Raw genomic sequence first — 72089 nt, 5'->3', positions numbered from 1 at the left:
CTTTGATGATGGCACACAATTGGTGGTGGCACACCTTGGGTGGTGGCACACCTTAGATGGTGAAACACCTTGGTTGGTGGCACACCTTGGATGGTGGCACACCTTGGATGTTGCCACACCTTTGATGATGGCACACAATTGGTGGTGGCACACCTTGGATGGTGGCACACCTTAGATGGTGAAACACCTTGGGTGGTGGCACACCTTGGATGGTGCCACACCTTGGTTGGTGGCACATCTTAAGTGGTGGCACACCTTGGGTGATGGCACTCCTTGGGGTGTGGCGCACCTTGGATGATGATACACCTTGGGTGGTGGCACACCTTGGGTGGAGCACACCTTGGGTGGTGGTGCACCTTAGATGGTGTCGCACCTTGGATGGTGCCATAACTTGGAATGGGGCACACCTTGGGTTGTGGCACACCTTGGGTGGTGGAACACCTTGGGTGGTGGCACACCTAGGGTTGTGGCACACCTTGGGTGGTGGAACACCTTGGGTGGTGGCACACCTTAGATGGTGACACACATTTGGTGGTGGCACACTTTGGATGGTGGCACACCTTAGATAGTAGCACACCTTGAGTGGTAGAACACCTTGGATGGTAGCACACCTTGGGTTTTGGTACACCTTGGAAGGTGGGACACCTTGGAAGGTGGGACACCTTGGAAGGTGGGACACCTTGGGTGGTGGCACACATTGGGTGGTGGCACACATTGTGTGGTAGCACACCTAAGATGGTAGCACACCTTAAGTGGAAGAACACCTTGGATGGTGGAACACCTTGTGTGGTGGCACACCTTGGGTGGTGGCACACATTGTGTGGTAGCACACCTAAGATGGTAGCACACCTTAAGTGGAAGAACACCTTGGATGGTGCCACACCTTGGGTGGTGGCACACCTTGGGTGGTGGAATACCTTGAGTGGTGGCACACCTTAGATGGTGGCGCACCTTGAATTGTGGCAAACCTTGGGTGGTGGAACACCTTGGGTGGTGGCACACCTTAAATTGTGGCACACCTTGAGTTGTGGAACACCTTGGATGGTGCCACACCTTGGGTGGTGGCACACCTTGGGTGGTGGCACACCTTGGGTGGTGGCACACCTTAGAAGATGGCACACCTTAGGTGGTGGCACACCTTGGGTGGTGGCACACCTAGGGTGGTGGCACACCTTGGGTGGTTGCACACCTTAGATGGTAGCACACCTTGAGTGGTAGAACACCTTGGATGGTGCCACACCTTGGGTGGTGGCACACGTTGGGTGGTGGCACACGTTGGGTAGTGGCACACTTTTGGTGGTGGCACACCTTGGATGGTGGCACACCTCGGGTGGTGGCACACCTTGGATGGTGGCTCACCTTAGATGGTGGCACACCTTAGATGGTGGCACACCTTGGATGGTTGCACACCTTGGGTGGTGGCACACCTCGGGTGGTGGATCACCTTAGATGGTGGCTCACCTTAGATGGTAGCACACCTCGGGTGGTGGCACACCTTGGATGGTGGATTGCCTTAGATAGTGGTGCACCTTGGGTGGTGGCACACCTTGGGTGGTGGCACACCTCTGGTGGTGGCGCACCTTGGGTGTTGGCACACCTTGTGTTGTGGCACAGATAGGGTGGTGTCACGCCTTGGGTGGTGGCACACCTACAGTGGTGGTACACCTTGGGTTTTGGTACACCTTGTGTGGAGGCACAGCTTGAGTTGTGGAACACCTTGGAAGGTGGGACACCTTGGGTGGTGGCACACATTGGGTGGTGGCACACATTGTGTGGTAGCACACCTAAGATGGTAGCACACCTTAAGTGGAAGAACACCTTGGATGGTGGAACACCTTGTGTGGTGGCACAACTTGGGTGGTGGCACACATTGTGTGGTAGCACACCTAAGATGGTAGCACACCTTAAGTGGAAGAACACCTTGGATGGTGCCACACCTTGGGTGGTGGCACACCTTGGGTGGTGGAATACCTTGAGTGGTGGCACACCTTAGATGGTGGCGCACCTTGAATTGTGGCAAACCTTGGGTGGTGGAACACCTTGGGTGGTGGCACACCTTAAATTGTGGCACACCTTAAATTGTGGAACACCTTGGATGGTGCCACACTTTGGGTGGTGGCACACCTTGGGTGGTGGCACACCTTGGGTGGTGGCACACCTTAGAAGATGGCACACCTTAGGTGGTGGCACACCTTGGGTGGTGGCACACCTAGGGTGGTGGCACACCTTGGGTGGTTGCACACCTTAGATGGTAGCACACCTTGAGTGGTAGAACACCTTGGATGGTGCCACACCTTGGGTGGTGGCACACGTTCGGTGGTGGCACACGTTGGGTAGTGGCACACTTTTGGTGGTGGCACACCTTGGATGGTGGCACACCTCGGGTGGTGGCACACCTTGGATGGTGGCTCACCTTAGATGGTGGCACACCTTAGATGGTAGCACACCTTGGGTGGTGGCACACCTCGGGTGGTGGATCACCTTAGATGGTGGCTCACCTTAGATGGTAGCACACCTCGGGTGGTGGCACACCTTGGATGGTGGATTGCCTTAGATAGTGGTGCACCTTGGGTGGTGGCACACCTTGGGTGGTGGCACACCTCTGGTGGTGGCGCACCTTGGGTGTTGGCACACCTTGTGTTGTGGCACAGATAGGGTGGTGTCACGCCTTGGGTGGTGGCACACCTACAGTGGTGGTACACCTTGGGTTTTGGTACACCTTGTGTGGAGGCACAGCTTGAGTTGTGGAACACCTTGGATGGTGGCACACCTCGGGTGGTGGCACACCTTGGATGGTGGCTCACCTTAGATGTGGCACACCTTAGATGGTGGCACACCTTGGGTGGTGGCACACCTTTGTTGGTGGCACATCTTAAGTTGTTGCCTACCTTGGGTGGTGGCACACCTTGGATTGTGGCGCACCTTTGATGATGGCACACAATTGGTGGTGGCACACCTTGGGTGGTGGCACACCTTAGATGGTGAAACACCTTGGTTGGTGGCACACCTTGGATGGTGCCACACCTTGGATGGTGCCACACCTTTGATGATGGCACACAATTGGTGGTGGCACACCTTGGATGGTAGCACACCTTAGATGGTGAAACACCTTGGGTGGTGGCACACCTTGGATGGTGCCACACCTTGGTTGGTGGCACATCGTATGTGGTGGCACACCTTGGGTGATGGCACTCTTTGGGTTGTGGCGCACCTTGGATGATGGCACACCTTGGGTGGTGGCACACCTTGGGTGGAGCACACCTTGGGTGGTGGTGCACCTTAGATGGTGTCGCACCTTGGATGGTGCCATACCTTGGAAGGGGGCACACCTTGGGTTGTGGCACACCTTGGGTGGTGGAACACCTTGGGTGGTGGCACGCCTTGGGTGGTGGCACACATTGTGTGGTAGCACACCTAAGATGGTAGCACACCTTAAGTGGAAGAACACCTTGGATGGTGCCACACCTTGGGTGGTGGCACACCTTGGGTGGTGGAACACCTTGGGTGGTGGCACACCTTAGATGGTGGCACACCTTGAATTGTGGCAAACCTTGGGTGGTGGAACACCTTGGGTGGTGGCACACCTTAAATTGTGGCACACCTTGAGTTGTGGAACACCTTGGATGGTGCCACACCTTGGGTGGTGGCACACCTTGGTTGGTGGCACACCTTGGGTGGTAGCACACCTTAGAAGATGGCACACCTTAGGTGGTGGCACACCTTAGATGGTAGCACACCTTGAGTGGTAGAACACCTTGGATGGTGCCACACCTTGGGTGGTGGCACACCTTGGGTGGTGGCACACGTTGGGTGGTGGCACACTTTGGGTGGTGGAACACCTTGGGTGGTGGCACACCTTGGGTGGTGGCTCACCTTAGATGGTGGCACACCTTAGATGGTGGCACACCTTGGGTGGTGTCACACCTTGGGTGGTGGCACTCCTTGGATGGTGGCTCACCTTAGAGGGTGGCACACCTTAGATGGTGGCACACCTTGGGTGGTAGCACACCTTGGGTGGTGGCACACCTCGGGTGGTGGATCACCTTAGATGGTGGCTCACCTTAGATGGTAGCACACCTCGGGTGGTGGCACACCTTGGATGGTGGATTGTCTTAGATAGTGGTGCACCTTGTGTGGTGGCACACCTTGGGTGGTGGCACACCTCTGGTGGTGGCGCACCTTGGGTGTTGGCACACCTTGTGTGGTGGCACAGATAGGGTGGTGTCACGCCTTGGGTGGTGGCACACCTACAGTGGTGGTACACCTTGGGTTTTGGTACACCTTGTGTGGTGGCACAGCTTGAGTTGTGGAACACCTTGGATGGTGGCACACCTCGGGTGGTGGCACACCTTGGACGGTGGCTCACCTTAGATGTGGCACACCTTAGATGGTGGCACACCTTGGGTGGTGGCACACATTTGTTGGTGGCACATCTTAAGTTGTTGCCCACCTTGGGTGGTGGCACACCTTGGATTGTGGCGCACCTTTGATGATGGCACACAATTGGTGGTGGCACACCTTGGGTGGTGGCACACCTTAGATGGTGAAACACCTTGGTTGGTGGCACACCTTGGATGGTGCCACACCTTGGATGGGGTCACACCTTTGATGATGGCACACAATTGGTGGTGGCACACCTTGGATAGTGGCACACCTTAGATGGTGAAACACCTTGTGTGGTGGCACACCTTGGATGGTGCCACACCTTGGTTGGTGGCACATCTTAAGTGGTGGCACACCTTGGGTGATGGCACTCCTTGGGTTGTGGCGCACCTTGGATGATGGCACACCTTGGATGGTGCCACACCTTTGATGATGGCACACAATTGGTGGTGGCACACCTTGGATGGTGGCACACCTTAGATGGTGAAACACCTTGGGTAGTGGCACACCTTGGATGGTGCCACACCTTGGTTGGTGGCACATCGTATGTGGTGGCACACCTTGGGTGATGGCACTCTTTGGGTTGTGGCGCACCTTGGATGATGGCACACCTTGGGTGGTGGCACACCTTGGGTGGAGCACACCTTGGGTGGTGGTGCACCTTAGATGGTGTCGCACCTTGGATGGTGCCATACTTTGGAAGGGGTCACACCTTGGGTTGTGGCACACCTTGGGTGGTGGAACACCTTGGGTGGTGGCACACCTTGGGTGGTGGCACACATTGTGTGGTAGCACACCTAAGATGGTAGCACACCTTAAGTGGAAGAACACCTTGGATGGTGCCACACCTTGGGTGGTGGCACACCTTGGGTGGTGGAACACCTTGGGTGGTGGCACACCTTAGATGGTGGCACACCTTGAATTGTGGCAAACCTTGGGTGGTGGAACACCTTGGGTGGTGGCACACCTTAAATTGTGGCACACCTTGAGTTGTGGAACACCTTGGATGGTGCCACACCTTGGATGGTGGCACACCTTGGTTGGTGGCACACCTTGGGTGGTAGCACACCTTAGAAGATGGCACACCTTAGGTGGTGGCACACCTTAGATGGTAGCACACCTTGAGTGGTAGAACACCTTGGATGGTGCCATACCTTGGGTGGTGGCACACCTTGGGTGGTGGCACACGTTGGGTGTTGGCACACTTTGGGTGGTGGAACACCTTGGGTGGTGGCACACCTTGGGTGGTGGCTCACCTTAGATGGTGGCACACCTTAGATGGTGGCACACCTTGGGTGGTGTCACACCTTGGGTGGTGGCACTCCTTGGATGGTGGCTCACCTTAGAGGGTGGCACACCTTAGATGGTGGCACACCTTGGGTGGTAGCACACCTTGGGTGGTGGCACACCTCGGGTGGTGGATCACCTTAGATGGTGGCTCACCTTAGATGGTAGAACACCTTAGGTTTTGGTACACCTTGTGTGGTGCCACAGCTTGAGTTGTGGAACACCTTGGATGGTGGCACACCTCGGGTGGTGGCACGCCTTGGATGGTGGCTCACCTTAGATGTGGCACACCTTAGATGGTGGCACACCTTGGGTGGTGGCACACATTTGTTGGTGGCACATCTTAAGTTGTTGCCCACCTTGGGTGGTGGCACACCTTGGATTGTGGCGCACCTTTGATGATGGCACACAATTGGTGGTGGCACACCTTGGGTGGTGGCACACCTTAGATGGTGGCACACCTCGGGTGGTGGATCACCTTAGATGGTGGCTCACCTTAGATGGTAGCACACCTCTGGTGGTGGCACACCTTGGATGGTGGATTGCCTTAGATAGTGGTGCACCTTGGGTGGTGGCACACCTTAGATGGTGAAACACCTTGGTTGGTGGCACACCTTGGATGGTGGCACACCTTAGGTGGTGGGGCACCTTTGGTGGTGGCACACCTTGGATGGTGGCACACTTTGGATGGTGGCTCACCTTGGATGGTAAAATGATAAAGTTATATGGCTTAGGTACATATATTGGGGGATTGGGTAGCACTAGAGACAGTGCGAGTTAAAGCACAGTGCAGGAAACTATGTAGATGAAATTAGGTACTTTTTGGTTTTATTTTTGAATAAGGCAAAAGTTGGTCAGGTTTTCAATTCATTAGGGGGAGTGAGTTCCATAGACAAGGTCCCTTTATTTGCATAGAGTATTTACACAGATTAAGTTTGACTCTGAAGATATCAAAGAGATATTTATGTCTGGTGTTGTGAGTGTGTGTTCTATTACATCTGTCCAGAAAGAGTTTCAGAACAGGGTTTGCATTAAGAAAAGGATTTTATAAATATAATTGACACAAGAGAATGTATGGAGTGAATTTATGTTTAGCATGTTTAGGGATTTAAACATGAGAGCTGTGTGTTGTCTGAGAGCAGAGTTTGTTATTGTCCTTGTAATAAGATTGTCATTATTAAGATTAAGATTAAGTAGATTAAGTTAGGAGAGGAAACATTCAATTAACAGTTTTCATGACGTTTTGAAACCTTAGGAGAACTTCCTGCCCGCCTACCCAGAGGACCCTTAACTTGCTGTTTTGAAAAAAAATTCAAAATATGTTTTCAATTATTTCTCCTTTTCAAATTACGTCCATTATCGGCCATACGGCAAACGGGCAAATTCAGACGTAATTTTTAAGAGGACAGGTTCCATAAACAGGGTGTGGCGGCTGGATCAACGAGCATTTGACCTGTGTTACTGAGATGAGGATGGGTGGCCTGGGGCTGGGAGTGAGGGAAGCAGCTCTCCTGGCACAGCTTCCAACATTGTCACGCGTATTATGAGTCATATTCTCACTTTAATATTTTAATAAAGCAATATTTTATTAATATTTTGTGAACCCGACAGTCCTCTGTTGGCTCATGCTCTACATTATAAAGTTGATTTGGCTAGCCGCCGTGAAGGGACTAAGACACACATACCATCTCCAACACAATAATATATTCTGGTTGATACTTGGTTGATGGGGTTCTGGGAGTTCTTCTACTCCCCAAGCCCGGCCCGAGGCCAGGCTTGACTTGTGAGAGTTTGGTCCACCAGGCTGTTGCTTGGAGCGGCCCGCAGGCCCACATACCCACCACAGCCCGGTTGGTCCGCCACTCCTTATAGGAATAAATCTAGTTTCCTCTTGAAAATGTCCACGGTTGTTCCGGCAATATTTCTTATGCTTGCTGGGAGGACGTTGAACAACCGCCTGAATTCTGAAACAATCGAAGAAACCAACTTATTACCGGAGAGTAATATTACCTTGAGCAGCTCACCGGTGAAGGGAGCTGACCACTACATTTACCCCAGCGGGACGGCAACCCAAAGCTAGACATTTATAGCTGATATATGAACTATAGCAACCCTGAATACTCCATATATCGACGACCACGACGACTTGTGGTATAGGGAGTGACGGCCGGAGGTCAGCTGCCTGCCTGGTTGTGTGATTGGTTGATGCCGCCGCAGGCTGCTAGTTTGTTGTGCACCCCATACTCATGCTGTGAGCGGTAGTTTGTTGTGCACCCCATACTCATGCTGTGGGTGGTAGTTTGCTGTGCACCCCATACTCATGCTGTGGGTGGTAGTTTGTTGTGCACCCCATACTCATGCTGTGAGCGGTAGTTTGTTGTGCACCCCATACTCATGCTGTGGGTGGTAGTTTGTTGTGCACCCCATACTCATGCTGTGAGCGGTAGTTTGTTGTGCACCCCATACTCATGCTGTGGGTGGTAGTTTGTTGTGCACCCCATACTCATGCTGTGAGCGGTAGTTTGTTGTGCACCCCATACTCATGCTGTGAGCGGTAGTTTGTTGTGCACCCCATACTCATGCTGTGAGCGGTAGTTTGTTGTGCACCCCATACTCATGCTGTGAGCGGTAGTTTGCTGTGCACCCCATACTCATGCTGTGGGTGGTAGTTTGCTGTGCACCCCATACTCATGCTGTGGTTGGTAGTTTGTTGTGTACCCCATACTCATGCTGTGAGCGGTAGTTTGTTGTGCACCCCATACTCATGCTGTGAGCGGTAGTTTGTTGTGCACCCCATACTCATGCTGTGAGCGGTAGTTTGTTGTGCACCCCATACTCATGCTGTGGGTGGTAGTTTGTTGTGCACCCCATACTCATGCTGTGAGCAGTAGTTTGTTGTGCACCCCATACTCATGCTGTGAGCGGTAGTTTGTTGTGCACCCCATACTCACAGCCACCAACAACATCACCACCAACAACAACAACACAATCACCAACAACAACACAACCACCAACAACACAATCACCAACAACAACACAACCACCAACAACAACACAACCACCAACAACACAATCACCAACAACAACACAGCCACCAACAACAACACAACCACCAACAACACAATCACCAACAACAACACAACCACCAACAACACAATCACCAACAACAACACAACCACCAACAACACAATCACCAACAACAACACAACCACCAACAACACAATCACCAACAACAACACAACCACCAACAACAACACAACCACCAACAACAACACAACCACCAACAACAACACAACCACCAACAACAACACAACCACCAACAACAACACAACCACCACCAACAACACCGCCACCAACAACAACACAACCACCAACAACAACACCGCCACCACCAACAACACCGCAACCACCAACAACACCGCCACCAACAACAACACAACCACCAACAACAACACAACCACCAACAACACAACCACCAACATCACAACCACCAACAACAACACAACCACCAACAACAACACCGCCACCAACAACAACACCGCCACCAACAACAACTCCACCACCAACAACAACACAACCACCAACAACACAACCACCAACAACAACACAGCCACCACTAACAACACAGCCACCACCAACAACACAGCCACCACCAACAACAACACAGCCACCACCAACAACAACACAACCACCAACAACAACACCGCCACCAACAACAACAACACCACCAACAACACAGCCACCACCAACAACAACACAGCCACCACCAACAACAACACAACCACCAACAACAACACCACCACCAACAACAACACCACCACCAACAACAACACCACCAACAACAACAACACAACCACCAACAACAATACCAACAACAACAACAACACAACCACCAACAACAACACAACCACCAACAACAACACCACCACCAACACCAACACAGCCACCACCAACAACACAGCCACCACCATCAACAACACAGCCACCACCAATAACTCAGCCATCACCAACAACACAGCCACCACCAACAACACAGCCACCACAAACAACAACACAACCACCAACAACACAATCACCAACAACAACACAACCACCAATAACAACACAACCACCAACAACACAATCACCAACAACAACACAGCCACCAACAACAACACAACCACCAACAACACAATCACCAACAACAACACAACCACCAACAACACAATCACCAACAACAACACAACCACCAACAACAACACAACCACCAACAACAACACAACCACCAACAACAACACAACCACCAACAACAACACAACCACCACCAACAACACCGCCACCAACAACAACACAACCACTAACAACAACACCGCCACCACCAACAACACCGCAACCACCAACAACACCGCCACCAACAACAACACAACCACCAACAACAACACAACCACCAACAACACAACCACCAACAACACAACCACCAACAACAACACAACCACCAACAACAACACCGCCACCAACAACAACACCGCCACCAACAACAACTCCACCACCAACAACAACACAACCACCAACAACACAACCACCAACAACAACACAGCCACCACTAACAACACAGCCACCACCAACAACACAGCCACCACCAACAACAACACAGCCACCACCAACAACAACACAACCACCAACAACAACACCGCCACCAACAACAACAACACCACCAACAACACAGCCACCACCAACAACAACACAGCCACCACCAACAACAACACAACCACCAACAACAACACCACCACCAACAACAACACCACCACCAACAACAACACCACCAACAACAACAACACAACCACCAACAACAGTACCAACAACAACAACAACACAACCACCAACAACAACACAACCACCAACAACACCGCCACCAACAACACCACCACTAACAACAACACAACCACCAACAACAACACCACCACCAACACCAACACAGCCACCACCAACAACACAGCCACCACCATCAACAACACAGCCACCACCAATAACTCAGCCATCACCAACAACACAGCCACCACCAACAACACAGCCACCACAAACAACACCGCCACCAACAACAACACCACCAACCACACAGCCACCACCAACAACACAACCACCAACAACAACACCACCACCAACAACACAGCCACCACCAACAACAACACCACCACCAACAACAACACCACCACCAACACCAACACAGCCACCACCAAAAACACAGCCACCACCATCAACAACACAGCCATCACCAACAACACAGCCACCTCCATCAACAACACAGCCACCACCAACACTACAGCCACTACCAACAACTCAACCATCACCAACAACACAGCCACCACCAACAACTCAGCCATTACCAACAACACAGCCACCACCAACAACACAGCCACCACCATCAAAAACACAGCCATCACCAACAACACAGCCACCTCCGTCAACAACACAGCCACCACCAACACTACAGCCACCACCAACAACACAGCCACCACCAACAACACAGCCACCGCCAACAACTCAGCCATCACCAACAACACAGCCACTACCAACAACACAGCCACCACCAACAACACAGCCACCACCAACAACACAGCCACCATCAACAACACAGCCACCACCAACAACACAGCCACCACCAACAACACAGCCACCACCAACAACACAGCCACCATCAACAACACAGCCACCACCAACAACACAGCCACCACCAACAACACAGCCACCATCAACAACACAGCCATCACCAACAACACAGCCACCACCAACAACACAGCCACCACCAACAACACAGCCATCACCAACAACACAGCCACCACCAACAACACAGCCATCACCAACAACACATCCATCACCAACAACACAGCCACCACCAACAACACAGCCACCACCAACAACACAGCCACCACCAACAACACAGCCACCATCAACAACACAGCCATCACCAACAACACAGCCATCACCAACAACACAGCCACCACCAACAACACAGCCACCACCAACAACACAGCCACCACCAACAACACAGCCACCACCAACAACACAGCCACCATCAACAACACAGCCATCACCAACAACACAGCCATCACCAACAACACAGCCATCACCAACAACACAGCCACTACCAACAACACACCCACCACCAAAAACACAGCCACCACCAACAACACAGCCACCATCAACCACACAGCCACCACCAACAACACAGCCACCACCAACAACACAGCCACCACCAACAACACAGCCACCACCAACAACACAGCCACCACCAACAACACAGCCACCACCAACAACACAGCCACCACCAACAACACAGCCACCATCAACAACACAGCCATCACCAACAACACAGCCATCACCAACAACACAGCCATCACCAACAACACAGCCACTACCAACAACACACCCACCACCAAAAACACAGCCACCACCAACAACACAGCCACCACCAACCACACAGCCACCACCAACAACACAGCCACCACCAACAACACAGCCACCACCAACAACACAGCCACCATCAACAACACAGCCATCACCAACAACACAGCCACCATCAACAACACAGCCACCACCAACAACACAGCCACCACCAACAACACAGCCACCATCAACAACACAGCCACCACCAACAACACAGCCATCACCAACAACACAGCCATCACCAACAACACAGCCATCACCAACAACACAGCCACCACCAACAACACAGCCACCACCAACAACACAGCCATCACCAACAACACAGCCATCACCAACAACACAGCCACCACCAACAACACAGCCAGCACCAACAACACAGCCACCACCAACAACACAGCCACCACCAACAACACAGCCACCACCAACAACACAGCCACCACCAACAACACAGCCACCACCAACAACACAGCCACCACCAACAACACAGCCACCACCAACAACACAGCCATCACCAACAACACAGCCACCACCAACAACACAGCCATCACCAACAACACATCCATCACCAACAACACAGCCACCACCAACAACACAGCCACCACCAACAACACAGCCACCACCAACAACACAGCCACCACCAACAACACAGCTATCACCAACAACACAGCCATCACCAACAACACATCCATCACCAACAACACAGCCATCACCAACAACACAGCCACCACCAACAACACAGCCATCACCAACAACACATTCATCACCAACAACACAGCCACCACCAACAACACAGCCACCACCAACAACACAGCCACCACCAACAACACAGCCACCATCAACAACACAGCCATCACCAACAACACAGCCATCACCAACAACACAGCCACCACCAACAACACAGCCACCACCAACAACACAGCCACCACCAACAACACAGCCACCACCAACAACACAGCCACCATCAACAACACAGCCATCACCAACAACACAGCCATCACCAACAACACAGCCATCACCAACAACACAGCCACCACCAACAACACAGCCACCACCAACAACACAGCCATCACCAACAACACAGCCACCACCAACAACACAGCCACCACCAACAACTCAGCCATCACCAACAACACAGCCACTACCAACAACACAGCCACCACCAACAACACAGCCACCACCAACAACACAGCCACCACCAACAACACAGCCACCATCAACAACACAGCCACCACCAACAACACAGCCATCACCAACAACACAGCCATCACCAACAACACAGCCATCACCAACAACACAGCCACCACCAACAACACAGCCACCACCAACAACACAGCCATCACCAACAACACAGCCACCACCAACAACACAGCCAGCACCAACAACACAGCCACCACCAACAACACAGCCACCACCAACAACACAGCCACCACCAACAACACAGCCACCACCAACAACACAGCCACCACCAACAACACAGCCATCACCAACAACACAGCCACCACCAACAACACAGCCATCACCAACAACACATCCATCACCAACAACACAGCCACCACCAACAACACAGCCACCACCAACAACACAGCCACCACCAACAACACAGCCACCATCAACAACACAGCCATCACCAACAACACAGCCATCACCAACAACACAGCCACCACCAACAACACAGCCACCACCAACAACACAGCCACCACCAACAACACAGCCACCACCAACAACACAGCCATCACCAACAACACAGCCATCACCAACAACACAGCCACCACCAACAACACAGCCATCACCAACAACACAGCCATCACCAACAACACAGCCACCACCAACAACACAGCCACCACCAACAACACAGCCATCACCAACAACACAGCCACCACCAACAACACAGCCATCACCAACAACACAGCCATCACCAACAACACAGCCATCACCAACAACACAGCCATCACCAACAACACAGCCACCACCAACAACACAGCCACCACCAACAACACAGCCACCACCAACAACACAGCCTTGTAGGCCCGTCCTAACCACTCTGCATACTCCGCCTCCACGCAGGTCGCACAACAAACCTGTGTCAGGTTAGGTTAGGGTCTGTAAGTTTAATTTCTTTGAACTGTAACCTGGGGATGTTCGGGTGAGATGATCTGCCTGCACAGCTGCTCTAACAAGGTGGTCCTTTATAGTCTTTCCTCGCCTCCAGGCGATCATGGGAGGATTTTGTGGGAATTTTACCCAGGATGGACGTTCACTGTACGTTTCCCTCATTCATGTCCATACTTCTTGGAGTTTTATCTTAAGCTGTGCTGCAAGGCCTGGGAAGAAAAGGGTTGGGAAGATCCATCTTTTGTCTTCCACTTCTTGTGTTCTAGGTCTGAGTAGCTCCGCCCTTGTTTTTTCTCTGAGTTTCTCCTGGTATTATTGTCTCTGGGTAGTCTCTGTTCCTGAACATATCCCATAGGTCATCAAGCTGGGGATATAGCGTCTCTTCTTTGCTGTTAATCCGCTTGAGTCTGAGTCCAAGTGAGTAGGGTAGCGATTTCTTGAAGGCTAGTGGGTGGCTCGAGTCAAATTTCAGATACGTGTGAAGGTTGGTCGGTTTATAGTATGCCTTCGTATGCAGATCCCTGGTTAGCTGGTCTATATACACTGTTGTATCTAGGAAATTAATCGTGGAGTCACTGTGCTCGAGGGTAAACTTAAGGTTTTCATGAACTGTATTTGACCATGAAAAGAAACCTTCTAGGCGCGGGAAACCGTCCTCCATTATTCAGAAGATGTCGTCTATGTAACGGAAATATACCGCCGGTCCGTCCATCCTGTGGGATCGTTTCCTCTCGAACACTACATGCACAAATATTTCAGCGATTGCCACACTACTGGATGCTCCTATCGCTGTACTCTTGGTTTGCCGGTATGCTTGTCCTTCATATTGCATAAGGGTGTCTCTCATCACATGGAGGATGGCCTCTTCAAGAGTTTCTTTCGAGGGGGTCCTCCATACTCCTGCGTCTTGAAGTTCCTGCCTAATTTTTGCTCTGTTATCTGTAAAAAAAGATGCTACTACCTTTGCAGCTTCTCTTTGTGGTATGCTCGGGTAGAGCGATACCACATCCATGGAAAAAAGGCGGGCCCTTCGCGGGACGGGGCCTCTAATTTCTGCAATTTTCTTGAGGAAATCCGTCGTATCTTTGATTCTTTCCGGTAGTAGACGTAGTAAGGGGTTCAGGAGGGCTGTGCAGATCCAGTCTACCGGCCTTGTTGGGGCCCGGCAGCCGCTTAAAACCGGTCTCCCTTGCCACGTTCCTGTTGTTTCTTCTAGAGCTCTATGGATCTTTGGTAAAAGGTAGAGGTGGGGAATGATGGATTCAAAGGCTAGGAAGAAATCTCTCAACCCTGCCTGCATGAGTCCTCCTTTCCCGTACCCAGTTTTGTTTTCGAACAGCTTGAGGACTATCCTTTTACTCCTCGTTTGGGCGAACCTAAGCGTCTCATCCTGGTTGTGTATCTGTTTGTAGGCTGCAGTGTCTGCCAGGTGCCTCTTCATCTCGTTCCTGTAGTTGTCTTTTCTCCAGGCGACGACAGTAGCTCCTTTGTCCGCCGACTTTATCACAATATCCGTGCGTCCTTTCACCGTTGATAGGGCGTCCCTCTCCTCCCTTGTGAGGTTGCTGTTGCGTTGTCTTTCCGCACCGCGCTTGAGGTCGACCTTCATTTGCTGGATTACCGGTTTAAGGCCTACTAGGTTGTAGTTTGGGCACTGGACTGGTTTACTGGGGTGGAGGTACCTAAAAGAGAGGGAGAGTTTAGTTCTCTTAATTACTCCCTGTGACTTACCTTGCTCCGGCCGGAGTTTGCTCCAAACTTGGTTGATACTAGTTTCCAAGTTGTTGCACAGATCCTCTATCGCGCCTTCTCTCTTCTTACGCGCTGGAGGGCCTATCACGAACGTAAGTCCCTTTTCCAACAGTTTCCTCTCCTGTTCAGTTAGGGGCACCTCAGAGACAACTGTCTGTTTCAATTGTCCTTTTTTCTGCGTTAATTCCTGTCGTTTCCTGTCTTTTCTCCGATCTCCACCGTTCCACCCTCGGTCTCTGTCTCCTGTCTCCTCCTTGTTGGTCTCGATTCGTGCTGTTCCAGCACCTGGGTCTGTTGGTGTTCTTCTGGTTCCGATTGTTGCCTCTGCCCCTGTTTCTGTTTCTGAAAAAATTATTATTATGGCCCCTATTATTATTATTACCTATTATTATCCACCACCAACAAAACTGTCACCACCAACAACACTTTCACCACCCACAACACCATCACCACCCACACAGCCACCACCGACACCACCACTACTAACAATACCACCACCACCAAAAACACCACCACCACCAACAACACAGCTACCATCCACAACACCACCACCAACAACAACACCACCACCACCAACAACACAGCAACCACCAACAACACAGCAACCAGCAACAACACAGCCATCACCAACAACACTGTCACCGCCACCAACAACAAAGCCACCACCAACAACACAGCCACCAACAACACAGCCATCACCAACAACACAGCCACCAACAACACCACAACGAACAACAACACAGCTACCACCAACAACACAGCCACCACAAACAACACAGTTACCACCAACAACACAGACTCCACCAACAACACAGCCACCACCAACAACACAGCCACCACCAACAACACAGCACCACCACCACCACCGACAACACCACCACCACCAACAATAACATCACCACCACCATCAAGTCCACCAACAACACCACCACCAACAACACCACCACCAACAACAACACCGCCACCACCAACGACACAGCCACCACCAACAACACCACCAGCATTAACACCGCCACCACCAACAACACCACCACCACCAACAACACCACCACCACCAACAACACAGCCACCTACAACAACACCGCCACCACAAACAACACCGCCAGCACTAACAACACAGCCACCACCAACAACAAAGCCACCACCAACAACACTGTCACCACCAATAACACAGCCACCACGAACAACAACAAAGCCATCACCAACAACACAGCCACCAACAACACAGCCATCACCAACAACACAGCCACTACCAAAAACAGCCACCACCAACACCAAAGCCACCACTAACAGCACAGCCACCACCAACAACACCACCACCAACAACACCACCACCAACAACACCACCACCAACAACAACACAGCTACCACCAACAACACAGCTACCACCAACAACACAGCGACCGCCAACAACACAACCACCACCAACACACACAGCCACCACCAATAACACAGTTACCACCAATAACACAGCCACTACCAACAACACAGCCATCACCAACAACACAACCACCACCAACAACATAGCCACCACCAACAACACGACCGACAACACCACTGACAACACCACCACCAACAACACCACCAAAAACAACAACACCGCCACTACCAACGACAGAGCCACAACCATTAACACCGCCACCACCAAAGACACCGCCATCACCAACAACACCACCACCATTAACACCGCCACCACCAACAACACTACCACCAACAACAACACCACAACCACCAACAACAACGCCACCACCAACAACACCACCACCAACAACAACACCACAACCACCAAACAACAACACCACCACCATTAACACTGCCACTACCAACAACACCACAACCAACAACAACACCACAACCACCAACAACAACGCCAACACCAACAATAACGCCACCACCAACAACACAGCCACCACCAACAACACAGTCACCACCAACAACACCGCCACCTCCACCAACAACACAGAAACCGCCAACAACAGAGCCACTACCATAAACAACACAGCCACCACCAACAAGAACACAGCCACCACCAACAACACAGCCACCACCAACAAGAACACAGCCACTACCACCAACAAAACAGCCACCACCAACACCACAGCCAACACTGCCACTACCAACAACACCACCACCACCAACAAAACAGCCACCACCAACAACACAGCCACCACCAACATCACTGTCACCACCAACAACACAGCCACCACCAACAACACAGCCACCACCAACAACATCAAAGCCACCACCAACAACACAGCCACCACCAACAACACAGCCACCACCAAAAACACAGCCACCACCAACAAAAAAGCCACCACTAACAACACAGCCATCCACAACACTACCACCAACAACAACACAGCTACCACCAACAACACATCCACCACCAACAACATAGCCACCACCAACAACACAGCCACCACCAACAACACTGTCACCACCAACAACATAGCCACCACCAACAACATAGCCACCACCAACAACACAGCCACCACCAACAACACAGTTACCACCAACAACACAGCTTCCAACAACAACACAGCCACCACCAACAACACTGTCACCACCAACAACACAGCCACCATCAACAACACCGCCACAAACCACCGACCACACCACCAACATCAACACCACCACCACTACCAACAACATCACCACCACCTTCAACTCCACCAACAACACCACCACCAACAACGCCGCCACCACCAACAACATCACCACCATTAAATCCGCCACCACCAACAAAACCACCACCAACAACAACACCACAACCACCAACAACAACGCCACCACCAACAACACAGCCACCACCAACAACACAGCCACCACCATCAGCAACACAGCCACCACCAACACCACAGCCACCACCAGCAGCAACACAGCCACCACCACCAACAACACAGCCACCACCATCAACGCAGCCACATCACCAACATCACAGCCACCAATAACAACACCACCAACAATAACAACAGAGCCACAACCAACAAGACAGTCACCACCAGCAACAACTCTGCCACCACTAACAACACAGCCACCTCCACCAACAACGCAACAACCACAACAACACAGCCACCAACAACACAGCCATCACCAACAACACAGTCACCACCAACAACACAGCCACTACCAACAAATCAGCCACAACCAACAACACAGCTACCACCAACATCATATCCACCACCAACAACATAGTCACCACCAACAACACAGCCACCACCAATAACACTGTCACCACCAACAACATAGTCACCACCAACAACATAGCCACCAACAACAACACAGCCACCACCAACAACACTGTCACCAGAAACAACAGAGCCACCACCAACAACACAGCTACCACCAACAACACAGCCACCACCAACAACACCGCCACCACCAACAACACCACCACCGCCAGCGACAACACCACCACCATCAACACCACCACCACTACCAACAACATCACCACCACCTTCAACTCCACCAACAACACCACCACCAACAACACCGCCACCACCAACAACACCACCACCATTAAATCCGCCACCACCAACAACACCACAACCACCAACAACAACGCCACCACCAACAACACAGCCACCACCAACAACACAGCCACCACCAACACAACAGCCACCACCAGCAGCAACAAAGCCACCACCAACACCACAGCCACCACCAGCAGCAACACAGCCACCACCAACAACAACACAGCCACCACCATCAACGCAGCCACCACCACCAACATCACAGCCACCACCAGCAGCAACACAGCCACCACCACCAACAACACAGCCACCACCATCAACGCAGCCACCACCACCAACACCACAGCCACCACCAGCAGCAACACAGCCACCACCACCAACAACACAGCCACCACCATCAACGCAGCCACCACCACCAACATCACAGCCACCACTAACAACACCACCAACAATAACAACAGAGCCACAACCAACAACACAGTCACCACCAGCAACAACTCTGCCACCACTAACAACACAGCCACCTAAACCAACAACGCAACAACCACAACAACACAGCCACCAACAACAAAGCCATCACCAACAACACAGTCACCACCAACAACACAGCCACCACCAACAAATCAGCCACAACCAACAACACAGCCACCACCAACAACAACACAGCCACCAACAACACAGCCATCACAAAAAACACAGCCACCAACAACAACACAGCCACCATCAACAACAACACCACCACCAACAACAACACCACCACCAACACCAACACAGCCACCACCAAAAACAGCCACCACCATCAACAACACAGCCATCACCAACAACACAGCCACCTCCATCAACAACACAGCCACCACCAACACTACAGCCACTACCATCAACTCAACCATCACCAACAACACAGCCACCACCAACAACTCAGCCATTACCAACAACACAGCCACCACCAACTACACAGCCACCACCATCAAAAACACAGCCATCACCAACAACACAGCCACCTCCGTCAACAACACAGCCACCACCAACACTACAGCCACCACCAACAACACAGCCACCACCAACAACACAGCCACCGCCAACAACTCAGCCATCACCAACAACACAGCCACTACCAACAACACAGCCACCACCAACAACACAGCCACCACCAACAACACAGCCACCATCAACAACACAGCCACCACCAACAACACAGCCACCACCAACAACACAGCCACCACCAACAACACAGCCACCATCAACAACACAGCCACCACCAACAACACAGCCACCACCAACAACACAGCCACCATCAACAACACAGCCATCACCAACAACACAGCCATCACCAACAACACAGCCACCACCAACAACACAGCCACCATCAACAACACAGCCATCACCAACAACACAGCCACCATCAACAACACAGCCACCACCAACAACACAGCCACCACCAACAACACAGCCACCACCAACAACACAGCCACCACCAACAACACAGCCACCATCAACAACACAGCCATCACCAACAACACAGCCATCACCAACAACACAGCCACCACCAACAACACAGCCACCACCAACAACACAGCCACCACCAACAACACAGCCACCACCAACAACACAGCCACCACCAACAACACAGCCACCATCAACAACACAGCCATCACCAACAACACAGCCATCACCAACAACACAGCCATCACGAACAACACAGCCACTACCAACAACACACCCACCACCAAAAACACAGCCACCACCAACAACACAGCCACCATCAACCACACAGCCACCACCAACAACACAGCCACCACCAACAACACAGCCACCACCAACAACACAGCCACCATCAACAACACAGCCATCACCAACAACACAGCCACCATCAACAACACAGCCACCACCAACAACACAGCCACCACCAACAACACAGCCACCATCAACAACACAGCCACCACCAACAACACAGCCATCACCAACAACACAGCCATCACCAACAACACGGCCATCACCAACAACACAGCCACCACCAACAACACAGCCACCACCAACAACACAGCCATCACCAACAACACAGCCACCACCAACAACACAGCCAGCACCAACAACACAGCCACCACCAACAACACAGCCACCACCAACAACACAGCCACCACCAACAACACAGCCACCACCAACAACACAGCCATCACCAACAACACAGCCACTACCAACAACACAGCCATCACCAACAACACATCCATCACCAACAACACAGCCACCACCAACAACACAGCCACCACCAACAACACAGCCACCACCAACAACACAGCCACCACCAACAACACAGCTATCACCAACAACACAGCCACCACCAACAACACAGCCATCACCAACAACACAGCCATCACCAACAACACAGCCACCACTAACAACACAGCCACCACCAACAACACAGCCACCACCAACAACACAGCCACCACCAACAACACAGCCACCACCAACAACACAGCCATCACCAACAACACAGCCATCACCAACAACACAGCCACCACCAACAACACAGCCACCATCAACAACACAGCCATCACCAACAACACAGCCACCACCAACAACACAGCCATCACCAACAACACAGCCATCACCAACAACACAGCCATCACCAACAACACAGCCACCACCAACAACACAGCCACCACCAACAACACAGCCATCACCAACAACACAGCCACCACCAACAACACAGCCATCACCAACAACACAGCCATCACCAACAACACAGCCATCACCAACAACACAGCCATCACCAACAACACAGCCACCACCAACAACACAGCCATCACCAACAACACAGCCATCACCAACAACACAGCCACCACCAACAACACAGCCACCACCAACAACACAGCCATCACCAACAACACAGCCACCACCAACAACACAGCCATCACCAACAACACAGCCATCACCAACAACACAGCCATCACCAACAACACAGCCATCACCAACAACACAGCCACCACCAACAACACAGCCACCACCAACAACACAGCCACCACCAACAACACAGCCTTGTAGGCCCGTCCTAACCACTCTGCATACTCCACCTCCACGCAGGTCGCACAACAAACCTGTGTCAGGTTAGGTTAGGGTCTGTAAGTTTCATTTCTTTGAACTGTAACCTGGGGATGTTCGGGTGAGATGATCTGCCTGCACAGCTGCTCTAACAAGGTGGTCCTTTATAGTCTTTCCTCGCCTCCAGGCGATCATGGGAGGATTTTGTGGGAATTTTACCCAGGATGGACGTTCACTGTACGTTTCCCTCATTCATGTCCATACTTCTTGGAGTTTTATCTTAAGCTGTGCTGCAAGGCCTGGGAAGAAAAGGGTTGGGAAGATCCATCTTTTGTCTTCCACTTCTTGTGTTCTAGGTCTGAGTAGCTCCGCCCTTGTTTTTTCTCTGAGTTTCTCCTGGTATTATTGTCTCTGGGTAGTCTCTGTTCCTGAACATATCCCATAGGTCATCAAGCTGGGGATATAGCGTCTCTTCTTTGCTGTTAATCCGCTTGAGTCTGAGTCCAAGTGAGTAGGGTAGCGATTTCTTGAAGGCTAGTGGGTGGCTCGAGTCAAATTTCAGATACGTGTGAAGGTTGGTCGGTTTATAGTATGCCTTCGTATGCAGATCCCTGGTTAGCTGGTCTATATACACTGTTGTATCTAGGAAATTAATCGTGGAGTCACTGTGCTCGAGGGTAAACTTAAGGTTTTCATGAACTGTATTTGATCATGAAAAGAAACCTTCTAGGCGCGGGAAACCGTCCTCCATTATTCCGAAGATGTCGTCTATGTAACGGAAATATACCGCCGGTCCGTCCATCCTGTGGGATCGTTTCCTCTCGAACACTACATGCACAAATATTTCTGCGATTGCCACACTACTGGATGCTCCTATCGCTGTACTCTTGGTTTGCCGGTATGCTTGTCCTTCATATTGCATAAGGGTGTCTCTCATCACATGGAGGATGGCCTCTTCAAGAGTTTCTTTCGAGGGGGTCCTCCATACTCCTGCGTCTTGAAGTTCCTGCCTAATTTTTGCTCTGTTATCTGTAAAAAAAGATGCTACTACCTTTGCAGCTTCTCTTTGTGGTATGCTCGGGTAGAGCGATACCACATCCATGGAAAAAAGGCGGGCCCTTCGCGGGACGGGGCCTCTAATTTCTGCAATTTTCTTGAGGAAATCCTTCGTATCTTTGATTCTTTCCGGTAGTAGACGTAGTAAGGGGTTCAGGAGGGCTGTGCAGATCCAGTCTACCGGCCTTGTTGGGGCCCGGCAGCCGCTTAAAACCGGTCTCCCTTGCCACGTTCCTGTTGTTTCTTCTAGAGCTCTATGGATCTTTGGTAAAAGGTAGAGGTGGGGAATGATGGATTCAAAGGCTAGGAAGAAATCTCTCAACCCTGCCTGCATGAGTCCTCCTTTCCCGTACCCAGTTTTGTTTTCGAACAGCTTGAGGACTATCCTTTTACTCCTCGTTTGGGCGAACCTAAGCGTCTCATCCTGGTTGTGTATCTGTTTGTAGGCTGCAGTGTCTGCCAGGTGCCTCTTCATCTCGTTCCTGTAGTTGTCTTTTCTCCAGGCGACGACAGTAGCTCCTTTGTCCGCCGACTTTATCACAATATCCGTGCGTCCTTTCACCGTTGATAGGGCGTCCCTCTCCTCCCTTGTGAGGTTGCTGTTGCGTTGTCTTTCCGCACCGCGCTTGAGGTCGACCTTCATTTGCTGGATTACCGGTTTAAGGCCTACTAGGTTGTAGTTTGGGCACTGGACTGGTTTACTGGGGTGGAGGTACCTAAAAGAGAGGGAGAGTTTAGTTCTCTTAATTACTCCCTGTGACTTACTTTGCTCCGGCCGGAGTTTGCTCCAAACTTGGTTGATACTAGTTTCCAAGTTGTTGCACAGATCCTCTATCGCGCCTTCTCTCTTCTTACGCGCTGGAGGGCCTATCACGAACGTAAGTCCCTTTTCCAACAGTTTCCTCTCCTGTTCAGTTAGGGGCACCTCAGAGACAACTGTCTGTTTCAATTGTCCTTTTTTCTGCGTTAATTCCTGTCGTTTCCTGTCTTTTCTCCGATCTCCACCGTTCCACCCTCGGTCTCTGTCTCCTGTCTCCTCCTTGTTGGTCTCGATTCGTGCTGTTCCAGCACCTGGGTCTGTTGGTGTTCTTCTGGTTCCGATTGTTGCCTCTGCCCCTGTTTCTGTTTCTGAAAAAATTATTATTATGGCCCCTATTATTATTATTACCTATTATTATCCACCACCAACAAAACTGTCACCACCAACAACACTTTCACCACCCACAACACCATCACCACCCACACAGCCACCACCGACACCACCACTACTAACAATACCACCACCACCAAAAACACCACCACCACCAACAACACAGCTACCATCCACAACACCACCACCAACAACAACACCACCACCACCAACAACACAGCAACCACCAACAACACAGCAACCAGCAACAACACAGCCACCACCAACAACACTGTCACCGCCACCAACAACAAAGCCACCACCAACAACACAGCCACCAACAACACAGCCATCACCAACAACACAGCTACCAACAACACCACAACGAACAACAACACAGCTACCAAAAACAACACAGCCACCACAAACAACACAGTTACCACCAACAACACAGACTCCACCAACAACACAGCCACCACCAACAACACAGCCACCACCAACAACACAGCACCACCACCACCACCGACAACACCACCACCACCAACAATACCATCACCACCACCATCAAGTTCACCAACAACGCCACCACCAACAACACCACCACCAACAACAACACCGCCACCACCAACGACACAGCCACCACCAACAACACCACCAGCATTAACACCGCCACCACCAACAACACCACCACCACCAACAACACCACCACCACCAACAACACAGCCACCTACAACAACACCGCCACCACAAACAACACCGCCAGCACTAACAACACAGCCACCACCAACAACAAAGCCACCACCAACAACACTGTCACCACCAATAACACAGCCACCACGAACAACAACAAAGCCATCACCAACAACACAGCCACCAACAACACAGCCATCACCAACAACACAGCCACTACCAAAAACAGCCACCACCAACAACAAAGCCACCACTAACAGCACTGCCACCACCAACAACGCCACCACCAACAACACCACCACCAACAACACCACCACCAACAACAACACAGCTACCACCAACAACACAGCTACCACCAACAACACAGCGACCGCCAACAACACAACCACCACCAACACACACAGCCACCACCAATAACACAGTTACCACCAATAACACAGCCACTACCAACAACACAGCCATCACCAACAACACAACCACCACCAACAACATAGCCACCACCAACAACACGACCGACAACACCACTGACAACACCACCACCAACAACACCACCAAAAACAACAACACCGCCACTACCAACGACAGAGCCACAACCATTAACACCGCCACCACCAAAGACACCGCCATCACCAACAACACCACCACCAACAACGCCGCCACCACCAACAACATCACCACCATTAAATCCGCCACCACCAACAAAACCACCACCAACAACAACACCACAACCACCAACAACAACGCCACCACCAACAACACAGCCACCACCAACAACACAGCCACCACCATCAGCAACACAGCCACCACCAACACCACAGCCACCACCAGCAGCAACACAGCCACCACCACCAACAACACAGCCACCACCATCAACGCAGCCACATCACCAACATCACAGCCACCAATAACAACACCACCAACAATAACAACAGAGCCACAACCAACAAGACAGTCACCACCAGCAACAACTCTGCCACCACTAACAACACAGCCACCTCCACCAACACAGCCACCATCAACAACACAGCCACCAACAACACAGCCATCACCAACAACACAGTCACCACCAACAACACAGCCACTACCAACAAATCAGCCACAACCAACAACACAGCTACCACCAACATCATATCCACCACCAACAACATAGTCACCACCAACAACACAGCCACCACCAATAACACTGTCACCACCAACAACATAGTCACCACCAACAACATAGCCACCAACAACAACACAGCCATCACCAACAACACTGTCACCAGAAACAACAGAGCCACCACCAACAACACAGCTACCACCAACAACACAGCCACCACCAACAACACCGCCACCACCAACAACACCACCACCGCCAGCGACAACACCACCACCATCAACACCACCACCACTACCAACAACATCACCACCACCTTCAACTCCACCAACAACACCACCACCAACAACACCGCCACCACCAACAACACCACCACCATTAAATCCGCCACCACCAACAACACCACAACCACCAACAACAACGCCACCACCAACAACACAGCCACCACCAACAACACAGCCACCACCAACACAACAGCCACCACCAGCAGCAACAAAGCCACCACCAACACCACAGCCACCACCAGCAGCAACACAGCCACCACCACCAACAACACAGCCACCACCATCAACGCAGCCACCACCACCAACATCACAGCCACCACCAGCAGCAACACAGCCACCACCACCAACAACACAGCCACCACCATCAACGCAGCCACCACCACCAACACCACAACCACCACCAGCAGCAACACAGCCACCACCACCAACAACACAGCCACCACCATCAACGCAGCCACCACCACCAACATCACAGCCACCACTAACAACACCACCAACAATAACAACAGAGCTACAACCAACAACACAGTCACCACCAGCAACAACTCTGCCACCACTAACAACACAGCCACCTAAACCAACAACGCAACAACCACAACAACACAGCCACCAACAACAAAGCCATCACCAACAACACAGTCACCACCAACAACACAGCCACCACCAACAAATCAGCCACAACCAACAACACAGCCACCACCAACAACAACACAGCCACCAACAACACAGCCATCACAAAAAACACAGCCACCAACAACAACACAGCCACCATCAACAACACAGCCACCAACAACAACACAGCCATCACCAACAACACAGCCATCACCAACAACACAGCCACCACCAACAACACAGCCACCACCAACAACACAGCCACCACCAACAACACAGCCTTGTAGGCCCGTCCTAACCACTCTGCATACTCCGCCTCCACGCAGGTCGCACAACAAACCTGTGTCAGGTTAGGTTAGGGTCTGTAAGTTTCATTTCTTTGAACTGTAACCTGGGGATGTTCGGGTGAGATGATCTGCCTGCACAGCTGCTCTAACAAGGTGGTCCTTTATAGTCTTTCCTCGCCTCCAGGCGATCATGGGAGGATTTTGTGGGAATTTTACCCAGGATGGACGTTCACTGTACGTTTCCCTCATTCATGTCCATACTTCTTGGAGTTTTATCTTAAGCTGTGCTGCAAGGCCTGGGAAGAAAAGGGTTGGGAAGATCCATCTTTTGTCTTCCACTTCTTGTGTTCTAGGTCTGAGTAGCTCCGCCCTTGTTTTTTCTCTGAGTTTCTCCTGGTATTATTGTCTCTGGGTAGTCTCTGTTCCTGAACATATCCCATAGGTCATCAAGCTGGGGATATAGCGTCTCTTCTTTGCTGTTAATCCGCTTGAGTCTGAGTCCAAGTGAGTAGGGTAGCGATTTCTTGAAGGCTAGTGGGTGGCTCGAGTCAAATTTCAGATACGTGTGAAGGTTGGTCGGTTTATAGTATGCCTTCGTATGCAGATCCCTGGTTAGCTGGTCTATATACACTGTTGTATCTAGGAAATTAATCGTGGAGTCACTGTGCTCGAGGGTAAACTTAAGGTTTTCATGAACTGTATTTGACCATGAAAAGAAACCTTCTAGGCGCGGGAAACCGTCCTCCATTATTCCGAAGATGTCGTCTATGTAACGGAAATATACCGCCGGTCCGTCCATCCTGTGGGATCGTTTCCTCTCGAACACTACATGCACAAATATTTCAGCGATTGCCACACTACTGGATGCTCCTATCGCTGTACTCTTGGTTTGCCGGTATGCTTGTCCTTCATATTGCATAAGGGTGTCTCTCATCACATGGAGGATGGCCTCTTCAAGAGTTTCTTTCGAGGGGGTCCTCCATACTCCTGCGTCTTGAAGTTCCTGCCTAATTTTTGCTCTGTTATCTGTAAAAAAAGATGCTACTACCTTTGCAGCTTCTCTTTGTGGTATGCTCGGGTAGAGCGATACCACATCCATGGAAAAAAGGCGGGCCCTTCGCGGGACGGGGCCTCTAATTTCTGCAATTTTCTTGAGGAAATCCGTCGTATCTTTGATTCTTTCCGGTAGTAGACGTAGTAAGGGGTTCAGGAGGGCTGTGCAGATCCAGTCTACCGGCCTTGTTGGGGCCCGGCAGCCGCTTAAAACCGGTCTCCCTTGCCACCTTCCTGTTGTTTCTTCTAGAGCTCTATGGATCTTTGGTAAAAGGTAGAGGTGGGGAATGATGGATTCAAAGGCTAGGAAGAAATCTCTCAACCCTGCCTGCATGAGTCCTCCTTTCCCGTACCCAGTTTTGTTTTCGAACAGCTTGAGGACTATCCTTTAACTCCTCGTTTGGGCGAACCTAAGCGTCTCATCCTGGTTGTGTATCTGTTTGTAGGCTGCAGTGTCTGCCAGGTGCCTCTTCATCTCGTTCCTGTAGTTGTCTTTTCTCCAGGCGACGACAGTAGCTCCTTTGTCCGCCGACTTTATCACAATATCCGTGCGTCCTTTCACCGTTGATAGGGCGTCCCTCTCCTCCCTTGTGAGGTTGCTGTTGCGTTGTCTTTCCGCACCGCGCTTGAGGTCGACCTTCATTTGCTGGATTACCGGTTTAAGGCCTACTAGGTTGTAGTTTGGGCACTGGACTGGTTTACTGGGGTGGAGGTACCTAAAAGAGAGGGAGAGTTTAGTTCTCTTAATTACTCCCTGTGACTTACCTTGCTCCGGCCGGAGTTTGCTCCAAACTTGGTTGATACTAGTTTCCAAGTTGTTGCACAGATCCTCTATCGCGCCTTCTCTCTTCTTACGCGCTGGAGGGCCTATCACGAACGTAAGTCCCTTTTCCAACAGTTTCCTCTCCTGTTCAGTTAGGGGCACCTCAGAGACAACTGTCTGTTTCAATTGTCCTTTTTTCTGCGTTAATTCCTGTCGTTTCCTGTCTTTTCTCCGATCTCCACCGTTCCACCCTCGGTCTCTGTCTCCTGTCTCCTCCTTGTTGGTCTCGATTCTTGCTGTTCCAGCACCTGGGTCTGTTGGTGTTCTTCTGGTTCCGATTGTTGCCTCTGCCCCTGTTTCTGTTTCTGAAAAAATTATTATTATGGCCCCTATTATTATTATTACCTATTATTATCCACCACCAACAAAACTGTCACCACCAACAACACTTTCACCACCCACAACACCATCACCACCCACACAGCCACCACCGACACCACCACTACTAACAATACCACCACCACCAAAAACACCACCACCACCAACAACACAGCTACCATCCACAACACCACCACCAACAACAACACCACCACCACCAACAACACAGCAACCACCAACAACACAGTAACCAGCAACAACACAGCCACCACCAACAACACTGTCACCGCCACCAACAACAAAGCCACCACCAACAACACAGCCACCAACAACACAGCCATCACCAACAACACAGCCACCAACAACACCACAACGAACAACAACACAGCTACCACCAACAACACAGCCACCACAAACAACACAGTTACCACCAACAACACAGACTCCACCAACAACACAGCCACCACCAACAACACAGCCACCACCAACAACACAGCACCACCACCACCACCGACAACACCACCACCACCAACAATAACATCACCACCACCATCAAGTCCACCAACAACACCACCACAAACAACACCACCACCAACAACAACACCGCCACCACCAACGACACAGCCACCACCAACAACACCACCAGCATTAACACCGCCACCACCAACAACACCACCACCACCAACAACACCACCACCACCAACAACACAGCCACCTACAACAACACCGCCACCACAAACAACACCGCCAGCACTAACAACACAGCCACCACCAACAACAAAGCCACCACCAACAACACTGTCACCACCAATAACACAGCCACCACGAACAACAACAAAGCCATCACCAACAACACAGCCACCAACAACACAGCCATCACCAACAACACAGCCACTACCAAAAACAGCCACCACCAACAACAAAGCCACCACTAACAGCACAGCCACCACCAACAACACCACCACCAACAACACCACCACCAACAACACCACCACCAACAACAACACAGCTACCACCAACAACACAGCTACCACCAACAACACAGCGACCGCCAACAACACAACCACCACCAACACACACAGCCACCACCAATAACACAGTTACCACCAATAACACAGCCACTATCAACAACACAGCCATCACCAACAACACAACCACCACCAACAACATAGCCACCACCAACAACACGACCGACAACACCACTGACAACACCACCACCAACAACACCACCAAAAACAACAACACCGCCACTACCAACGACAGAGCCACAACCATTAACACCGCCACCACCAAAGACACCGCCATCACCAACAACACCACCATTAACACCGCCACCACCAACAACACTACCACCAACAACAACACCACAACCACCAACAATAACGCCACCACCAACAACACAGCCACCACCAACAACACAGTCACCACCAACAACACCGCCACCTCCACCAACAACACAGAAACCGCCAACAACAGAGCCACTACCATAAACAACACAGCCACCACCAACAAGAACACAGCCACCACCAACAACACAGCCACCACCAACAAGAACACAGCCACTACCACCAACAAAACAGCCACCACCAACACCACAGCCAACACTGCCACTACCAACAACACCACCACCACCAACAAAACAGCCACCACCAACAACACAGCCACCACCAACAACACTGTCACCACCCACAACACCAAAACCACCCACACAGCCACCACCGACACCACCCCCAACAACAACAACACCACCAACAACAACACCACCACAACCAACAACACAGCCACCACCCACAACATTACCACCACAAACAACACCGCCAGCACTAACAACACAGCCACCAGCAACAACACAGCCACCACCAACATCACTGTCACCACCAACAACACAGCCACCACCAACAACACAGCCACCACCAACAACATCAAAGCCACCACCAACAACACAGCCACCACCAACAACACAGCCACCACCAAAAACACAGCCACCACCAACAACAAAGCCACCACTAACAACACAGCCATCCACAACACTACCACCAACAACAACACAGCTACCACCAACAACACATCCACCACCAACAACATAGCCACCACCAACAACATAGCCACCACCAACAACACAGCCACCACCAACAACACAGTTACCACCAACAACACAGCTTCCAACAACAACACAGCCACCACCAACAACACTGTCACCACCAACAACACAGCCACCATCAACAACTCCGCCACAAACCACCGACCACACCACCAACATCAACACCACCACCACTACCAACAACATCACCACCACCTTCAACTCCACCAACAACACCACCACCAACAACGCCGCCACCACCAACAACATCACCACCATTAAATCCGCCACCACCAACAAAACCACCACCAACAACAACACCACAACCACCAACAACAACGCCACCACCAACAACACAGCCACCACCAACAACACAGCCACCACCATCAGCAACACAGCCACCACCAACACCACAGCCACCACCAGCAGCAACACAGCCACCACCACCAACAACACAGCCACCACCATCAACGCAGCCACATCACCAACATCACAGCCACCAATAACAACACCACCAACAATAACAACAGAGCCACAACCAACAAGACAGTCACCACCAGCAACAACTCTGCCACCACTAACAACACAGCCACCTCCACCAACACAGCCACCATCAACAACACAGCCACCAACAACACAGCCATCACCAACAACACAGTCACCACCAACAACACAGCCACTACCAACAAATCAGCCACAACCAACAACACAGCTACCACCAACATCATATCCACCACCAACAACATAGTCACCACCAACAACACAGCCACCACCAATAACACTGTCACCACCAACAACATAGTCACCACCAACAACATAGCCACCAACAACAACACAGCCACCACCAACAACACTGTCACCAGAAACAACAGAGCCACCACCAACAACACAGCTACCACCAACAACACAGCCACCACCAACAACACCGCCACCACCAACAACACCACCACCGCCAGCGACAACACCACCACCATCAACACCACCACCACTACCAACAACATCACCACCACCTTCAACTCCACCAACAACACCACCACCAACAACACCGCCACCACCAACAACACCACCACCATTAAATCCGCCACCACCAACAACACCACAACCACCAACAACAACGCCACCACCAACAACACAGCCACCACCAACAACACAGCCACCACCAACACAACAGCCACCACCAGCAGCAACAAAGCCACCACCAACACCACAGCCACCACCAGCAGCAACACAGCCACCACCACCAACAACACAGCCACCACCATCAACGCAGCCACCACCACCAACATCACAGCCACCACCAGCAGCAACACAGCCACCACCACCAACAACACAGCCACCACCATCAACGCAGCCACCACCACCAACACCACAGCCACCACCAGCAGCAACACAGCCACCACCACCAACAACACAGCCACCACCATCAACGCAGCCACCACCACCAACATCACAGCCACCACTAACAACACCACCAACAATAACAACAGAGCCACAACCAACAACACAGTCACCACCAGCAACAACTCTGCCACCACTAACAACACAGCCACCTAAACCAACAACGCAACAACCACAACAACACAGCCACCAACAACAAAGCCATCACCAACAACACAGTCACCACCAACAACACAGCCACCACCAACAAATCAGCCACAACCAACAACACAGCCACCACCAACAACAACACAGCCACCAACAACACAGCCATCACAAAAAACACAGCCACCAACAACAACACAGCCACCATCAACAACACAGCCACCAACAACAACACAGCCATCACCAACAACACAGCCATCACCAACAACACAGCCACCACCAACAACACAGCCACCACCAACAACACAGCCACCACCAACAACACAGCCTTGTAGGCCCGTCCTAACCACTCTGCATACTCCGCCTCCACGCAGGTCGCACAACAAACCTGTGTCAGGTTAGGTTAGGGTCTGTAAGTTTCATTTCTTTGAACTGTAACCTGGGGATGTTCGGGTGAGATGATCTGCCTGCACAGCTGCTCTAACAAGGTGGTCCTTTATAGTCTTTCCTCGCCTCCAGGCGATCATGGGAGGATTTTGTGGGAATTTTACCCAGGATGGACGTTCACTGTACGTTTCCCTCATTCATGTCCATACTTCTTGGAGTTTTATCTTAAGCTGTGCTGCAAGGCCTGGGAAGAAAAGGGTTGGGAAGATCCATCTTTTGTCTTCCACTTCTTGTGTTCTAGGTCTGAGTAGCTCCGCCCTTGTTTTTTCTCTGAGTTTCTCCTGGTATTATTGTCTCTGGGTAGTCTCTGTTCCTGAACATATCCCATAGGTCATCAAGCTGGGGATATAGCGTCTCTTCTTTGCTGTTAATCCGCTTGAGTCTGAGTCCAAGTGAGTAGGGTAGCGATTTCTTGAAGGCTAGTGGGTGGCTCGAGTCAAATTTCAGATACGTGTGAAGGTTGGTCGGTTTATAGTATGCCTTCGTATGCAGATCCCTGGTTAGCTGGTCTATATACACTGTTGTATCTAGGAAATTAATCGTGGAGTCACTGTGCTCGAGGGTAAACTTAAGGTTTTCATGAACTGTATTTGACCATGAAAAGAAACCTAGGCGCGGGAAACCGTCCTCCATTATTCCGAAGATGTCGTCTATGTAACGGAAATATACCGCCGGTCCGTCCATCCTGTGGGATCGTTTCCTCTCGAACACTACATGCACAAATATTTCAGCGATTGCCACACTACTGGATGCTCCTATCGCTGTACTCTTGGTTTGCCGGTATGCTTGTCCTTCATATTGCATAAGGGTGTCTCTCATCACATGGAGGATGGCCTCTTCAAGAGTTTCTTTCGAGGGGGTCCTCCATACTCCTGCGTCTTGAAGTTCCTGCCTAATTTTTGCTCTGTTATCTGTAAAAAAAGATGCTACTACCTTTGCAGCTTCTCTTTGTGGTATGCTCGGGTAGAGCGATACCACATCCATGGAAAAAAGGCGGGCCCTTCGCGGGACGGGGCCTCTAATTTCTGCAATTTTCTTGAGGAAATCCGTCGTATCTTTGATTCTTTCCGGTAGTAGACGTAGTAAGGGGTTCAGGAGGGCTGTGCAGATCCAGTCTACCGGCCTTGTTGGGGCCCGGCAGCCGCTTAAAACCGGTCTCCCTTGCCACGTTCCTGTTGTTTCTTCTAGAGCTCTATGGATCTTTGGTAAAAGGTAGAGGTGGGGAATGATGGATTCAAAGGCTAGGAAGAAATCTCTCAACCCTGCCTGCATGAGTCCTCCTTTCCCGTACCCAGTTTTGTTTTCGAACAGCTTGAGGACTATCCTTTTACTCCTCGTTTGGGCGAACCTAAGCGTCTCATCCTGGTTGTGTATCTGTTTGTAGGCTGCAGTGTCTGCCAGGTGCCTCTTCATCTCGTTCCTGTAGTTGTCTTTTCTCCAGGCGACGACAGTAGCTCCTTTGTCCGCCGACTTTATCACAATATCCGTGCGTCCTTTCACCGTTGATAGGGCGTCCCTCTCCTCCCTTGTGAGGTTGCTGTTGCGCTGTCTTTCCGCACCGCGCTTGAGGTCGACCTTCATTTGCTGGATTACCGGTTTAAGGCCTACTAGGTTGTAGTTTGGGCACTGGACTGGTTTACTGGGGTGGAGGTACCTAAAAGAGAGGGAGAGTTTAGTTCTCTTAATTACTCCCTGTGACTTACCTTGCTCCGGCCGGAGTTTGCTCCAAACTTGGTTGATACTAGTTTCCAAGTTGTTGCACAGATCCTCTATCGCGCCTTCTCTCTTCTTACGCGCTGGAGGGCCTATCACGAACGTAAGTCCCTTTTCCAACAGTTTCCTCTCCTGTTCAGTTAGGGGCACCTCAGAGACAACTGTCTGTTTCAATTGTCCTTTTTTCTGCGTTAATTCCTGTCGTTTCCTGTCTTTTCTCCGATCTCCACCGTTCCACCCTCGGTCTCTGTCTCCTGTCTCCTCCTTGTTGGTCTCGATTCGTGCTGTTCCAGCACCTGGGTCTGTTGGTGTTCTTCTGGTTCCGATTGTTGCCTCTGCCCCTGTTTCTGTTTCTGAAAAAATTATTATTATGGCCCCTATTATTATTATTACCTATTATTATCCACCACCAACAAAACTGTCACCACCAACAACACTTTCACCACCCACAACACCATCACCACCCACACAGCCACCACCGACACCACCACTACTAACAATACCACCACCACCAAAAACACCACCACCACCAACAACACAGCTACCATCCACAACACCACCACCAACAACAACACCACCACCACCAACAACACAGCAACCACCAACAACACAGCAACCAGCAACAACACAGCCACCACCAACAACACTGTCACCGCCACCAACAACAAAGCCACCACCAACAACACAGCCACCAACAACACAGCCATCACCAACAACACAGCCACCAACAACACCACAACGAACAACAACACAGCTACCACCAACAACACAGCCACCACAAACAACACAGTTACCACCAACAACACAGACTCCACCAACAACACAGCCACCACCAACAACACAGCCACCACCAACAACACAGCACCACCACCACCACCGACAACACCACCACCACCAACAATAACATCACCACCACCATCAAGTCCACCAACAACACCACCACCAACAACACCACCACCAACAACAACACCGCCACCACCAACGACACAGCCACCACCAACAACACCACCAGCATTAACACCGCCACCACCAACAACACCACCACCACCAACAACACCACCACCACCAACAACACAGCCACCTACAACAACACCGCCACCACAAACAACACCGCCAGCACTAACAACACAGCCACCACCAACAACAAAGCCACCACCAACAACACTGTCACCACCAATAACACAGCCACCACGAACAACAACAAAGCCATCACCAACAACACAGCCACCAACAACACAGCCATCACCAACAACACAGCCACTACCAAAAACAGCCACCACCAACAACAAAGCCACCACTAACAGCACAGCCACCACCAACAACACCACCACCAACAACACCACCACCAACAACACCACCACCAACAACAACACAGCTACCACCAACAACACAGCTACCACCAACAACACAGCGACCGCCAACAACACAACCACCACCAACACACACAGCCACCACCAATAACACAGTTACCACCAATAACACAGCCACTACCAACAACACAGCCATCACCAACAACACAACCACCACCAACAACATAGCCACCACCAACAACACGACCGACAACACCACTGACAACACCACCACCAACAACACCACCAAAAACAACAACACCGCCACTACCAACGACAGAGCCACAACCATTAACACCGCCACCACCAAAGACACCGCCATCACCAACAACACCACCACCATTAACACCGCCACCACTAACAACACTACCACAACAACAACACCACAACCACCAACAACAACGCCACCACCAACAACACCACCACCAACAACAACACCACAACCACCAAACAACAACACCACCACCATTAACACTGCCACTACCAACAACACCACAACCAACAACAACACCACAACCACCAACAACAACGCCAACACCAACAATAACGCCACCACCAACAACACAGCCACCACCAACAACACAGTCACCACCAACAACACCGCCACCTCCACCAACAACACAGAAACCGCCAACAACAGAGCCACTACCATAAACAACACAACCACCACCAACAAGAACACAGCCACCACCAACAACACAGCCACCACCAACAAGAACACAGCCACTACCACCAACAAAACAGCCACCACCAACACCACAGCCAACACTGCCACTACCAACAACACCACCACCACCAACAAAACAGCCACCACCAACAACACAGCCACCACCAACAACACTGTCACCACCCACAACACCAAAACCACCCACACAGCCACCACCGACACCACCCCCAACAACAACAACACCACCAACAACAACACCACCACAACCAACAACACAGCCACCACCCACAACATTACCACCACAAACAACACCGCCAGCACTAACAACACAGCCACCAGCAACAACACAGCCACCACCAACATCACTGTCACCACCAACAACACAGCCACCACCAACAACACAGCCACCACCAACAACATCAAAGCCACCACCAACAACACAGCCACCACCAACAACACAGCCACCACCAAAAACACAGCCACCACCAACAACAAAGCCACCACTAACAACACAGCCATCCACAACACTACCACCAACAACAACACAGCTACCACCAACAACACATCCACCACCAACAACATAGCCACCACCAACAACACAGCCACCACCAACAACACTGTCACCACCAACAACATAGCCACCACCAACAACATAGCCACCACCAACAACACAGCCACCACCAACAACACAGTTACCACCAACAACACAGCTTCCAACAACAACACAGCCACCACCAACAACACTGTCACCACCAACAACACAGCCACCATCAACAACACCGCCACAAACCACCGACCACACCACCAACATCAACACCACCACCACTACCAACAACATCACCACCCCCTTCAACTCCACCAACAACACCACCACCAACAACGCCGCCACCACCAACAACATCACCACCATTAAATCCGCCACCACCAACAAAACCACCACCAACAACAACACCACAACCACCAACAACAACGCCACCACCAACAACACAGCCACCACCAACAACACAGCCACCACCATCAGCAACACAGCCACCACCAACACCACAGCCACCACCAGCAGCAACACAGCCACCACCACCAACAACACAGCCACCACCATCAACGCAGCCACATCACCAACATCACAGCCACCAATAACAACACCACCAACAATAACAACAGAGCCACAACCAACAAGACAGTCACCACCAGCAACAACTCTGCCACCACTAACAACACAGCCACCTCCACCAACAACGCAACAACCACAACAACACAGCCACCAACAACACAGCCATCACCAACAACACAGTCACCACCAACAACACAGCCACTACCAACAAATCAGCCACAACCAACAACACAGCTACCACCAACATCATATCCACCACCAACAACATAGTCACCACCAACAACACAGCCACCACCAATAACACTGTCACCACCAACAACATAGTCACCACCAACAACATAGCCACCAACAACAACACAGCCACCACCAACAACACTGTCACCAGAAACAACAGAGCCACCACCAACAACACAGCTACCACCAACAACACAGCCACCACCAACAACACCGCCACCACCAACAACACCACCACCGCCAGCGACAACACCACCACCATCAACACCACCACCACTACCAACAACATCACCACCACCTTCAACTCCACCAACAACACCACCACCAACAACACCGCCACCACCAACAACACCACCACCATTAAATCCGCCACCACCAACAACACCACAACCACCAACAACAACGCCACCACCAACAACACAGCCACCACCAACAACACAGCCACCACCAACACAACAGCCACCACCAGCAGCAACAAAGCCACCACCAACACCACAGCCACCACCAGCAGCAACACAGCCACCACCACCAACAACACAGCCACCACCATCAACGCAGCCACCACCACCAACATCACAGCCACCACCAGCAGCAACACAGCCACCACCACCAACAACACAGCCACCACCATCAACGCAGCCACCACCACCAACACCACAGCCACCACCAGCAGCAACACAGCCACCACCACCAACAACACAGCCACCACCATCAACGCAGCCACCACCACCAACATCACAGCCACCACTAACAACACCACCAACAGAGCCACAACCAACAACACAGTCACCACCAGCAACAACTCTGCCACCACTAACAACACAGCCACCTAAACCAACAACGCAACAACCACAACAACACAGCCACCAACAACAAAGCCATCACCAACAACACAGTCACCACCAACAACACAGCCACCACCAACAAATCAGCCACAACCAACAACACAGCCACCACCAACAACAACACAGCCACCAACAACACAGCCATCACAAAAAACACAGCCACCAACAACAACACAGCCACCATCAACAACACAGCCACCAACAACAACACAGCCACAACCATCAACACAGCCACCACCAACAACAACACAGCCACCAACAACACAGCCACCACCAACAACACAGCCACCACCAACAACACAGCCACTACCAATAACACAGCCACCGCCAACAACAACACAGCCATAACCAACAACACAGTCACCACCACCAACAACAAAGCACCATCACCAACACCACCAAAACAACCAACAACGCAGCCAAAACCAACTCCACTGCCACCACTAACAACACCGCCACCACCAACAACACCGCAACCACCAACAACACCGCAACCACCAACAACACCGCAACCACCAACAACACCGCAACCACCAACAACACCGCAACCACCAACAACACCGCAACCACCAACAACACCGCCACCACCAACAACACCGCAACCACCAACAACACCGCCACCACCAACAACACAGCCACCAACAACACCGCCACCACCAACAACACAGCCACCAACAACACCGCCACCTCCACCAACAACACAGCCAACACCAACAACACCGCCACAACCAACAACACCGCCACCAACAACAACACAGCCAACACCAACAACACCGCCACCTCCACCAACAACACAGCCAACACCAACAACACCGCCACCACCAACACCACAGTTACCACCAACAACACAGCCACTACCATAAACAACACAGCCACTACCAACAAGAACACAGCCACTACCAACAACACTGCCACCACCGACACCACCATCAACAACAAAAACACCACCAACAACAACACTACCACAACCAACAACACAGCCACCACTAACACCACAGCCACCACCAACATCACTGTCACCACCAACAACACAGCCACCACCAAGAACAAAGCCACCACTAACAACACAGCCATCCACAACACTACCACCAACAACAACACAGCTACCACCAACAACACATCCACCACCACCAGCAACACAGCCACCACCAACACCACAGCCACCACCAGCAGCAACACAGCCACCACCACCAACAACACAGCCACCACCACCAACAACACAGCCACCACCACCATCAACGCAGCCACCACCACCAACATCACAGCCACCACTAACAACACCACCAACAATAACAACAGAGCCACAACCAACAACACAGTCACCACCAGCAACAACTCTGCCACCACTAAAAACACAGCCACCTCCACCAACAACGCAAAAACCACAACAACACAGCCACCAACAACAGAGCCATCACCAACAACACAGTCACCACCAACAACACAGCCACCACCAACAAATCAGCCACAACCAACAACACAGCCACCACCAACAACAACACAGCCACCAACAACACAGCCATCACAAACAACACAGCCACCAACAACAACACAGCCACCACCAACAACACAGCCACCAACAACAACACAGTCACAACCAACAACACAGCTACCACCAACAACAACACAGCCACCAACAACACAGCCACCACCAACAACACAGCCACCACCAACAACACAGCCACTACCAACAACACAGCCACCGCCAACAACAACACAGCCAAAACCAACAACACCGCCACCACAAACAACACAGCAACCATCAACAACGCTGCCACCACCAACAACACCGACACCACCAACAACACCACAACCACCAACAACACTGCAACCACCAACAACACCGCCACCACCAACAACACCGCAACCACCAACAACACCGCCACCACCAACAACACCGCCACCAACAATAACACAGCCACCACCAACAACACCGCCACCTCCACCAACAACACCGCCACCACCAACAACACCGCAACCACCAACAACACCGCCACCAACAACAACACTGCCACCACCACCAACAAAAAAGCCACCACCAACACCACAGCCAACACCGCCACTACCAACAACACCACCACCACCACCAACAACACAGCCACCACCAACTACACAGCCACCACCAACAACACTGTCACCACCCACAACACCAAAACCACCCACACAGCCACCACCGACACTACTATCAGCAACAACAACACCACCAACAACAACACTACCACAACCAACAACACAGCCACCACCCACAACATTACCACCACAAACAACACCGCCAGCACCAACAACACAGCCACCACCAACATCACTGTCACCACCAACAACACAGCCACCACCAACAACACAGCTACTACCAACAACAACAAAGCCACCACCAACAACACAGCCATCCACAACACTACCACCAACAACAACACAGCTACCACCACCAACTACATAGCCACCACCAACAATACAGCCTCCAACAACAACAAAGCCACCAACAACAACACTGTCACCATCAACAACTCAGCCACCACCAACAACATAGCTACCACCAACAACACAGCCACCACCAACAACACCGCCACCACCAGCAACACCACCACCACCACCGACAACACCACCATCAACAGCACCACCACCACTACCAACAACATCACCACCACGTTCAACTCCACCAACAACACCACCACCAACAACACAGCCATCACCAACAACACAGCCACCACCAACAAATCAGCCACAACCATCAACACAGCCACCATCAACAACAACACAGCCACCAACAACACAGCCATCACAAACAACACAGCCACCATCAACAAGGCTGCCACCACCAACAACACCGCCACCACCAACAACACCGCCACCACCAACAACATCGCAACCACCAACAACACCGCCACCACCAACAACACTGCCACTACCAACAACACAGCAACCATCAACAACACCGCAACCACCAACAACACCACCACCACCAACACCACAGCAACCATCAACAACGCTGCCACCATCAACAACACAGCCACCATCAACAACACCGCCACCAGCAACAACACAGCCACCACCAACAACACCGCCACCACCAACAACACCGCCACCACCAACAACATTGCCGCCGCCAATAACAAAGCTACCACCAACAACACTTGTACCCTAGATTGATCATGTAATGTATCAATTATACAGTGTATGTATGAGATGTATCTATATAGCCTGAAATATAAATTGTGAAAGCATCTTAATCGCCTTCAGTGATTAAGTGCTTAATTACACAATGGTTTCTCTATCATCTATCTCACCCTGTCTGAGTAAAAGAGACAAATGTATGTGAATACATGCGTGTTTGTATATTTATGTATATATGTACATGTACGTATATGTGTGCTTGTATTTGTATGTGTACAAAGTATATGTGGAAGCTGATTTGAATTATATTTCACCTTCGTAAATGCATATTAATGACGCTATGTAAAAGGCACACCGACACTTTATGTAGGGGATACGTAAATCTTTGTATCTATGTATTTGCGTATGTAGGTTAGCTTAGCATTTTAAAAGCACCGAATCCCCTTCTGTAGTTGATTGTTCAATAAACCCTTGAAGTATATGTTTAACACATCTCTAACCCTGTCCATGGAGGACAGAAGAAAATGTATATATGCCGATTAGCATTGTAAATGTGTGGCCACGTCTGTGGTAGAAAATAACATTAATACAATAAACAACACCAACAACAACACTACCACCAACAACACCACCACCACCACTAACAACAACACCACCACCAACAACGCCACCATCAACAACACTGCCACCAACAACAACAACACCACCACCAACAACAACACCACCATTAACAAAACCACAAACAACAACACCTCCACTAACAACAACACTACCACCAACAACAACAACACCACTACCAACAACAACACCAATAACAACAACACTACCACTAACAACAACACCACCATCAACAACACAACTAACAACAACAACATCACCAACACTAACAACACCACCACCAACAACAACAACACCACCACCAACAACAACAACAATCAGAACAATAACACCACCACTAACGACAACACCACCACCAACAACACCACCATGATCAACACCACCATCAACAACACTGCCATCAACAACAACAACACTACCAGCAACATCACCACCACCAACACCACTGCCAACACCACCACCACCATTAACAACAACAGCACCAACAACAACACCACCACCACCAATAACACAGATACCACCAACAACAACACCACCACCACCAATAACACAGATACCACCAACAACAACACCACCACCAACAACAACATCACCACCAACAACACCACCACCACTAACAACATCACCACCAACAACACCACCACCAACAACAACAACACCATCAACAACAACAACACCACTAACAACAACACCAACAACAACACCAACAACAACAACACCGCCAACAACAACACCACGACTAACAACATCACCAACAACAACATCACCAACAACAACAACACCAACAACAACAACACCACTAACAACAACACCACCAACATCAACAACACCATCAACAACAACACCACCATCAACAACAACACCACCACCACTAACAACACCACCACTAACAACACCACCACTAACAACACCACCACCAACAACTACACCACCAACATCACCACCACCAACAACAACACCACCAACATCACCACCAACAACAACAACACCACCACCAACAACAACACCACCAACATCACCACCACCAACAACAACACCACCAACATCACCACCAACACCACCAACACCACCACCAACAACAACACCACCACCAGCAACAGCAACAACAACATCAACATCACCAACAACAAAAACATCACCACCAACAACACCACCATGATCAACACCACCACTAACAACAACAACAACAATAACAACACCAACACCAACACCAACAACAACAACACCACCAACAACACCACCAACAACAACAATCAGAACAACAACACCACCAACAACAACACCACTAAGGACAACAACAATACCACCACTAGCAACACCACCAGCAACAACAATCAGAACAACAACACCACCTCTAACAACAACAACACCGCCAAAAACAACAATACAGCCACCACCAACAAAGCCACCAGCAACAACACTGCCGCCAACAACAACACCGCCACCACCAACAACATTGCCGCCGCCAATAACAAAGCTACCACCAACAACACCGCCACCACCAACACCACCCAAATGTCGAGTACACAATGTGTCAACTTTGTGAAAGAGAAAACATGCACTCCCATGAGCATTATAGTGTAGAATGTCCCATATTGACTAACTTTCGCCCTCCTGGGCTCAGGTATGCTGAACTCTGTAACTACTACATGAGTATAGGAACACTTGATGATATATTGGACTTGTACCCTAGATTGATCATGTAATGTATCAAAAATACAGTGTATGTATGAGATGTAACTATATAACCTGAAATATAAATTGTGAAAGCATCTTAATCGCCTTCAGTGATTAAGTGCTTAATTACACAATGGTTTCTTTATCATCTATCTCACCCTGTCAGAGTAAAAGAGACAAATGTATGTGAATACATGAGTGTGTATATATTTATGTATATATGCATATGTATGTATATGTGTGCTTGTATTTGAATGTGCATAAATTATATGTAGAAGCTGACTAGAATTACATTTCACCTTCGTAAATGCACATTAATGACGCTATGTAACAGGCACACCGACACTTTATGTAGGGGATACGTAAATCTTTATATCTATGTATTTGCGTATGTAGGTTAGTTTAGCATTTTAAAAGCACCGAATCCCCTTCTGTAGTTGATTGTTCAATAAACCCTTGAAGTATATGTTTAACACATCTCTAACCCTGTCCATGGAGGACAGAAGAAAATGTATATATGCCGATTAGCATTGTAAATGTGTGGCCACGTCTGTGGTAGAAAATAACATTAATACAATAAACAACACCAACAACAACACTACCACCAACAACACCACCACCACCACTAACAACAACACCACCACCAACAACGCCACCATCAACAACACTGCCACCAACAACAACAACAACACCACCAACAACAACACCACCATTAACAAAACCACAAACAACAACACCTCCACTAACAACAACACTACCACCAACAACAACAACACCACTACCAACAACAACACCAATAACAACAACACTACCACTAACAACAACACCACCATCAACAACACAACTAACAACAACAACATCACCAACACTAACAACACCACCACCAACAACAACAACACCACCACCAACAACAACAACAATCAGAACAATAACACCACCACTAACGAAACCACCACCACCAACAACACAACCATGATCAACACCACCATCAACAACACTGCCACCAACAACAACAACACTACCAGCAACATCACCACCACCAACACCACTGCCAACACCACCACCACCATTAACAACAACAGCACCAACAACAACACCACCACCACCAATAACACAGATACCACCAACAACAACACCACCACCACCAATAACACAGATACCACCAACAACAACACCACCACCAACAACAACATCACCACCAACAACACCACCACCACTAACAACATCACCACCAACAACACCACCACCAACAACAACAACACCATCAACAACAACAACACCACTAACAACAACACCAACAACAACACCAACAACAACAACACCGCCAACAACAACACCACGACTAACAACATCACCAACAACAACATCACCAACAACAACAACAACAACAACACCACTAACAACAACACCACCAACATCAACAACACCATCAACAACAACACCACCATCAACAACAACACCACCACCACTAACAACACCACCACTAACAACACCACCACTAACAACACCACCACCAACAACTACACCACCAACATCACCACCACCAACAACAACACCACCAACATCACCACCAACAACAACAACACCACCACCAACAACAACACCACCAACATCACCACCAACAACAACAACACCACCAACATCACCACCAACACCACCAACACCACCACCAACAACAACACCACCACCAGCAACAACAACAACAACATCAACATCACCAACAACAAAAACATCACCACCAACAACACCACCATGATCAACACCACCACTAACAACAACAACAACAATAACAACACCAACAACAACAACACCACCAACAACAACAATCAGAACAACAACACCACCTCTAACAACAACAACAACAACACCACCAACAACAACACCACTAAGGACAACAACAATACCACCACTAGCAACACCACCAGCAACAACAATCAGAACAACAACACCACCTCTAACAACAACAACAACACCGCCAAAAACAACAATACAGCCACCACCAACAAAGCCACCAGCAACAACACTGCCGCCAACAACAACACCGCCACCACCAAGAACACCGCCACCACCAACAACATTGCCGCCGCCAATAACAAAGCTACCACCAACAACACCACCACCACCAACAACACCACCCAAATGTCGAGTACACAATGTGTCAACTTTGTGAAAGAGAAAACATGCACTCCCATGAGCATTATAGTGTAGAATGTCCCATATTGACTAACTTTCGCCCTCCTGGGCTCAGGTATGCTGAACTCTGTAACTACTACATGAGTATAGGAACACTTGATGATATATTGGACTTGTACCCTAGATTGATCATGTAATGTATCAATTATACAGTGTATGTATGAGATGTAACTATATAACCTGATATATAAATTGTGAAAGCATCTTAATCGCCTTCAGTGATTAAGTGCTTAATTACACAATGGTTTCTTTATCATCTATCTCACCCTGTCAGAGTAAAAGAGACAAATGTATGTGAATACATGAGTGTGTATATATTTATGTATATATGCATATGTATGTATATGTGTGCTTGTATTTGAATGTGCATAAATTATATGTAGAAGCTGACTAGAATTACATTTCACCTTCGTAAATGCACATTAATGACGCTATGTAACAGGCACACCGACACTTTATGTAGGGGATACGTAAATCTTTATATCTATGTATTTGCGTATGTAGGTTAGTTTAGCATTTTAAAAGCACCGAATCCCCTTCTGTAGTTGATTGTTCAATAAACCCTTGAAGTATATGTTTAACACATCTCTAACCCTGTCCATGGAGGACAGAAGAAAATGTATGTATGCCGATTAGCATTGTAAATGTGTGGCCACGTCTGTGGTAGAAAATAACATTAATACAACAAACAACACCAACAACAACACTACCACCAACAACACCACCACCACCACTAACAACAACACCACCACCAACAACGCCACCATCAACAACACTGCCACCACCAACAACAACACCACCACCAACAACACCACCATTAACAAAACTACAAACAACAACACCTCCACTAACAACAACACTACCACCAACAACAACAACACCACCACCAACAACAACACCACTAACAACAACACTACCACTAACAACAACAACACCACCAACAACACAACTAACAACAACAACATCACCAACACTAACAACACCACCACCAACAACAACAACACCACCACCAACAACAACAACAATCAGAACAATAACACCACCACTAACAACAACACCACCACCAACAACAGCACCACCATTCACAAAAACACAAACAACAACACCTCCACTAACAACAACAACACAGCCACCACCAACAACACTGCCACCACCAACAACACTGCCACCGCCAACAACACAGCCACCACCACCAACACTGCCACTACCAACAACACAGCCACCTGCAGCAACACATCCACCAACAACACAGCCACCACCAACAACACTGCTACCAACAACACAGCCACCACCACCAACACTGCCACTACCAACAACACAGCCACCAGCAGCAACACATCCACCAACAACACAACCACCAGCAACAACACTGCCACCAACAACACGGCCACCACCACCAACACTGTCACTACCAACAACACAGCTACCACCAACAACAGTCACCAACAACAACACAGCCACCACCAACAACAACAACACAGCCACCAGCAACAACACATCCACCAACAACACAGCCACCACCAACAACACAGAGACCAGCAACAACACTGCCACCAACAGCACAGCAACCACCTCCATCACTGTCACCACCAACAACACAGCCACCACCAACAACACAGCTACCACCAACAACACAGTCACCAACAACAACACAGCCACCACCAACAACGCCACCATCAACAACACTGCCACCAACAACAACAACACTACAGCAACATCACCACCACCAACACCACTGCCAACACCACCACCACCATTAACAACAACAGCACCAACAACAACACCACCACCACCAATAACACAGATACCACCAACAACAACACCACCACCACCAATAACACAGATACCACCAACAACACCACCACCAACAACAACAACAACACCACCAACAACAACAACAACACCACCACCAACAACAACAACATCACCACCAACAACACCACCACCACCAACAACAACACCACCACCATCAATAACACAGCTACCACCAACAACACCACCACCACCAACAACAACACCACCACCACCAACAACAACAACATCACCACCAACAACATCACCACCACCACCAACAACAACACCACCACCACCAACAACATCACCACCACCACCAACAACAACACCACCACCACCAACAACAACATCACCAACAACAACACCACCACCACCAACAACAACATCACCACCACCACCAACAACAACACAGCCACCACCAACAACACAGCCACCACCAACAACACCACCACCAACAACACAGCCACCACCAACAACAACAACACCACCACCATCAACACCGCCACTACCAACAACACCGCCACCAACAACAACAACACCACCACCATCAACACCGCCACTACCAACAACACCGCCACTACCAACAACACCACCACCACCAACAACACCGCCACCACCAACAACACCGCCACTACCAACAACACCGCCACCAACAACAACAACACCACCACCACCAACCACACCACCACCACCAACACAGGCATCAACAACACCGCCACCAACAACACCACCACCACCAACAACACCGCCACCACCAACAACACCGCCACTACCAACAACACCGCCACCAACAACAACAACACCACCACCACCAACAACACCACCACCACCAACACAGGCAACAACAACACCGCCACCAACAACACCACCACCACCATCAACACAGCCACCACCAACAACACCGCCACCAACAACACCACCACCACCAACACAGGCAACAACAACACCACCACCAACAACACCACCACCACCAACAACACAGCCACCACCAACAACACCACCACCAACAACACCGCCACCACCAACAACACCGCCACCACCAACAACAACAACACCACCAACACAGGCAACAACAACACCACCACCAACAACACCACCACCACCATCAACACCACCACCAACAACAACACAGCCACCACCAACAACACTACCACCAACAACACAGCCACCACCAACAACACTACCACCAACAACACCACCACCACCAACAACACAGCCACCACCAACAACACCACCACCACCAACAACACCGCCACCACCACCAACAACACCGCCACCACCATCAACACCACCACCAACAACAACACAGCCACCACCAACAACACTACCACCAACAACACAGCCACCACCAACAACACCACCACCACCAACAACACCGCCACCACCACCAACAACACCACCACCACCATCAACACCACCACCAACAACAACACAGCCACCACCATCAACACCACCACCAACAACAACACAGCCACCACCAACAACACTACCACCAACAACACAGCCACCACCAACAACACCACCACCACCAACAACACCGCCACCAGCGACTACAAGCACCTAATGGGGTAGTTATGAGAGTCATAACCGTCTTTTATTGTGTTGTGCCTTAAAGCATATTGTCCACTTCCTCGCCTGCCGTGTTCAGCGCCGCTCACACACCTAACTACCGTGCTGACGCCATTATAACGAGGTCCTCGCCAAGCGAAAGCCTAAAATTGTCGACAATTTTCATCTTTTTATTAACATCTCGTAGCGCGCGTGTAGTCACTATTTGTATATACTGTTTGTGCCTGCAGGCTCCAGCTGCTAGCTCCTGGACCCCGCCTTTCTAACCATCGGCTATCTAATGTGGTGACTCCCGACGTAATTTGAGACCATACCCATAAACTTTCTCTCTCTCGCGCACGTATTATCTCTCGGTTTCATCCGGCATAGAATAATTTGCAACCCCATCTTTTATTTCCATTTATACTGCCCCTCGAGTCTTAGACGCGTGATGACACTTGAGGAAATTGTCCATCACAGGTTAATGTGGCGGGTGCGGTCACGGTGTTGGCGGGGCGCCCGGCGGCCTGACCGCGGCCACGCTCACCTGGGATACACGCCTCGTTTCAGACATGACCACTGAGCTCCGGCTATAATTAAGAGTGCTTGCGAGCAGTAATGACGGCGTGTAAAGGTCTTGTCAAGGTTTGGTCTGTCATTACTGCCAGGAGAACACCACCCAACCCGCCCTCGCTGCTCGCCTTATTCCCCCGTATCCTATATCTTACACCTGTCTTACTTGACATTAAAAGTTCTCTTCTGGTGTTTAGCTCACTGGAGCAGTGCTCCCAAAGGTGTCTTCAACCAGCGGTACTCTAATAATCGTCTCAAGTACTCACCGAATTGTACTCGCTGAGTACAATACCTCAACTGGTGTCATATTCCTGAGTTAACTGGGCTATATCATGTCTACATTAAAACTGTGTATGGAGTCTGCCTCCACCACGTCACTGCTTAATGCATTCCATTAGTAAAGTCACCTAGAGAACACGGCTGCATATTGGTAAAGCCACCAAGAGAACACGGCTGCATGTTGGTAAAGCCACCAAGAGAACACGGCTGCATGTTGGTAAAGCCACCTAGAGAACACGGCTGCATGTTGTTAAAGCCACCAAGAGAACACGGCTGCATGTTGGTAAAGCCACCAAGAGAACACGGCTGCATGTTGTTAAAGCCACCTAGAGAACACGGCTGCATGTTGGTAAAGCCACCTTGACTGTTGGTTGTGTTCCTAGCGGGTGTGGGTTGTGTTCCTAGCGGGTGTGTGTTGTGTTCCTAGCTGGTGAGTTGGGCGTGGCTTGGGGTAGGTTTGGGGAGGGAATGTTGGGTGGACACGGTGGGTTGGGGGAGAGTATGTAGGGGAGGGGGGTTCTGACTCGCCTTCCGCTGAAATATCAAGTGAGAGCGTCCGGACTCTCCCCAACCCATATTACTTTTTTTGGAGGGAGGGAGGTGGGCAGTAAAGAGGATGGAGAAACACAGGTGAAGGGAGAGTTTAGAAATGGGAAGTATAGTGAAAGTTATGATACGAGGCGGACTGTCCGCCTTGCTGACACGATGTGTGGGTGTTGGCAGCTAAGCTAAGCTTGCCCTCTCTTGTCAGGGAGCTGAGTGTGTGTGAGGTTCTTCACATGTGTTTCAGCGTATAAGGGTGTGTGTGTGACATTCACATATACACACTCAGATGATGTCACGCAGGTTTTGATGTTCTGTTTGACGATCTTTATTCTTTTTATTATTACTATTACTACTATTTTATAATAGGTAGATGGGACTCGTTAGCCTGGGAGGGCAGCCCATCTAGGGGAAGGAAAACCTTGATTCTAAACCTCCGCTGCCTTGCGGCCATACCCTCCATATCTTATGGCCTTGCGGCCATAAGGCTTCAGGAGTCAACCTCGAGGAAAAATCCGGAGTTGGAGCACCTAAGGCAGTTCGTTTTCGATTTCGACCTCGTTCTGGCAGCTCCTGCGACGGTGCTGGAACCATGTGTGTTGGCATTTGCCTTTCCATTGGATAATTTCAGCAACGTGGAGAGGGGGACCTGCTGCATGGGTAACAGCTTCTCTTCCATATCGACCTACCCAGGCTTTGCGTCCTGGAGACCAACCAGAGCGCAACTCCATAGTCTGCAGAGACTGAAGGATGACTACTATTTTATAAGAGGGGGATAGATTTCTGGTCAGTATTTCATCCGGGAATTATGTACTGTGGGGGCGGGGTTTTCATCTACTAAATCGAGGCTCTTGGGCCACCAGCTGTGGGAGCAGGACGTCTCATCTTGGAGTAATCTTTCTAACACTGGGTCTTCTAACATTTCGATGGTGTTCCACACCCTTATGGCTTGGTGCTGCAGTCTGATGTTTAGTGGCTGTATGTTCAGGAATTCATGGAGCTCCTGGATTGTGTGATCATTTATTTATTTATTTATTTATTTATTTATTTATTTATTTATTTATTTATTTATTTATTTATTTATTTATTTATTTATTTATTTATTTATTTATTTATTTATTTATTTATTTATTTATTTATTTATATACAAGAAGGTACATTGGGTTTGTGAGAATACATAGCATAGTACAGTAATTACACGATCTTGTAAAGCCACTAGTACGCGCAGCGTTTCGGGCAGGTCCTTAATCTAACAGATAATTTTAAGTAGGTAAATTCTATCAGAATTAATAAAATGATAACAAATACATTGCAAGAAAAAAATGAGATGAGAGAGATTAGTAAGTATATTAAAGCACATTGGTAGATTAATGCTCTGATTGATTACATTGACAGCTATGGTGGACGGTGTTTTGCTGCTCTCCTTAGTGCCTTATTTTGCACTGCTTGCAGTTTTTGCATGTTAGTTTTCTTTAAGGTGTTTAGTGGTACTGGGGGGAAATACTAACCTTGACGTGAACTGTTGTACCTGTTCTATTGATCATGAGTCCCAGTACTCTGCCGACTTCCAGATATTGGATTGGGCGGTTGTCAAGGATAATGGGGTCTGGGTTTCTCTTTGCAATGTGTATTAATGGTAACTTTTGTTTGTTTGTACGTATTTTCCATTTATTTTCAGAGTTGTTTATGAATTCAATTGCAGCCTTAGTCTTGTTGTCTAGTAGCGGCTTCGATGGTCCTGGTTGGTATATTATTTGGGTGACATCGTCAGCGTATGTGATGTATATTCTCCATGTTGGGGTTGGGGTAGGTCAGCTGTATATATGTTGAAACAACCCGTCCTCCTAATAGCACGTCGCATTTTGACGTATACTCTAGCTAAGGCCAAAAACTGCCGTACTAGAAAATGGTAGCGGCTCGCGAAATTGACACACTGCCCCGTTTTCTGTTGATGGGTCCTCTGGCAGGTTAGGAGAGGGCAATTTAGTACGACAGTTTCTTGACGTTGAGGACGCTCGTGAGAACGGGCAGGTTGAAAAGCTTGGGTGAAAGGTAGCTTCCTTGTGATACTAAAATTTCAGTTCGATTATGTCACCCAACTAGTTACTGATACTGAGCCTAGCAGTTCTGTTGTCCATAAACTTGCAGAGTGTGGCAGTAAATCTCTGTGGAAGCCCTAGTTAAGATGTCTTGTATTTTAGGCCTGTGGGCCAGACTTTTCCGAAAGCCTTCGAGACATCTCTGATCACTATATTGCACTGTTCTTTTCTCGACATTGCATTGGCTATATGCTCATAGATTAGGGCTATAGCTGTATGGGCCCCTCTGTGATTTCTAAATCATGTTGTCTGTTGTTATGCTTCTCTTCATCTTCCAGGTCCTTCACAAGTCTCTGGTTAATTATTTTGTCGAATATTTTGCCAAGTACTTCCAAAAAGAGAAATTGGTCTGTGGTTTTCAGTTTGGGTTGGGGATTTTTCTGGATTGGGGATTAATCTTATTGTGCCATTTTTGAAGTATGTGGGGAATAGTCCAGATGGAAGGGCTGCTTTTACTATACGTGTGTACTGATGGGAGAGCAGTCACTGGTAGGTCGGTTAATACCATTTTATTGATTTTTGTATTGCTCGATGCATTGTCCATGAACCTTCTTATTGTTTGTTGGACCTCTGCAATAGTTATGTGTTTCAGGAAAGCCATCTCTAACATCCTAGGGTGTAAATAACAATCACATAACAAGCAGATAAAACTCTCCATACATGGTTACACACTTGTAACAGACTTAAATATTGCAACTGAATTCAATAGCTTCTATTCATCACTTGGTGCTAACCTTGCCGGAAAAATCCCAGAGACCCAGACACATGTTACTACATATCTCACCGGCAGCTATCCTAACACTCTTCTCCTTTTGCCAGTCAGCCCGACAGACAATATATCCATAACTCAATCACTTAAAACCAAAGCTGGGAACATTAATTAAATACAGTCTATGATATATAAGAGTGCTGCCCCTGCTCTTGCACTACCCATAGCTCTGCTATTCAAATAATCTCTAGAGTACTTTACACTTTACACTTTACACCTATTAAGTACTTTACTTTATACAACAAATATTTTTCCTGATATCCTTAGAAAAGCAAGAGTGACGCCAGTTCATAAAGTTTGGAAGTAAACATCCAAACTTTCGGAACGGAAGCTGTTTGGCTTCCGTTCCGAAAGGGGTACCAATGATGCCATTAGTAATCTACTTAATAAGGCATAGGTGTAGCTGAGTAGATTACCCCACAGCCCTTGACAAAAATGATTTTCCAATTGGCCTTTTCATTGACCTGACAAAAGCCTTTGTTACTGTAAACCATAACTACCTCTTACTTAAACTTCGCCACTATGGTATTCGAGCCCTTGCTCTGGATTATATTCGTTCCTATATCAGTGACAAACACCAATATGTAGTCATCAATAACACAACCTTCCCCTCTTTACCATTGACAGTAGCGGTGCCACAGGGCAGCATCTTGGGACTTCTCCTATTTCTTATACACATCAATGATTTGCCAAATGTTTCTAACATCCTTAATCCAATAGAATTTCCTGACGATACTACCTTCATCTATTCAGACCACACACACACTAAATAATATTGTCAACATGAATTAAAAAAAAGTCAATTAATGGATGTCAACCAACAAACTCACTAAACTTAGAAAAAACTTCTACATTTTATTTGGTAGTAAATCATCAAATCAGATTCAACTTCAGATAAACAATGTTAACATTACCAATAAATATTAAGGACTGGCCATCAGCGCCCACATACAACACGTTACCAAAAAAGTCTCCGAAACGCTCTGTTTACTTTTTAAAATCAGATATTATGTTCCCCACTCTGCTCTCCTCCCATTATACTACGGAATAATCTTTCCCTATCTTACATACGGTATCTGTGTATGGGGTTCAACCACTGTCAGGGGGCCTGACAGCTGAGCGGACAGCGCTTCGGATTCGTAGTCCCGAGGTTCAGCCTCCACCGGTTCGATCCCCGGTGGAGGCTGAAACAAATGGGTAAAGTTTCTTTCACTCTGATGCCCCTGTTCACCTAGCAGTAAATAGGTACTGGGAGTTAGACAGCTGCTACGGGCGGCTTCCTGGTGGTGTGTAACAAAAAGGAGGCCTAGTCGATGACCGGGCCGCGGGGACGCTGAAAGCCCCGAAATCATCTCAAGATAACTGCAAATTACCTCAAAGTTTCATCACTGAGCAAAATCTGCTCTCAGAACTATAACAAACTCTGTCTTTAGACAACTCACAGCCCCTCTGTTTAAGTCCCTTAACATGCTAAACATACACTCACTCCACATATTCTCATGTGTTATCTACATGTACTAAACCTTGTTCCAAAATGCTAATCTTGATCTGAAACTTTTCCTTGATAGGTGTAATAGAACCCATGAGCACCACACCAGAAATAAATATTTCTTTGATATCCCCAAAGTCAGACGAAATCTGTGCAAACAATCTATGCAAATAAAAGGGCCCAATCCTAGGAAGTCATTCCCTGATGAATTAAAAAATTGTGCAACCTATGCCCTGTTCAAAAGGAAAACCGAAAAGTACCTAATTTCATTCTCATAGTTTCCTACCATGTGCTTCAAACTCACACTGTATCTTATGTAATGTAATCTTATGTAATCTCACCAACCCACTGTACCTTCTTGCAAATAAATTATTATTATTATTATTATTATTATTATTATTATTATTATTATTATTATTATTATTATTATTATTATTATTATTATTTTAAACATGGAAAGGGCTTTCGGAGGTAAGAAATCTACTACCCAAGAAATTATGGTCGTACAGGGCCAGACCAGATGTAAACACTCTGGCTACAATCACAGTAGTAGCAAGTGCAACTTTCGTGACTACATATGCAACTTTTGTAACAAGGAGGGACACTTGAGGAAAGTGTGTAGAGAATACCTGAACAGGAACAGCAAGGCCTGGGAGAGGAGACGACCAGGGAATGCAGGAAGAAGAGGTAGTGGTACTGTGATCAAGGCAGTAGAGGAAGGTAAACCGTCTGAAGAAGCTGCAGGTGAGGAAAGACTATATTTGGTGAAAGATGAGGTATGTTCGGTGAAATCACAAGTGGTGATTTTTGTAATTAATGGGAAGTTAGTTCCCTTGGAACTGGACACTGGTGCTGCAGTATCAACACTTTATAGAGATTGGCAGATACCTTGCAATTGAATGTAAAACCCGGTGGAAAATCATCAGGAGCATACGATAATGTACCGATTAAGGTCTATGGTAAGGTGTCAACAAAAGTTGGCTATAATAGGAAATAAATTGTACAGGACTTTTATGTAGTGGATTCACATAATCGTAGCCTATGTGGTAATTATCTCACGGAAAAGATGGGATTTTTTGGCATGCCTGGATGAATTGTCTATAGTATAAAATATTAAGTTAAGAGTGCTGAAGATATGTTGAAAAAATATTCAGTGGAGGCAGGTAAGCAAGTAATAGCATGGTGGCAAAAATTCATCTGAAAAGTGGGGCTTCACCTAAATTCTTCAATGCAAGAACAGTTCCGTTCCATTACAAGCAACTGGTAGAATCAGCCCTGGAAAGGCATGTGGCAGGAGGCATCTTAGAGCCAATTACACATAGTGAGTGGGCAGCCCCAATTGTATCAGTGTTGAAGGAAGACCAGAAATCCATGAGAATCTGTGCAGATTTTAAAGAATTGCAGCAAGACTAGTAACTGTGCGACTCATCATAGATTTAAAGTGCCTTGTATAGTGACTGTTGTGAGCCTCTTGTTGAATCACTTGTGACACAAAGGATTATTGATGTGTGTATTTGTGTGGGTGATTAAATATGTATGTGTATGTATACGTATGTATATGTACAAGTATGCCTGAGGATGTGTACATGTATATATAGCATTAATAATTTTGCAACTAGTGTCAAAAGATTGTTATTTGCTTAGCTAAGTGAACTAGAGGGTTCAGTTCCAGAACCGATTATGTGCCTCTGTAATCCTTTACACCACCGCCCACGGGATGGGTATGGGGTGCATAATAAAGAAAGAAACTGAATTGCCCAAGATAGATGAGTTGTTGTAAGTGGTTAGCAAGGGGGCAATCTAAGATTGACCTGAAAGATGCCTATTTGCAAATTCCTATAGATGAGGAGAGCTAGAAATTGTAAGTGATTAATACCCACAACGGGTTATTTAAGGAAAAAAAAAAGACTTTCTTTTAAACTCTCCTCGTCTTCAGCAATTTTTCAGAGGTTCATGTCCCAGTTGTTAGTAAACATTGAGTGTGTGGCTAGCTTTTTAGATGACATTATTGTATGCGGGGAGAATGAGCAAGAGCATGATGCTAGATTAGAAAAGCTTTTGAATCTCCTGCAAGAGCACAATTATTAATAAGGAAAAAACAACATTGAAGACCAGTGCCATTGAATACCTGGAGTACCATTTTTCAGGTACTCCAAGGGCATTACTCCTTCTTACAAAAACGTAGCTGCTAAAGTGGACACCCCAGCCCAACATCAGTGGGGGAAGTACAGTCTTTTGTAGGGATGGTTACATATTTTTGTAAGTTAGTAAAGAACTTTTCAACAAAATTAGCACCCTTGTATTAATTACTGAAAATTATTGGCTAGATTTAAGTGGGTAGCAAGAGAGGAGAAGGCCTTCAGGAATATTGAGCAGGAGTTGATCAATTCTCTAGTGCTCACTAACTTGACTGGTAAACTCCCTTTGAAACTGGAGGTACATGCTACTCCAAAAGAAGTGGGCTATGTGTTATTACAAGTAGATGGTCAGGAATAATTTACTATTTTGCTAGCAAGAAATTATCTCCAGCAGAACATAATTATTCCCGATTAGACAAAGAAGCCTTAACTTTGGTATATGCAGTTAAAATAACTGAGGTATTTTCTGCTGGGTAGGAAATTTCTTGTTAGAACAGACCATAAACCCTTGCCGGATTGCTTGGCAGAGGTAAACAAATTCCAGTTAATGCTAATGCTAGAATTCAACGATGGGCATTACTACTCTCGCAGTTTGAGTATGATTTAGAGTTTAAGCCAGGCAAGGATAATGTAGTAGATGATGCATTACGTAGATTGTCTGTTACAGAAGAGTTTAATTCCAGTATTCCAGTGAAATATGGAATCTATGACTTGAGGATATTTCATTCCAGATATTAGGAAGGCAACTAGTAGAGAACCCAAATTAAATCTGTTGATGAAGTATGTCAAATATGGTTGTACTGATAATTTATTATTGTCAGAATATTCTGAGGTAAAGGCTAACCTTAGTATTCACCAGGACGTAGTATTGAATAAGAATAGAGTGGTTGTTACCTAGCATCTCTAATATCCTAGGATCTAATCAGCAATCACATAGTAAGAATATAAAACTCTCCAAGGATGATTACACACCTGCAACTGATTTAGAAATGGGAAACGAATTTAATAGCTTCTTTTCATCAGTTGGTGCTAACTTAGCCAGAAAAATCCCACAGACCCAGACACATGTTACTACATATCTTACTGGCAGCAATCCAAATTCTCTTCTCCTTTTACCAGTCAGCTCGACAGATGTGTTCATCATTCACTCACTAAAAACCAAAGCTGGGAGCATTAGTGAAATACCATCCATGGTATACAAGAGTGCCTCCCATGCCCTTGCACCACCCATAGCTCTGCTATTCAACAAATCTCTAGTGCCATACATTACCTGATATCCTTAAAAAAAACAAGAGTAACGTCAGTTCATAAAGAAGGCAGTATAGCAGACATAAACAATTACAGACCAATATCAAATCTACATAATATTATCAAAATATTTACAAAAATTATTTATAAACAGCTCTACTCCTTCTTCGTAAAATTCAACATACTAAGTCCCTGTCAGTTTGGCTTCCGCTCCCAAAAGAGTACCAATGATGCAATTATTAGTCTGCTTGATATCATATACTCTGCTCTCGACAAAAATTAGTTCCCAATTGGACGTTTTATTGACTTGAGAAAGGCCTTTGATACTGTTAACTATAACTACCTCTTACTAAAACTTCCCCATTATGGAATCCGAGGCCTTGCCCTGAACTATATTCGATCTTATCTAAGTGACAGACACCAATATTTAGCCATCGATGATATAACCTCCCCCCTCTACCATTAACCGTAGGAGTGCCACAGGGCAGCATCCTAGGACCTCTCCTATTTCTTATTTGCATCAATGATCTGCCCAATGTCTCTAACATTCTTAAACCTATATTATTTGCTGATGATACTACCTTCATCTACTCAGACCCCAACACGCACATATTAAATAATGTTGTAAATAGCGAATTAAAAAAAGTTCACTCATGGATGTCAACCAGCAAACTCACATTAAACATAGAAAAGACCTACTACATATTATTTGGAAGGAAATCAACAAATGCAATTCAGCTTCAGATAGACAGTGTTAACATCAGAAACAAAAAGGAGGGTAAGTTCCTTGGCTTATACATAGACAAGAGACTCAACTTCAGCACCCACATACAACACATTACCAAAGAAGTCTCAAAAACTGTCGGTATTCTTTCTAAAATCTGATAAAATGTTCCAAACTCTGATCTCCTCTCAATATACTACGCGCTAATCTATCCCTATCTTACAAACAGTATCTGTGCATGGGGCTCAACCACTGCAAACTATATCAAGCCCATCATTACCCAGCAAAAATCTGCTATCAGAACAATAACAAATTTTGCTTTCAGATAACACTCATCCCCCTGTTTAATCCCTCAACATGCTATACATAAACTCACTCCGTACATTCTCCTATGTCATTTACATGAACAAAACCTTGTTCCTAGATGCAAATCCTGCTCTGAAACTCTCCCTGGACACATGTAATAGGACCCATAATCACCACACTAGAAATAAATATCTCTTTGATATCCCCAGAGTCAAAATCTGTGTAAACACTTTGTGCAAATAAAGGGACCTTGTGTATGGAACTCACTCCCTAACGAATTAAAAAGCTGTCCAACCTATTCCTTATTCAAAAGTAACACCAAAAAGTGCCTAATTGCATCCTCATAGTTTTCTATCTAGTGCTTCACACTCGCACTGTATCGTGTGCTACCGGAAAATATGTGCCTAAGCCATATATTTTCACCGTTGTAATCACTGCCATCATCTTATATCATGGTTGTTATGTTGAACGCAAATTTTACTATAAAGTACCTAGAAATAATCCTCAAATTATGCTACAATGTACCTAGAAATAGAATAATATCTATTTGTGCTATTTACATGTAGAAAACCCATGTTTCTGAATGTGTATCAAACTCCCACTGTATCTTGTGCTACCCTCTCCCCCCAATAATAGTACTTAAGACATGCAACTTCACTAGTGTAATTGTTTCCGTCAATTTATATTGTAGTTATTATGTTGGACTCAAATTTTGCCAAAATATACCTCTTAACAAACTAATCTGTTGAGACTACGGACCGACCGGAAACGCTGTGCGTGTTAGTGACTCCGCAAGAATGTAAGAACACCAATGTTATGGACTCTCACAACACAGTGTACCTTCTTGTATATAAATAAATTAGATTTCAACTGTAAGGGGTAAGGTTTTCACCTTGTTATTCTAATAAGGAATGTCTTCTCTGATAAAAGTCCAACCACTTGGGCTTGGTTAGAGCGACAGTCTTGCTTCATGCAGGTCGGTGTTCAATCCCCGACCGTACAAGTGGTTCGGCACCATTCCTTCCCTCCCCCTGTGCCATCCCAAATCCTTATCCTGACCCCTTCCAAGTGCTATATAGTCGTAATAGCTTGGAGTTTTCCACGTGATAGTTCCCTTTCCTTCCCTTCTTTGATAAGAGTGCGCTCTGTTAACAAACACAGTAGTACAAACAGTGCGCTAAGCACTCTTAATGGAAGCGCTAATTATATATCAACTGCCATGTATTTATTCATCTTCTTAACCTATTATCAACTTATAGTGTTTTGATTTGGTAATAATAATGTCTTGAAAGACGAGAACAGCAGCGAACACAAGGCAACGCATATGCATATACGACAAAGTTCGTATATAGAAACTTATTTATTTATTTATTTATTTATTTTTATACAAGAAGTTACATTGGGTTTGTGAGAGTGCATAACATGATGTGTTTACATTCTTGTAAAGCCACTAGTACGCACAGCGTTTCGGTCAGGTCCTTAATCTAACAGATAATATTAAGTAGGTAATTTCTAGCAAACTATAAAATATTAACAGGCACATTGTAAGAAAATTTGACAAAGATTAGTAGGCACAAGAGAATGTGGAGAATGAGTTTATGTTTAGTATGTTTAGGGATTTAAACAAGGGAGGTGAGTGTTGTTTGAAAGCAGAGTTTGCTATTGTTCAGATAGCAGATTTTTGCTGGGTGATGATGGACTTGAGGTAGTTTGCAGTGGTTGAACCACATTCACAGATACCATAAGCAATACAGGGATAGATTAGTGCGTAGTATAGTGAGAGGAGAGCAGAGTTAGGTACATAATTTATTGCTGATATTAACATTATCTATCTGAAGCTGAATTGCATTTGTTGATTTGCTTCCAAATAAGATGTAGTAGGTCTTTTTCGTTTAGTGAGTTTGTTGGTTGACATCCAAAAGTGGACTTTTGTAATTCATTATTTACAACATTATTTAGTGTGTTTGGGTTGGGGCCTGAATAGATGAGGGTAATATCGTCAGCAAATAATATAGGTTTAAGAATGTTAGAGACATTAGGCAGATCATTGATGTATATAAGAAATAGGAGAGGTCCCAAGATGCTGCCCTGTGGCACTCCTACGGATAATGGTAGAATGGGAGAGGTTATATCATTGATGGTTACCTATTGGTGTCTGTCACTAAGATGGGATCGGATAAAGTCAAGGGCAGGGCTACGGATTCCATAATGGTGGAATTTAAGTAAGAGATATTTGTGGTTAACAGTATGAAAGGCCTTTCTCAGGTCAATGAAGAGCCCAACCGGAAACTAATTTTTGCCAAGGGCGGAGTAAATTATTTCAAGCAGACTAATAATTGCATCGTTAGTACACTTTTGGGAGTGGAAGCCAAACTGACAGGGGCTATGTCGAATTTTACGAGGAAGGAGTAGAGCTGTTTGTAAATAATTTTTTCAAATATTTTTTTTATAATATGGGTAGGGTTGATACTGGTCTGTAATTGATTATGTCTGCCGGATTACCTTCTTTATGAACTGGCGTTACTTGTATTTTTTTTAAGGATATCAGGGAAGGTATGACACTCTAGAGAATTGTTGAACAGCAGAGCTATGGGTGGTGCAAGGGCATGGGGAGGCACTCGTGTATACCATGGATGGCATTTCACTGATGTTCCCAGCTTTGTTTTTTAGTGAGTGAATGATGGACACACCATCTGTCGGGCTGACTGGTGAAAGGAGAAGAGAGTTTGGATGTTGACCAAACCACACACTAGAAAGTGAAGGGACGACGACTTGATTTTGATTGTTGCCGCCGGAGGCGGCTAGTTTATTGTGCACCCCATACTCATTCTGTGAGCGGTAGCGCAAAAAGCATTACAAAGGGTACAAAAGGTCTTTGTAATCCTCAGGTCCTCATCTTAGATTATTACATAAACAATTTCATCCATCCTTCACACCTTATAGTTACATGTCAGCTAGTTACAGAGAATGTTCCATTTCCAGAGTTATATATTTACAGTAAGTCATTATACATTAATGGTAGGTCTTATCGCTAACACATAATAGTTTGACTAATGGAAATATTACAGAGTCATAGGGGAGCTGCTGTTTATTAGTAGTCTTCACAACACACTACTTGCTTCCCAATCTCATATGGCGTTTATCTACTGGAAGCGAAATATGGATACAGTGCAAGGATTTCAGGTATTTTTCACTTGGTAATAAGACAGGTTGCCATATCATACAGCGCGAGCTCAGACCCATCTCTAAATGGTTCAATTTTATCACAATCCAAAATATAGTGTTCGAGTGTGTATCCCTGTCTTTGTCCACACACTTTATACTTTACTTCATCTAGATCCTTATACAAGCCGAACTGCCAAAGATACTTGTATCCAAGTCTTATTCGAGCTGTGACAACATCTGTTAATCTACTGACTTTGTTACTTGCCCCATACACATGTTTTACTTCACACGTTTCATTGTGATAATAAATGGACCTGCTAGTTCCAGTTAGCACTGTTCTACTTTCTTCAAATCCATCTAGGAGTTCTCGTCTAATGACACTTTTAAGGGACTTATTTGATAACTCAAGATTCCGTTCAATACTGTCTTTATTTACTGCAGCCTTAGCAAGGGCGTCAACTTTTTCATGTTCCTGCAGGCCAATGTGAGAAGGAGTCCACAACATTTTTTATATTTACCCTCTTGCTAAGTATGATTATATATCTACGTCTAGCTTCCGAGACAAGCACGTTATTACTTGATTGCAAACTGTTTATTGCTAGTAGTGAGGAAAGGGAGTCGGAAATAATTAAGCTGTCTACTTCAGTGTTGGTCAATAATTTCGAGTGCTACCAGTATTGCTACCAACTCAGCTTGCATGGAGTCTGGCCCTAGCTTCGGTAGGGGACAGACGGGTTGCTTCGGCGCTCCAGCAGTTGGTGTTGTTTGCCAGTTTCGGCCGGTGGGGGGCGGGTGTGTCTCTGCCCGCCTGTGCTGACGTGGCGTTACGATGGGGGTCCCTTTACCCCCTGTCGTCCGGGCTCAGTCTGTGGGACTAGAGTTCTCTGTGCGGGCTGGGTACCCGGAGATTGCGCTGGCTTGTGAGGTGCTCTAGGGACCTCGTAGCCTGGTAGATAGCGCGCAGGACTCGTAATTCTGTGGCGCGGGTTCGATTCCCGCACGAGGCAGAAACAAATGGGCAAAGTTTCTTTCACCCTGAATGCCCCTGTTACCTAGCAGTAAATAGGTACCTGGGAGTTAGTCAGCTGTCACGGGCTGCTTCCTGGGGGTGGAGGCCTGGTCGAGGACCGGGCCGCGGGGACACTAAAAAGCCCCGAAATCATCTCAAGATAACCTCAAGATAACCTCTCTGTCCCTGTGTTTGAGATTTACGGGGTCGAGTTGGTAACGGCCCGTAGGGCGATTGTGAAGTTCACCGAGGAGGTGGTGTATCACGATTTTCTCCGGCGATACGAGGGGCGGACACTACCCCTGCTGGATGGTGCGGGCACTGTCACCCTCTCTGATAGAAGTGGTGCACTTACTTACATCAGTGTGCATGGGGCTCCCTTGGAGTTTCCAGAGGCTCTGCTACGGCGGTATTTCGGTCGGTTTGGCGCGGTAGTTAGTGTGAGGGTGAACGTGGTGTCTTCTAGTCCTCTTAAGGGTGTGAGGTCTAACATTCGCACCCTGGGCATGAGACTCCAGGCGGATATTCCGTCCTCTGTGCGCCTTATGGGGTATAACGTTCGGGTGTTTTACGCCCGCCAGCCGCGGACGTGTTATCGTTGTGGTCTTTTGGGCCATCAGGCTGCTGCCTGTTCTGCGCCAGCCGTTGCACCAGTGAATCTCTTCAGTGAGGAGGATTTTCCGCCACTTCCTGTGGGGGATGATTCGGTGGATGTGGACGTCTCTTCGGCTGAGGAGGTGCCCTCTGTTTCAGCTATTGCTCCGCCTGTTGCGCCCCCTATTGTTGTCACCTCTCCTCCGGTGGTTGTGTCCTCACCTGGTGCTCCGCCTGTTCCGGCTGGTGTTCCTGAGCCTCTTCCGTCTGCCGTTCCTGAGCCTCTTCCGTCTGCCGGCTGCTCGGGCCCCTCGTCTTCTGGTTCTTCCTCTGCTGCGTCTGTCCTGGTCCCTGCACCCTCGCCGTCTGTGCTGGGTGATGGGGTGGCTGCGGTGCCTCCTGCTGTGTGTGGCCCGGTTCCTCCTGTGGTAGAGGCTGCTGCCGTTCTGCGTCGGGCGTCGGTTCGTCTGGCTGGTAGTGCCCGTGTTTCTGGGTCCGCTTGCGGCTCTGACGATATCCGGCCGGAGCCCAAACGTTCCAGGCGTTCGTCTATGGCCTGGGCTGATGTTGGGGACTTCGGTGACTGTGGGTCTTCTAGTGTTGACGGCGTGGATCCGGCTGAGTTGTTGTCTCCGCGGATGGTGGTGGTGGAGGTTCATGTGTCTGCTGGTGCTGATGCCCGTGTCTCGGGTGTGTCTCCTGTTTCTTCCCCGTCCGGGGGCTCTCCGCTATGGGGTGTGGTGGCTTCTGCTGCCAGGGATGGTGCGGATGCTGGTGCTGGGCGTGGCCTGGTGGTGACTTAACGTAAGGATCCGCCCCGCCATGATTCCCTGCAGTCGTCTGGTGGTGTGCCCGTGGCCGCTGATGTCCCTGTGGTGATGCCCTCTGTCGGGCCCCCCTCCTGCGGTGTTCCGCTTTGCGGACCTGGAGGCCCGGGTTGCCGAGTTCCTGCTGCTTGCCCGGCCGGAGGATTTTTCTGATGGACGGGTTCCAAGTTTATGGGATAGGGTGGCGGTTACTCGCGTCCGGAGGGACACCGTGTGGGTTCCATGTCTGCGGGTGTTTGTTGCCGGGGTTCTGGTCCGCATGGCGCCCCCGGTGTTGAGTCGAGCCTCCTGGACGACGTGACTGCTTTGGGAGGCGTTCAATATGCGGTTCCTACCGGACAGGCTCACGTGCCTGCATGTACACTTACCGTAGTTGTTGTTTTTGTTGTTATTTATGGCTTGTTGTGTGCTGTGCGTATTGTCTTGTTTTGTGGTTTATTCTTGGTCCTTCAGGCCAGTGCATGTATGTTGTTGTGTTTGGTTTGTTTGATTCTTATTATTGTTTATTTTGGCCTCGCCCTTTGGTTGCGGGGCGGATAGTATAGGTATATTTTGTTTTATGCAGTGTTTTTTGTTTTGAGTTGTTACTGTGCTTGCTTGTTTCCCATTGTATAATGTTTTGTGTCTTGATGTGTGCTGTATTTTTCTATGAGTTTATCATGTTTGTGTTTTGTTGTACTCTGCTGTCGGCCCTTCTGGCTGGTGGTCTCTTGTTTTATTTTGTTCTGTTATGTTTTCTGTGTTTATATTGTATTTCAGTTGCATGCTTTGCATGTAAACATAAAAGTAAAAAAAAAAAAAAAAAGTTCCAGCATGTTTCTTGATGTACTTTGTTGTGTTTTCTTCTCGGTCCTTCAGGCCAGTGCATGTTTGTTGTTGTTGTTTGTACCTGTTTTGTTTTCTTGTTTGCGTGGTTTGCTTGTTTATTATTATTGTTTCTTTTGGCCTTGCCCTTTGTTTGTTACGGGGCGGAGGGTTTGGTGTGAGTGTTTTTATTCCTGCATTGTTTCTGTGCTGTACGTTTGACCTGGTGTTTTCATATTGCTTTACCTATTGTACGTGTTTGTTCTTTGTTTTGTTTGGAATGTATTGTGATTGTCCTGTTTTGTTTCCTGTTATGCCTCTTGATGTATGTTTTGTTTGATGAAGGTTTTGTTTTGTGATGTTACTGTGATTGCTAGTTTGCCATTGTATTATGTTTCATGCCTTGATGTATGCTGTATTTTTCTATGCATTTATCGTGTTTGTGTTTTGTTGTGCTATGCTGTCGGTCGTTCTGGCCGGTGGTCTCTTGTTTTATATTGTTCTGTTCTGTATTCTGTGTTGTTTTTATTGTATTTAAATTGCATGCTTTGCATGTAAAAATAAAAAAAAAATAAAAAATAAAAAACTCAGCTTGCATTGTGGATGCCCAGTTACTAATTCTTATATTCCTTTGAATTGTGCTGCCATCGGGCTGATGAGCAATAACAGCACTTCCTGCCCTCCCTGTAGCTGCGTTGAGTGATCCATCAGCGTATATAGTCTGTGTTATGTTGTTTTCAGCTTGTATATTGTGGATGTTTTCTATGGTGCTTAATTTAGCAGCAAGCTGAGCATGAGGGTTGTTTGTGATTAGTTTCTTGGTGGGGTATGCAGGGGTCAGGATGTCAAAAGGTACTATCTGCCAGGGTGGAAGGAAGTGCTGTACTCTTTCATCTATATATACATCGTGCAGTCCCATCATTTTAATATGAGTGGCTGTTCTTTGAATCCATTTAGACTCGCTAATTCCATTACGTATGTGTTCTAACAGTTCAACTGACACAATGTTTTTGTTATCACGCAGAAGCTTTAGTCCCTTCATAAGATTAATTTCAAATATTTTATCTCGAATGCTAAGTATATTTAATTTTTTCCGCATGTTGAGAACTTTGGTAGTTATAGGACTGCCAAGTATAATTCTCAGTGAATAATATTAGAATAGCAAAAATGATGTACTTAGTCTATCAGAGACCGGATATATACTATCATGCACTAGCTTTAGTCCTGCAAAATTGCCAAAGTATTGATAGACTAGAAAAAAAAAAAAATTCACGACGATTCCTTCCGATCTCCGTGCGATCACTTCTCCAGCCTCCGACTGCACATTGAGTCGGCTATCGATCGGTCTGTGTGCATGGGAACAGAGCACCAACTTTCCTAAATGTCATGGGAAGGCTGAACAAAAACACTGTGGTCGCCTCTCTCCACCAACGAGGAGGCGACAAGCCACACGGCACCTCGGATGCATTTCCGATGGTTCCTATTACATAAAAGGGGTGACGCTGAGGAAAATAAGACTCGCGTCCCTACCAAGACAAAAAAACACACACACACACATTTATTTTTGGTAGGGACGCGAGTCTTATTTTCCTCAGCGTCACCCCTTTTATGTAATAGGAACCATCGGAAATGCATCCGAGGTGCCGTGTGGCTTGTCGCCTCCTCGGCGGTGGAGAGAGGCGACCAGTGTTTTTGTTCAGCCTTCCCATGACATTGAAGAAAGTTGGTGCTCTGTTCCCATGCACACAGACCGATCGATAGCCGACTCAATGTGCAGTCGGAGGCTGGAGAAGTGATCGCACGGAGATCGGAAGGAATCGTCGTGAAACTTTTTTTGCATTTTTTCTAGTCTATCAATACTTTGGCAGTTTTGCAGGACTAAAGCTGGTGCATGATAGTCTATCAGAGACCGGATATATGCTAAGTACATCATTTTTGCTATTCTAATATTAACACCGTATTTAGGGCTGTACCCCACTACAGTTCTGAGAGCCTTGAGCCTCTACACAGTTGATGTAACTTATTGACTGCAGTTGAGGTACAAGTGACAGACACACCAAGGTATTTGAAAGAAGAGACATAGTCTATTGGTATGTTGTCTATCTTAAGTTTTCGTGGTCCACTGTTGCGGTTGCCAATTTGTCTTAAATACCTTAGTTTTAGCAGCGTTGATTACAAGACCAAGGCTCTCACAAGCTGTATGTATACAATATAAGATTGTTTGCATTTCGCGGTGGGTTTTAGTTGACATCCGATGACAAGGATGTCATCTGCATAGCTAATAGTGATGTTTGCCGGACTAGTTGGGATTGATTTTAGCAAGGCATTAAAGTGAACATTAAACAAGGTTAGGAAAGTTTATTTAATTCCTCCTTCACTGCTAGTGCGGTGTACGTCTCAAATTCGCTCAAAACATCTCCCCACATCCCTACTGCAACATATAACAAATCAAATACTCATTCAGTATAAATATATATGAACTACAATGAGTAAAAGCAAGCCTCTCATGTTTTTTAAATAAGGCCGTATGCAGTTGCCTTCATTCTAAGGTCTTCATCCCTAATGCAGTGCTATCCACCAATGAGTGCACAGCTTTTAGCTGACGTTCTACATGTGGTTCCAAGGAGGTTTACACATTAGTGCAATCTCTTAATTGCTCTTAATACCTCAATTGTACTCTGTTTCATCACAGGCGATGCTCTGATGCTCATATTTTCTTGCTCATTGTTCATATTTTTCTGTTATTTAATTCATAAACCCTATAAAACCATCCTAACCTAACCTATTATAAAACAAAAACATTTCTGCAGAGGGCCTCGTAGCCTGGTGGATAGCGCGCAGGATTCGTAATTCTGTGGCACGGGTTCGATTCCCGCACGAGGCAGAAACAAATGGGCAAAGTTTCTTTCACCCTGAATGCCCTTGTTACCTAGCAGTAAATAGGTACCTGGGAGTTAGTCAGCTGTCACGGGCTGCTTCCTGGGGGTGGAGGCCTGGTCGAGGACCGGGCCGCAGGGACACTAAAGCCCCGAAATCATCTCAAGATAATCTCAAGATAACCCACTGTTGTTGTTTTAGCGACGTTATAAAAAGCGACCTCAGTATAGGGATAGAGTATTGTTAGATATTAGCATATAAGTGTTAAGGCTCCTCCATAACTACCTGACTTTTCAAACTCTGTGTGTGTGTGTGTGTGTGTGTGTGTGTGTGTGTGTGTGTGTGTGTATGTGTGTGTGTGTGTGTGTGTGTGTGTGTGTGTGTGTGTGTGTGTGTGTGTGTGTGTGTGTGTGTGTGTGTGTGTGTGTGTGTGTGTGTGTAAATCGGGTTAGGGAGGGTCCACTCATCTGTGTCTTCTGGCAGTCCGCTCGGTATTTGAGGTCTCGGGAAGGTCTGATCATGGATGTGTTTGATCACTTTTTGTTGAAGGGTGATTCTTCTGGTTCTGTGTGGCCCCTCGTGGATTGCTGGCTGAACATAGTCGTTGGCTGTTTTTATTGCTTCGTGGGGTTCATCGTGCCCTGGGACATAAAGGTGTTTCGCGTAGTACAGCTACTTTCTGAGCTAGTAATTGAGCCTTATACATATTGCCATCATGTTGAGAGCTCTGTGGGTCTGGTCTGTCCTTTCCGTGTCCGCCAGCGACAGGCCCGCCGCATAGCGGAGTGCTTTGTTTTGCACCCGTTGGATCTTCAGTGTGTTAGTTTGGTGGTGAGGTTCAGGGGGATATATGGATACACGAGGCTAGGCCTTATGTTCATCCGGTACAGGTGGAGCGTGACGTGGGATGGGGCTCGTCTAAAGCGGTAGAGCCTGGCCAGGGACCCCTTGGACATCACTGTCCAGAGACGTACTGAGTGGAGTTGAGTACATCACTTTCGCAAGCCGCTTCCCATTTTCTAGTACGACAATGTTTGGCCTAATGTAACGAATACGAGCGAAATTCTACGTTCTTTGTAGGAGAACAGGTTGAGTTCAGCCCGGAGCGCCCCTGGAGTGATCATCTCAGGTGTCGTAATGACGGTCTAGGAAGCGGAAATAAGTGACTTGCGAGTGATGTGTGGACGGAGGAAGACACTCTGGCCGAACACCAGAGGTATTTTTTTCCTCTTTCATTTCGTTGTCTTATTTTATTACTGCTTTTTTTCCTGTCCCTTCTTAATGTTATCAGAGAAAAGTAGGAGATTAAACACTAGTGATGGCTGATTCCATAACAAAGAAAAGCACTTGTGTCCACAGGAAGGAAGGAACTATCAGGAGAAAGCGACAAGCCATTAGACTTGGAAGAGGTCAGGATAAGGATTAGGGATGGGACAGGGGAAAGGAATGGTGGCCAACCACTTGGACGGTCGGGGATTGAACGCCGACCTGCATGAAGCGAGACCGTCACTCTACCGTCCAGCCCAGGTGGTTGGGCTGTGTCCCCAGGAGTGGTTACCCTACAACAGCAGCACAGGTCACTGTAGTGCTGCCCGCCCCACACTGACGGCCGTGGGGGAGGAAACACCCGGATACTTGCCTAAGACGGTCACAGGTAGTGTAGTCAGGAGGCAACTGTTCACGTGACCACCAGGATGGAACCCCCCTTTCTTGTGCCTTCTCCTCCCTCACACCCTCATTCCCTACCCTCCTCTCATACCCTCTACCCCTACCCTCCCCCCCCCCTACACTCCACCCCTACCCTCCACCCCTACCCTCCACCTCCACACATACAAAGAATTTGGAAGAGCAGCAGAGAAGCAATATAAGGAAGGTACAGTATCCCAGACAAAGGATCAG

At 48.2% G+C, this 72089-nt stretch overlaps 3 protein-coding genes across 3 annotated transcripts; all 3 read right to left on the bottom strand.

Annotated features, from left to right (window-relative positions):
• Positions 1 to 52: 52 nt before the first annotated feature.
• Positions 53 to 5076, bottom strand: LOC138352141 (uncharacterized). The gene is made up of 3 exons (XM_069304401.1): positions 4570 to 5076; positions 2805 to 3686; positions 53 to 730 (listed from the first exon to the last, which is right to left on the bottom strand). The coding sequence occupies exons 1-3, from the start codon at positions 5074 to 5076 to the stop codon at positions 53 to 55; spliced, it is 2067 nt and encodes a 688-aa protein (XP_069160502.1).
• A 22896-nt stretch (positions 5077 to 27972) lies between these two features.
• Positions 27973 to 29010, bottom strand: LOC138352140 (uncharacterized). The gene has a single exon (XM_069304400.1). It carries the CDS (start codon positions 29008 to 29010, stop codon positions 27973 to 27975), a length of 1038 nt encoding a protein of 345 aa, XP_069160501.1.
• Positions 29011 to 34123: 5113 nt separating this feature from the next.
• LOC138352138 (uncharacterized) lies at positions 34124 to 51626 on the bottom strand. The gene is made up of 2 exons (XM_069304399.1): positions 51596 to 51626; positions 34124 to 35952 (listed from the first exon to the last, which is right to left on the bottom strand). The coding sequence occupies exons 1-2, from the start codon at positions 51624 to 51626 to the stop codon at positions 34124 to 34126; spliced, it is 1860 nt and encodes a 619-aa protein (XP_069160500.1).
• Positions 51627 to 72089: the final 20463 nt, after the last annotated feature.

The sequence above is a fragment of the Procambarus clarkii genome, chromosome 52 (assembly GCF_040958095.1).
Source record: "Procambarus clarkii isolate CNS0578487 chromosome 52, FALCON_Pclarkii_2.0, whole genome shotgun sequence".
Lineage (NCBI taxonomy): Eukaryota > Metazoa > Arthropoda > Malacostraca > Decapoda > Cambaridae > Procambarus > Procambarus clarkii.
The sequence above is the reverse complement of the archived record's forward strand: the minus strand, read 5'-3'. Positions and strand labels throughout refer to the sequence as shown.

What these genes read in the sequence shown, in the direction of transcription:
- LOC138352138 (XM_069304399.1), bottom strand. Translation starts at nt 51,626, where the DNA reads ATGACACCAGTTGAGGTATTGTACTCAGCGA. An exon ending in TGAGGTATTGTACTCAGCGA is followed by an intron (nt 35,953 to 51,595) that starts GTACAATTCGGT and finishes TAATTTTTTCAG; the next exon opens with AAACAGAAACAGGGGCAGAG.
- LOC138352141 (XM_069304401.1), bottom strand. Translation starts at nt 5,076, where the DNA reads ATGGCACCATCCAAGGTGCGACACCATCTAAGGTGCACCACCACCCAA. An exon ending in AAGGTGTGGCACCATCCAAG is followed by an intron (nt 3,687 to 4,569) that starts GTGTGCCACCAA and finishes CCATCTTCTAAG; the next exon opens with GTGTGCTACCACCCAAGGTG. An exon ending in TAAGGTGTGCCACATCTAAG is followed by an intron (nt 731 to 2,804) that starts GTGAGCCACCAT and finishes CTACCATCTTAG; the next exon opens with GTGTGCTACCACACAATGTG.
- LOC138352140 (XM_069304400.1), bottom strand. Translation starts at nt 29,010, where the DNA reads ATGCAGGCAGGGTTGAGAGATTTCTTCCTAGCCTTTGAATCCATCATT.